General features: G+C 41.6%; 1 protein-coding gene and 1 long non-coding RNA gene across 5 annotated transcripts; both read left to right on the forward strand.

Moving 5' to 3' along the window:
* The first annotated feature begins 1,297 nt into the window (after positions 1 to 1,297).
* On the forward strand, positions 1,298 to 7,318 carry LOC147916364 (uncharacterized). The gene is made up of 3 exons (XR_015553126.1): positions 1,298 to 1,396; positions 2,738 to 2,827; positions 7,057 to 7,318. It is a non-coding gene; the product is annotated as an uncharacterized LOC147916364 (long non-coding RNA).
* Positions 7,319 to 10,729: 3,411 nt separating this feature from the next.
* On the forward strand, positions 10,730 to 38,618 carry ZDBF2 (zinc finger DBF-type containing 2). 4 transcript variants are annotated; one of them, XM_087435694.1, is made up of 6 exons: positions 10,730 to 10,921; positions 15,711 to 15,763; positions 16,386 to 16,433; positions 17,414 to 17,518; positions 23,636 to 23,763; positions 26,898 to 38,618. In XM_087435694.1, the coding sequence occupies exons 4-6, from the start codon at positions 17,459 to 17,461 to the stop codon at positions 33,865 to 33,867; spliced, it is 7,158 nt and encodes a 2,385-aa protein (XP_087291820.1). In that variant the 5' UTR covers positions 10,730 to 10,921; positions 15,711 to 15,763; positions 16,386 to 16,433; positions 17,414 to 17,458; the 3' UTR covers positions 33,868 to 38,618. The 4 variants fall into 4 exon arrangements, with proteins under 4 accessions (XP_087291820.1, XP_087291819.1, XP_087291822.1 ...); XM_087435693.1 differs by lacking the exon at positions 10,730 to 10,921 and adding an exon at positions 11,477 to 12,234; XM_087435696.1 differs by lacking the exon at positions 10,730 to 10,921 and adding an exon at positions 11,477 to 12,234 and having other exon boundaries at positions 16,386 to 16,429.
* The last annotated feature ends 12,834 nt before the right edge of the window (positions 38,619 to 51,452 follow it).

Below are 51,452 nucleotides of genomic sequence, written 5' to 3' on the forward strand. Positions count from 1 at the left end.
TAGCTTAATTTTAAAATACTTCATGGCTCAAAAATGCTAATCGTCATCTGAGTCTTCAGCAAGTCATAATCTTTTGCTGGTGGAAAGTCTTGTAGAAAATGCGACGCCCGCGAAGTGCAATAACGAGAAGCACAATCAGACGAGGTCCGCCTGTGCTCTTTTCCAGCACAGCGCGCGGAGTAGGAACACCGCGCGGCCGCGCGTCTGCGGCGCCGACCTGCGCGCGGGAGCGGCTGGTGCGCGGCTCCCCGGGCCCCGCGCGCTCCGCGGGGTCGGCGCTCCTCACCGCGCTGTTCCACGCCGCTCCAGGACAGCTCAGCTTTTGCAGCTCCCCAGTTTTGGGCTGGAAATCAAGGCCACGCCCGACAAAACACAGCACAGTGAAGCAGCCATCAGCGGCAAGTGTACGGCAGCCAGCGGCGCCCTTCGGGAAGTGGCCTGCTGTTGGGTCCAGTCGGGGAGCCAAGCCGTCCAGGGGTATCCTCTCGTCCGGCGGGATCCGCCGTGCTCGCAGCGCCTATTGTTGTAAAAACGTGCCCTGGCCTTGCTCTGAGCAGAACCAGCAAGACGCACAGACACGAAAATGAGGAGGTCCGGCAGGCCTGGCAGGGCCACCGGGAAGGCCTGCAGAATAACAGGCGGAGAGGGAGAGGGAGAGGGAGGGAGGGGGCTGGGCTGCAGCCTTTGGGGAGGTTTTGTCGGGAAATAACGAGCAAAGCAAGGTAAGCACGGTGTGCAAACGTTAACTATTTATCCATTTCTTCCAGGTTTCCAATTTGTTGGCATATAATTGTTAGTAGTCTCTAATGAGCTCTTGTATTTCTCTCATATTAGTTGTACTATTTCCTCTTTCATTTCTGATTTTATTGGAGTCCTTCCTCTTTTTTTTCTTGGTTAGTTAGGCTAAAAGTTTGTCAATTTTATCTATCTTTTCAAAATCCCACCTCTTATTTTGTTAATTTTTTTCTCTTGTCTTTCTATCTCACTGATTTCTGCTTGACTCATTATTTCCTTCCTTCTGCTAACTTGAGGCTCAGTGTGGTCTTGTCTCTGCAGTCCCTGTGAGTAGAGTTGGGTTGCTCATGTGAGATCTTTCTTGTTCCCGGCATAGGCATGTATCGTGGTGCAAGTCCCTCGTAGCACTGCTGCATCTCACAGGCTTTGGTGGTTGTGTTTTCATTTTCATTTGTCTCAAGATTCTGCTTTCCCTTCTGATTTCTTCTTTGACCCACTGCTTGTTCTGGAGTTGTGGTTTAATTTCCATGTGTGTGAATTTTCCAATTTTTCTCCCGCTAGTGATTCCTACCTTTGTACCACTGTGGTCGGAACAGAACTTGATGCAGACGCTTGGCACTGTAGCCTCCCGGGCACTCCTGCGGGCGCTCTGCGAGACGCGGTAAGGCTTCTACTGCGGCGGGGTGGTGCCAGCACTGCAGGCCGCTCTCTGCAGGGCAGCTCCATGAGGACTCAACTTGCGGAGCTCCCCAATTTTAGTCTGGGAAATCACGGCAGTACCCGACAAAAAACAGCACAGGGAGCAGCCATCAAGCAGCAAGCATGCCAACAACCGGCGGTGCCCCTCGGGCAGTGGCCGCCTCTGTTGGGTCCACGCAGTCGGAGGATATCATCTCCTTCTGCTGGAAACCACCCTGCTGGCTGTGCCCATTGTTCCGATAATGACACTGGACTTGTTTTGAGCAGAAGTAGTAAGACACACAGACACAAAAATGATTGTCATGAAGGAAAATATTTTCATTGTACTCACGGTCCCCTAGAAACAGATGGCGGGGCAGGCCAGGAAGGGGCACTGGGGAAGCGGGCGTCAAGGTCAGTAGGCAGAGGGAGTGGGGAACTGTGGGCGGGAGCCTTTTTGGAGGTGTTCTTGGGAGAATGGGCTGAGCAAGGTGAGCAAGGGTACAATTACAGTTGGAGAGTTTGAATAGAGGAACTATAGGGTTGGTAGGTCTGTAGGCTAACTGTAGGCCACAGGGTAGGTCTCCAGTTGTCTGGTACCTGGCCCTGTAGTGATTAGGGCAGGGGATAGAGTCCTCGACTGTAGAGGTCTGATAAAAGGAGCCAGGTGGGGGGTATGGACTCAGGGATTGGTTCAGCTGCATGTCAAAGCTTTGCTGCAGGCAAGTTGTTTGTTATCGCTTGGAATTCGTTAATCCTGGGAGGGTGGGTTCCCTGGGTCCAAGGCTCCAAATACCAGAGCATCAGGAATACATAAAATAAGGAAATACAATTGATACAGTGGACCCTGTGGTGCTCAGGCATCTCACAGAGGCCTTGGTGGTGATCATAGCAGATACCTCAGCAGTAGTAGATGTGCAAGATGACTATGTTCTGGAGATCTGCTGTGCAATGTTGTGCCTAGAGATAACAATACTGTATTGTACACTAGCAATCTGCTAAGAGGGTAGATCTCATGTTACATGTTCTTATCACAATGAAATAAAATAAATCGTAGGGAATTACATTATTACAGTGTTGTAAGAGGCAAATAAGCAGAAAAGTGATCGCTAGCATACTTATTAGTAACACTGGCAAAAGTTGGAAGCCGGTTCTGAGCCAAGAAAGCCCATTTTGAGGTGCCAGGGATTTGTGGGATACAGGCCAAAGAGTCTTGACCCGAGTTTAGTGGGTATAATGCCTCACAGTCTTGGGGCAAAATCAGATAAAGTCTGAGACATTTGTTGATAGTTCTGTGTGATTTGATTTTGTCTGTTGATGACAGTGACCCTGGGTGCAAAACCTGCAGCTCCCCCGCTGTGAGCCATCCCACGAAGACGGGCAGGAGACCAGGGCACGTTTCCTTCATGCCAAGGTGAGGACAAGGGGTGGTGCCTGGGGGTGGTGTATGGCCACGGGACCACGGTGATATGTGCAGGACTGAATGAAAGTCCAGTTTTTCTAGGGCAACACCAGGTACACACGATGTTGATTTTTGTTGTTAGGTTCACAAGAAAAGCTCAATCCTGAAGTGTGTGGCCTCAGGTAAAATTGGGATCCCAAGCATCACGTGTTGTGGGCCACGTGAAGGTCACATAGCTTGTTAGTCAGGACAGAGCAAAAATGCCAGTAATGCTTAGCAGTGCGGGATGGTCCAGATCCTATCTGGAGGCTCCCCTAATCACAACAGTGTTGTGCAATCTTAGGAGCCTGGTGTCAAGGAGTGCTGGAGTGAGTGGACCATCTCTCAGAAGGGGAAGCCGGAGCTAAGTGGGTAGGATATGAATGTAGCAGAGGATTATGGTAGGTGCGTAGATGACAAGCCTGACAACTGTGGGTGTTTTAACTGTGCTATCATTTTCAAGAGTTGAATGCATATGTCGGTAGTATCAGAATGACATGGGGGAGAAGGGTTGTTTGGCTCTTGGCTTTAAATGTGTGGGTGGTAACATTAACAGGCAAAGGGTGAGTGGAGGGGGTTTGTGGGGGATCTAAAAAATCTTGTGGTGAAGTATGAAGTAGATTTAGAAAGTTGAGTTGGTGAGGTAAACAGGTATGATGGGGAAGAAATGGTGGTGATTAGAGGCCAACAGTAATCAGCAGAGATTTGCAGGACCGCACATAGAAAGGGTGAGTCTTCTAAATGGAAAATTAAATAGGGCAGTGTCATAAGATTAGAGGGTATATTTTGAGCCATAGCCTTGGAGATACATTGTTGATGATCTCATGGGCACCATTTTTGTGCTTCTCTTCCCTCCATGAATACCCTTTCTGTTCTTCTGTGTCTAAATAGATCCTACCCCCTTCTCCAGGCCAAGCTCAAGTTTGCGCTTAAACACCATATCGGAGGGTGTATTTTGAGAGATAGCTTTGAATATACATTGTTAAGATCCACTGCTTATGATCCCACTCTTAATGACACCATGTTTATCTAGCATAGCTTTGCAATCACTCGTCACTTACTGTTTGACAGGCAGGCTAGAACGTGGCAGGGTCCTGGGTGAAGCAAACCGCTGGCTCTGGGAAATGGATATCCAGTGGGTGATAGTGTTGTAAACAATCCCGAAGAAGTCTGGAGTAGGGGACGCTGGTATAGTGTGGAGCGATGCAACTGGGTTGAGTCTGTCAACAAAGATATCTGGAATACAAGAATTTAGTTAGGAAAGCTTTATTGCTCATACAGTTTGCAAACTGGGGAGCCTCTGAAACAAATCGAAAGTACGCTCTGGGGAGGGTGTAGGAGGGTAGAGCTTATAAAGGCGAACACCATAGACCACAGGGATTGTTTTGAAAGCCCTCTGATTTGTTGGTTCCCCTATAGATACCAGTGTTCTAAAATCAGCTATATCAGGCTTCTGGCCATCCGTCAGGAAGGAATGTTCAGTTTCAGGTACAAGTTGTGGTTTTTCTGAGAACAGAGTATGTGACTGCACCTTGGTCCTGGCGTGGCCACTTGACTCTGTTTTGTTCTGGGTCCTGGTAGCCACACAGAGTCCATTCTGTCTTTCTCTTTTAGACGTACTCTATCTTTTGTTTTAATTCCACATTTCCCCTTTTGATCAAGACCTGCCACAAGCAGTGTTGATGATCAATTTGGTGTTTGTCCCATTTTGGTGGGACAGTCCCACAGAAGGACTCGTGGGCTTAGTGGGACTCAGTTATCCAATCGAGTAACTTGAGCCCTGCAGGGCAGGGGTCCAGCCAGGTACCTGTTATAGGTCAAAAAAGGTCTCAGAGTGGAAGTTCGAGGAGGTTCCAGCAATGGTCGAGTAGAGGGTTTGAAGATGTTGAGTCATTGTGATTTGGGTAGGAGTTTCCCAAGGGCATTTGTGGAAGCAAGCCAGCATTATTTTAAAGAACAACCAGATGCTTAGTCCTAAAACCAACAATAATGTGAGGACCTGGAAGCCCAATCTTAAAAGTGAACCCAGACCTGAGAGTAACCAACTAAAAAGATCTGGAAAGCATGAAAGGGGGAATAGGAATGAGGTTATACAGGCAGTCTCTTATTTATCCTTAGGCAGGCCCATATTTGAGCCATTATAATAAATTTTTCCAAGCTTTCCAATCTATGCTTTGGAGGGGAGAAATCCACCAAGGTAACCCAGATGAACTAGAAAGGGGGAGTTGCCCGCATATCCAACAGTTAGACAGATTTTTATGTGTAACAAAGGAATGAGCCCATTGTAAAAAGACATTACTATTGGGGGCCCATTCAGATGTAGACTGGAAAAAACAAACAGTATCAGAAAAATCTTAAATGACATTTGAACAGTATAACAATGGTAATATTAAATAGTCATGAAAGTGGATATACAGGCCTTGTCTGGGGTCTTGGGACAGCTGTCTATAACAGATGTCAGCTACTTCTCTTCCTGGAAGTTGGTATTGTGATAAGGCTTTATTTTGATGTCTGAGAGGGGAGTGGATTTCCAGTCATCTGAAGGAGTTGGTAAGGCACTTTCCAATGGGGCTCAAGGGCTGTCCTCCTCTGATGATGTTTCCAGATATCCAGTCACCAGGTTCTAGACTGTGATCAATAGGATCCTTTAAATTGGAATCTGGGAAACCTCCTTTAACTTGTTGATGATAAGCTCGAGCATAAGACATTAGAGACTTACAGTAGCTGGTCATATTGGCATAAGACAACAGAGATTGGCAGAAGGTTGCGTATCAACAGACAGTGGTCTGCCGGTGATCATCCCATGTGGGGTCAGTTCGTGTTTTCCAAAGAGAGCATTGTGAACTGTTGGTGCAACCCAAGGCAATGCCTTAGGCCAGGGCAGTCAGTGTATAGGTATATAACAAAACCTCAAAGACAAGTAACAGGACTAAAATCCAATATCTACAAAGATGTAACATAATTTTTCTCTCCATAATTACCCTCATTTTTTTTCACCAAAGATAATTACAGTAAAACTAATTTGTTTATATTAAAAATTCAGCCTGATTATTTATATAAGTGAAAATAAGAATACTCACTGAGAGTTTCTAATTCTGCAGGGATCAGGTAGGGAGAAAAAGTAAATGTTTCATCCTTTTTCACAAAGGTATATCTTACCAGATTGTTGATAGATTAAGAGAAAAGATTTCTCTAAATCTGGAAAAACAAAACATTAGAGCATCCTCCTTGGTTCACATAGTCTTATGTAATTAATATTTGTTCTTGATCTTTTTTTTTTATAATTTTATTTATTTATTTTTCCCCCAAAGCCCTGGTAGATAGTTGTATGTCATAGTTGCACATCCTTCTAGTTGCTGTATGTTTGACGCGGCCTCAGCATGGCCGGAGAAGCGGTGCATCAGTGCGTGCCCGGGATCTGAACCCGGGCCGCCAGCAGCGGAGCGCGTGCGCTTAACCGCTAAGCCATAGGGCCGGCCCATGTCCTTGATCTTTTGTTAGCAGTTTTTTTTGAAGCCATCAGTTTCTGTTAGAATTCTGTAATTTCTTACCCAGTTTAGTTTTATGATCTGAAAGTTGCTCAGAAACCTGTATTCTAGAGTAAGTGTCAGAGTCCTCTCCGTGAGTCTCTCTGAAGATAAAACATATTTGTAAAAGCATCACAGTAAAACAATAACTATCTGTAAATGACAAAAGATTTAACATTATAATGTAATTGACAAGGAAATTTGGTTATTTCTGTGACATATAACATTTTAAGATAATAACTAGAATTACAAGTGATAACATTATACCAGGACATATTAGAAATTTAAAAAATTTTCAGGGCCGGCCCCGTGGCTTGGTGGTTAAGTGAGCGCGCTCCACTGCTGGCGACCCGGGTTCGGATCCCGGGCTCGCACCGACGCGCTGCTTCTCCGGCCATGCTGAGGCCGCGTCCCACGTGCAGCAACTAGAAGGATGTGCAGCTGTGACACACAACTATCTACTGGGGCTTTGGGGGGAAAAAATAAATAAATAAAATCTTTAAAAAAAAATAAAAAAAAATTTTCATATAATTTAAAAAACATTTATGTTAGTAACATATGCATGCAAGGATATCTATAAAGAAGGCTTAGCATCACCTGTTTGACAATGCTTCCCATGCAGTTTAACACATCAAATAAACCTAATTAGTGTAATATTTCCCTTTTTATGAGAAGAGAGAACAAATTCCTTGAGAAGTCACTTAACCGCTAAGCCACCGGGCCGGCCCCACGTGTTCCTCTACTTTATATGGGATGCTGCCACAGCATGGCTTGACAGGCGGTGCATCGGCTCATGCCAGGCGTCTGAACCTGCGAATGCTGCCGGCCATCCGAACCCATGAACCCCCGCGGGCACCCAGACCCATCCGAACCCTGCCGAACCCGCGAACCCCGCGGGCACCCAGACCCATCCGAACCCCACTGAACCCGCGAACCCCGCCGGGCACCCAGACCCATCCGAACCCCGCCGAACCCGCGAACCCAGCCGGGCACCCAGACCCATCAGAACCCCGCCGAACCCGCGAACCCCGCCGGGCACCCAGACCCATCCGAACCCCACCGAACCAGCGAACCCTGCTGGGCATCCGAACCCATCCGAACCCGCGAACCCAGCCGGGCATCCGAACCCATCTGAACCCCGCCGAACCCGTGAACCCCGCCGGGCACCCAGACCCATCTGAACCCCGCCAAACCCGCAAACCCAGCTGGGCACCCAGACCCATCCGAACCCCGCCGGGCAGCTAGACCCATCTGAAACCCGCCGAACCCGCGAACCCCGCCGGGCACCGGAACCCATCCGAACCCCACCAGGCATCGGAACCCATCCGAATGCCACCGAACCAGCGAACCCTGCCGGGCATCCGAACCCATCTGAACCCATCCGAACCCCACTGGGCATCCGAAGCCATCCGAACCCTGCCAAACCCGCGAACCCAGCTGGGCACCCAGACCCATCCGAAACCCGCCGAACCCGCGAACCCCGCAGGGCATCTGAACCCATCCGAACCCCACCGGGCATCAGAACCCATCCGAATGCCACCGAACCCGCGAACCCTGCCGGGCATCCGAACCCGCGAACCCGGCCGGGCATGCGAACCCATCCGAACTGCCAACCCCAGGCCGCCGCAGCTGCCTGCGCCCACTTAACCGCTACGCCACTGGGCCAGCCCGATGTTATTTCTTTAAAGAGGTGAAATACCAGGCTAATGGGTAAAAGCTTCATAATGATCTCACCTGACTGTGAATAGGTGGATGTGCACAGTAATAGAATTTTTGGAGAAAGTAATCCAAACTCTAAACTGATGGAATCAAAATTCTTTTATGACTCAGGAATGAGATTGAGGTTTTACCTCAAGCCTTTTTCCTTAAGACATTAGCCTAATGTTAGCTTCAACAGCTTACAAAATATAGGCATTATTGGAATGATTTCTGGACATAAAAGAGCAGTTTTTATTCTTCCTTTGAAGGAAGAAGTATGTGAAATAACACATGCGTGGGATCCTTTTTCTTCCTGGGCAGGGAATGGAGTGCATATAAACGGAATGGAGTGCATATAAACCTAACCTTGATTCCTAGGGTCCTTTAAGTAAATATTTGCTGAATGAATGGGTTTCGATTTATAATGGGTTAATAAAGAATTGGGGGAAATTACAACTTGCAGAGCTTCATCTTATAGATAATTAAGATCTGCCAAAAAAGTACCCATTGCCACTAAACATAAATCTGATCTGGAAGGACTGCTAATCCGATGCAGGCTGGCACTTCCTCTAATTTTTTTTTTTGTGAGGAAGATCAGCCCTGAGCTAACATCAATGCTAATCCTCCTCTTTTTGCTGAGGAAGACCGGCTCTGAGCTAACATCTATTGCCAATCCTCCTCCTTTTTTTCCCCAAAGCCCCAGTAGATAGTTGTACGTCATAGTTGCAGATCCTTTTAGTTGCTATTTGTGGGACGCGGCCTCAGCATGGCCGGAGAAGCGGTGCGTCGGTGTGCGCCCAGGATCCGAACCCGGGCCGCCAGTAGCGGAGTGCGGAGTGCGCGCACTTAACCGCTAAGCCACGGGCCGGCCCATACTTCCTCTAATTTTATATGATACTATCATGTTAGGAAGAAATGCTGCCAACTAAACTAAAACGTAGTGATTTCTTGTAATTCAGTAATTTTATTTCATACGTAGTGAAAGAACTCTTTCACACTTAGATTCAGATCATTTATTATGTATCAGTCTTGTGCATGCATAAAAAGGGAAGTATAAGTAAAATTGGTTAAGGTGTTCCAATAACTTCTTCACATTCAGAACTCAACTTTTGTAAATCACTTTTTGAATTAGTTGTCGATGGCTGTGGTTTTCCATACAGTATTGTCCTCTGTGCCACCAAAAGTGTTGGTGATGCATCAAGTCTTAGAAGAGGGCTCCCCTGGTGAACCCAGGACTCTTTTCCAAGCAGCTGATCCAATTCCACAAGTTTTGATGCCGGCACTTTCTTGATCTAACCAGAAGAGGCCAATGCATGGTTTTCAGGCAATGCCAGGACTCATTTTTCTTCAATGATTTTTGACTAAAACTTAGAGGGGTTGAAATTGACTAACCCATGTCTTGAGGAATAATAACTAAGTCATTTCACTTTTTTGGGGGGGGTGTTAGGCTTATTATTTAACTGTTCAGATATAGGGTTCCAAAATGAATTAAGAACTAATGTACTTGGTGAGTAACTCAGGGCTCCCATAAGTCTAATAGCTTTTAGTCCACTCCATGTCTCTCTTTTCTAAGTGCTGGTGGAATCTCTTATTGTTCATAGGAAAATCTTCCTTCTTTTCCTAGGAAGAACTTGGCTCAAGTTTGAGCGCCTCCCATGCCTGTCAATGGCCTCATCTTAGGGTTGTGGGTTTTACTCAACAATGCACTTCACTCAGGTGAAATAAGGACGATGTGAACAGCTACATCCAAGTTTCTGTAGGTGAGGCAAGGACAACTAGGTTAGTATGGCCGCCTGGCCAGTCATATTAAGAGACCAGTTTGTAAGGTGCATCCTGCTTTCAGAGATGTTCAAGTCTGAAAAGTGCACCTGTGAAATGCATTATGTCAAGGTGGCTGGGTTCACGTATGATGGGTTTTCTTTCACCAGTTCCAAGGTTGGAATGTGGAAAGAGCTTGCTTTAAAAGAAATCGGTACTTTTTGGTGTGTTAAAAAAAAATCTAGAGGGGATTATAAAGAGTTGCAATGCCCAGGTTTCAGCGGGAGAAAGAGGTAGTGGGGGAGGCAAGAGCTGAGAAATACATAAAGAATGGAAACTGTGGATGCAAAAGCAATGAAGAAGTTTAAAAAAAGGGGAGGGAAGAAGTCACAAGCTTATCAGAGAAGCGTAATGATAATTATAGCAACAGCCAAAGAGCAAAGGAGGGCATTCTCAGATTATTTTTACCCACGACATAAGCTCTGTGAGCCGAGGCCTCTCCATCCGAGGTATGAGTACCTCCCTTGTCACAGATTACAATGACACATGCAGCAGTGTGACTGATGTAGGATTGCATCTCCCGTCACACTACGCTGTTCTGCACACCACAGTACTCTCAGTGGGAAGTACAGAGTATCACCGAATGCCTGCGTGGATTTTGGTTAATATTCGTGACCTTTCATGTGCAGTGTGGGTCTCTGAACGCCCAACCTCCTTAAACCTCAGTTTTCTCGTTTGTCAAAAGGGGTAGTAATAGGATTCATCCTAAGATCCTACAAAGCGTGCCCTGAGGATGAAATGCAGGAGCACGTACACAAACCTGAAGACCGGGCCTAGCTTGACAAAGGAAGCGCTGGCGAAACAGCGCGCCAGGTGCGGCTCCTGCGGCGACACTCACCCGGCTCCTTCTCCGCAGTTCGTGCCTTGCCTTGAAGTGGCAAGCAGTTTCTCCGGGGCCCCCCTGCCAGCACCCCGGGGTCTATGCTGTCTGCGCCATGGGCCCAGTCGCTCGGCTGGAACAGGTTTGGTTCCCAAGCTCGGGAGCCGGGCCCTGACCCCGCGGAGGAAGTGCGCGCTGCAGAAGGTTCGGGAGGGGCCCGGCGGAGGAAGGGGTCTGGCCGGCGGGGTGGGCGGGGGCGGGCCCGGCTGCGGCGGCAGAGGGGGCCGTGTTCTCGCACCTTCCCTGACGGCAAGCCTCCATCGGGCGCTCGCGCCACGTTCCCGGGCCGGGTACGCGGGCCGGGTCCTGCGGGGGACGCTCGGCTCCCGGCGCTGCCGTGGCGGGCGCGCTGCGGACGGCGGGGCCCGGGCGGCCGGATCCGGAGTCGGAGGGAGCGCCGCCGGCCCGGCTGCACGGCCCGGAAGGCCCGGCTGCCCGCGGAGGTGAGGCCGGCGGGCGGGGCGGGGGGCTGCCGGCGCCCCGCGCCCTCCCCCCTCCTCTCCCCTCGTCCCCCCCTCCTCCCCCTCGTCCTCCCCTCTCCCTCCCTCCCCTCTCGTCCCCTCCCTCCTCCCCTCTGCCCCTCCCTCTCGTCCCCTCCCCCTCCCCCTCCCCCTCCCTCCCCCCTCGTCTTCTGGGCGCACGGCCCCCGCCCGGCTGCGCGCGGCGTCCGGCCGGGGTCGGGGTGGGCTCGCTGCCCGCGCTCGGGGGCCGGGCCGGGGGCTCTGCGGCGCTGGGACTTCGGAGCACCTGTGGGCCGGGGCGGGAGCCGCCCGTGCGCACGCCCCTTGCCCGTGCCCGCGCCCCGCCGGCTGCCCCCGGACCGGCCTTGACCGGCCCCTGGCGGTTAGGTTTATCTGGGGCACGGTGGATTCTCGCGGTAGCCGCCGTGTGAGCGCCGTCGTGCAGCAGTCGTGTAAGTCTGGTCACCTTCCGCCTTCGCTGTAATGCGCTGCGGAGGAGGCCCGTGCCCCTCCCGAGCATCGTCCGGCGCGAAGGTTCTGGCGCGCGTGGGAGAGATGGAGAACGAGGTCCTGCCTCTCAAGGAACTACGGCGGGTTTTTCCTGAAGAAGGGAATTATATTTAATTTCTTTTTACAGCAATTATTTGCTATCAGGAAAACAAGACAAAACACCGAAAAATTCCATAGCAATCCCATCCTCAAGAGAGAGTCTCTATTAACAATTTGGGGTACATAAACATGCGTTTGTGTGTTACATAAGTGGGATACTAATGTGATCTGCTTTTTTTACTTAATACATTGAGGACTTTTTCCATATCAATTCATAGACATCTTTCCACTGCCTTCTCGACTAGCACTGATTTGGACCCAAAGCCTGGAGGGCAAGAATTTTCTCCTCTCCCTGCAATGACCAACGTTAGTAAAGAGTCTCCTTGAAGATCTGATAAAGCAGCACTGTGATGGCCAAGATGTTGGATAGAAATAAGTGAATTCTGGGTAACAACCATCTTCTATAAAATATTATTTGCTCTGCTTAATAATTTGAGGCAGTTTTTTTCAAATTGCATTTTTCATCCCATTAGGGAATTGTGAAATGAACTTAGTGGGTCATATAGCATTTTAAAAAAACAAAATAAGATAGCATAGAAAAGACCAGAATGCGTTACATGTAATGAGGGTATTGTTTTGTGAAACTTGGTGTGTGTGTGGGGGGGGGGTGGGTTTCGTGCGTGTGTGCCAGGTCTGGTGGTGATATAAAATGTATTGCTTACTATGTGCCATGCTAATTAAGTTTGAAAACAACCAATCCAAGGTGCTGTCAGCCCTAATCTCAGAAGGGGAGCAGTGATGCAGTTAACCTAAACATTAGTTTTAGTCTTTTCTTTGAAATATGTGACAGTGTTTATTGCAGCAAATTAGATTCCTAATTATTTGTTTTCACCTAATATCAACACAATCAGTAGCATCCTGAAAATACGGGGAGGAAATGTTTTATAAAAGTTAAGAGATTCAGAGCATCAACTGCTCAGATTGACCTAGGGTCAGATCCCAGCTGTACTGGTTATTGGTGTGTGACCTGGAACAAGATACTGCTTCTTTCTAAACCTCAGTGTCCTGATTTGTAAAGCGGGAGTTACCGTAACACCAGCCCCATAAGGCTGGTTGATGTTCAGACAAGCTAGCACAAGTGGAAGTGTTGACATAGTGCCTGGCCCAGATTGAGTACTCACTGAAAGTTAGCTATTATTAAGACCTAATGGAGGTCTCCAGGATAATGCTTGTCACCAGAGGTAAACCCGCATAAGATGGATAATCCAAAAAGGTGGGAAGTTGAAAATTAGTTAATAAAGTTGTAAAGAAATGGACACTGGATTCAGATGGACTTTTTATATCATTTGGCCATTGTTTTGTGATTGCTCCCCAATCGTTCTCCGATTGCTAGACAGGTAATTTAGATGATCTTGTTCAATGAACCAAATGCCCTTCTGTTGTCTTGTCTTATTTAATATTAAGCTGGTATCTCTCTTATCAGGCAACTGAAAGATATTTCCCACAGTGATTTTGGGTTTTGTTAGCTCTTATTCAACACCGCAGTCAGCCTGAGAGACTGACTGACTACAGCTCTGAACTCATTTTGACAGTGTGTTTATCTCTGCAGCTGGTCCAGATCTCAGGTGTGCAAGAAATAGTCCTAATAAAAAAGCACAACTTTACTTCTGTTTTGAGACGGTTGTGCTGAACTCATCTCAGGCAGTTCAGAGAGCTCTGTTCACTGCCTGGGATCGGCTTATGCAGTTTTGGTTATATGTTATGTAAACTAAGGAAATAAGAGTGTAAGCATTGCCTTTTTCTAAATAGCAATGTTATTTTTATGAAAAGTAAATGGAATGCTTTAGATTCAAAAAAGGCTGTTGCAGAAGTACTGAATTGGGTGTGACACCTGTAAAAGGCTGGGGAAATCTTACACATTTGTCTTAATACTGCTCCCAGTTTTGAAAATGTCTTTAGGTTCTTATTCTGTTTTAGAGGAACCACAATGGAAACTTGTTGAGGGTAAATTATGATGTGGTTTATGAAAATATGAAAAAAATACGACTTGGAACTCTAGCTGTCATATCCACAAAAAACCCTCAATGAAAGAAATAAGCCTAACTTGACCTCGAATCAAACATATATACATTTAGATGTTATAAGTTAGATAAAATGTTAAGGTTTTGCGTGTATGTATTTTTAAAATCATTGACTAATTTTTAAAAAGTTAACTCACCAACTACTGGGTCTTATCTTGTCAAATAGGGCTTTTATCTTACACTGACAAAATGAAATACTGTGCAATCATTAAACATTCTGTTTTGGAATTATATATACTGTCATATAGAGGTGCTCGTCATTTATGGCTAAGTGAGAGAGGAGGCTATAGAATAGAATGTATAGAATCATTCTGTTTTTGTAAAAACATGTTTAGAACAAGGAAGAATATATGAGAAATGTTAATGATGGGTAATGGGATTATGGCTGATTTTTATGCTGTTTATTTCTCTGTTTTTATAATTCTACTATAATAAGTATATTTTACTTTCATGACAAAAATTAATAAAAGTCATTTTTTAAAGAAAAGATTAGTGCGTGTTTTCCTGATTTATAAGCATAAATGAGACTAAGTCTTTGCTCTGAGGGGTGCTGACTCTTTGAACTTGGATATTTGGGGTATTAACTAATTCTTCAGTATTCTAGGAGATGGTGCTGAATTAACAGTTATATTCCTTGCCCTGTGAAAAGCATCTTTGAGTGGGAAAGAGCCATTGTTCCAGAATTTTCTCAAAGCACTCTGAGTATACTTTCCAAAAAATTTCCACACTGCCTAAAGACATGGTCTAAATTCTTTAGTCTGCTTTTAAATCCTATAGTGTTGAAACTCAGACTGCTTTTCCTGCTTTCTTGCCGCTTCAGTTCTTAGACGACACCTTGGCTCTAGCTGGACTTGTCATCTTCCTGTCTCCACATGTACCATGTGCTTTCCTGCTTTTGTACTTTCGCGTCTTTGTTACTTGGAATATCTTTTCCTGACCTCTGTGTAAGCCAGTCCTACCCATTTTCCAATGTCCAGTTAAAAAACCGTATCAACTGTGACGGCCTTGGCCTCTCCAGCTAAAACCGAATTTTGTGACTGAACCCATTAGCCCTTATTATTTGTGCTTAGGCATTTCTTGGATACCGCCTGGTATTTTTGCATTAATTTCCCAGTTCCATTTTAAACTTCTTGAGAGCAAGAAAGCTTGCCTTATATTTCTGTCTATCCCTTAAAGCTTCCAGCATGGAACTCTATACAGGGTAGTTGCTAAATATTTGTTCCTTGATTATGCAGTGGTTTCACCAGCTCTTTTGAATTCAAGTGTTGGAGTTTTTTGTTAACAAGTGATCCTGAATAAGGGTCACTGCCCACAACAATGTGGAAGAATAAAAAATTGATAATTTCACTTAATTGTCAATTGATATAGATAGGTGATAAAGAACTGATGGTATTTTTCATTAAAACTAATACGGGAGCTAAGAGTTGTGTGGTTAGTCCAGGACCGCAACTTAATTTCACATAAATATTCCTTTTAAAAGTTTCTCATGAAGCTCCTTTTGGGTTTGACAATGTTTGTTCTTAACCTTACCAGAGGCACAGTGGTGCCTTACATTCTTTTACAGCTGCTGTTTCGGAACCCAGCGATATGGAGTGTTTGACTGTGGGTTATATGGCCATCATAGTCACTCTGTTCCAGAACCTCTTAGGAGGTCATGTAGGGTTCAGTGAGTCATAGTATGTAACGTGCTTTGTGTTCAAAAGTTAATATTTTTCTTCTGTTATTGGAAACATAATTGTGTCGCTTTCCAAACTTAAATATGACTTAGAGGTACCTATTTGGCCAATGTTAGACACTTACGGGGCTTATCTTTAAAAAAAGATTTTTTTTTTAAATTTACAGGTATTTGCCAAGACTAATGTAGCTGATGAAATACCTGCCATTTTCTGCTCAAGGTAAATGATTTGTTACTTTATAAAAATACTGGGTACCAGTAGAATTCAGAGTTTGTATAAAAAGACCCATTTAGTCACGCAAAGTAACATAATCCCAGACTACAAAGAAATGATGGCTTTAATAAGTGAGGAGTTTATTAGGACATAAAAAATGATGACATATTGTTGGTTCAACCTGTATCAGAATCACCTTGGAGCATTTTAAATATGCACAATATGCATGTGCCTGGCTCCCCACCAGGGGATTTTGATTCCATAAGTTTTTCAGGTGGGGTCCTAGCATGTGAATTTTTAAAAATGTCAACAGGTGTCTACGAGTCATGGTAACTCAGTGTCATTGTGGCGTGTATGTGACACTAGAGACGATGGAAGTGGCAAGTAATAATGCCATGAGAGTTAAAGGCCATAAGGGTTAAAGATCAAAAAAAATTTGAAGTATTTAAATTTTGTGTGTGTTTGATGTTACACTCATACTTTTATTTTGCCTTTCATTCAATGAATGTTTTAGTTATTTTTAAATTTTCAGGGTTTAGGTTTAAATTCGAGGGTTCTCTTAGCCTGAAAATTGCCATACTTATAAATACAACTTAAAATAAAGCTTTGTTTCATTTTGTTGCTTCAGGTTAATAAATGAAGTAAGTTAATGGAAAAAAGACCAAATCGTAAGTAGGTAATTTCTTATATATTGTTTATTTCAGAGGCTGGTTTAATTGATTTATTTTCCCCTTTAAGTGTGAGAAGATAGGGAATCAAAGTTTCTCATAATCGAAAGTAATAGGAAAGTGAATGTTATGATAGCATTTTGATTAGATGAAGCTTTTCTATTCTCATCTTATTGGTTTTAAGGCTGTGAAATGATTTCATTTTTTAAACATTGATTTTAATAAGAAAACTTTTTCTGTTGCGGGATAATCTTCTTATCAGAAATACTCATAACATTATAGGATCATTCTGTTATATATTTTCAAACAGACAAGAATGTTTAAAATGATTAGAATTAAACACTTGATGAAATTATGTCTTAAATTCTATTTTCACTCTAGCAAAACACAGCAAAAAAACTGCATTGTATTTTAGAGGCTAAATTAGTTGTCATTTTGATTTGTAGCAACTTGGACAAATTATTTTAAAAGCTGCCTCTTTGTGGACTAAGCAGAAAATCCATGTGGTACGTTTACTCTCATGACAGGGGATTAGACATTATATATGACACTGGGAGTTCAAGTAACCTGGGATTTTGTATAGATACATGATGGGAAAATGAATGAGCCTCATCGGAGTATAGAAAATATGCTCTAGTAACAACTTAGAAGTAGTAATTTGTCTTTACAAATTGAGTACTGTATTTGTCAATAGCGAATCAATTCCTAATAACTCTAACAAGTTATCAGAAAATTGATAAAAACTTTAGTCATCTGGGCTTCAGTATTGGCAACAAGCTGCTCTTTTAGAAGATGCATAGCTCTCTTCTCTGCTTCAGGATCACTGGCTGATTCACCAGGTCATGGCAGCCTTATCGGTTTTCACAATTATTAGACATAAGATTGGGTAGGACTTGGGAATGAATTTCTGTTCTCTGATACTATCAAAGCTGTTTTCCTTATAGTAGTAAAGAATTGTTGTGATCGTGACATTTTTCTCTTTTTTCAGTTGGAGTGTTCAAGGACAACAGCCATCTGGCTTTAGTTATTCAGTATGCAGAACCGACCAGGGTATTGCAGCTATTGCTGTGTGCACTATGATAACCTGGAGCAGGTAAGAGGATCCTCTTAATAAGGTTATCTCGAAAGACTTAGTCGTAACTTTCTCTTCTTTTATGTTTTGTTAAATTCATGTATTCATTCATTGAACAGATGATAGTGAGAATCTACTAGTGTGCAGACACTCTTTAAGGTTCTAGGGATATGACCATGAACAAAATCGGGTAGCTTTATTCACAAAGCTTACATTATAGTGCAGTAAGACAGAAAATAAATAGTCACAGAAACTTTACATAAGATGTTAGATTGTAATAAATGTTATGAGGAAAATAAAATATGAAAGGGAGCGCAGTTTTAGGTAGAGTGGTCACGTAAGGTTAAGGAAGTGATGTTTGAGTTGAGATTTGAGTAAAGGGTGGGAGCCAGGCTTGCTTATCTCTGGGTGAAGAATTTCTAGGAGGAGGGAAGAGAGAGCAAGCACAGAGACCCTGAGGTGGAAGGTGGTAGGCACGCTACCCGAAAACCAGGAGGCCAATGCGGCTGTAGTGGAGGTAGGGTGGGGGGTGGGTGTTAAGTGATAGGTAAACAATTCAGAGAATTAGGTTGTGTAAGACGTTGTAGGATAAGGTAAGGACTTTGAATTTATGCCTTGATGCATAAAAGTTTTAAATTTTGCTAGAGTTGATAGCTTTTTTTTCATTTTGTTGCTTGTGATTTTGGTGCCATAAAGATTGCCTAATCCAAGGTCATGAAGATGTATCCCCATGTTTTTTCTCTAAGAGTTTTATAGTTTTAGCTCTTACATTTAGGTCTTTGATTCACTTTGAGTTATTTTTTGTATATAGTGTGTTTAATTGGCTCCTAAAGCCGTATTTCCGAATACAGTCACATTGGGGGTTAGAACTTCAGCCTAGGAATCTGAGGGGGACCTAGTGCAGTCTATAGCAATTACATTGATTGGGTTTTAGATGTTAAACCAGTTTGCATTCCTGGGATAAATTCCACTTGGTCGTGGTGTATAGTCTTTTTTGTGTGTTGCTGGATTTGGTTTGCTAGTATTTTCTTGAGGGTTTTTTCATCCATATTCATAAAGTGTATTGTCTGTAGCTTTCTTTTCTTGTGATGTCTTTGTCTGGTTTTGGTATCAGGGTAACATAACACTGGCTTCATAGAATGAATTGAATAATGTTCCTTTCTCTTCTTTTTGTTGGAAGAGTTTGTGAAGCATTGTGTATGGAGACTTTTAAATAACTGTTCATGGTAATAGTAGCTGCAGTTTTATGACCAGGATTGTTAACTTAGAAGAGTGTCTAGTTTGTCTTCAGGGTCTAAGCTGTGGAAATGAAGGAATGAAGAGCAGTGCAAGGTAAATAAGTGGGCATTCTAGATGAATGATATCTTGTGGGATTCACAGCAATGGCATGTAAGTTGGAAGGGGAGTAAATTGAATTCATTCCTAAGGACCTTGCACTGTTCAAGAAGAGAGTAAAAGTAACAGGTAATTTTAGACTTGGATAGGTCAGGGTTGCTTGTTATAATCTGTTACCACTAGGAAAAGAGTCTTTAACTAACTACCAAGTTAACAGAGAGAGGAAAATTGGAGTAATAAAAAATAGTCCACAAGAAGGCAAGAAAGAAGAGAAATAGGAACATTGTATAGGCAAGAGTAATAAAAACAGATTTAACAATAAAAGCAAAGATTAAATCCAAATTATCAGTAATATATTAAGTGAAAGTAGACTTGCTGCTTGAATTAAACTGTATTCAGTATTTTGTCAGTGGTCCTAGTCAAGGAAATAAGGAAAGAAAAAGAAATGAAAATGATAAAGATTAGATAAGAAGAATTAAAACTATTCTTGTTTGTAGACAATGTGATTGTGGACATAGAAAATCCTAAAGATATCTAGAGAAACTGTTAGAATTGATAAGTGAGATTAAAAAGCTTGTTGAGGGGCCGACCCCATGGCTTAGTGGTTAGGTTTGGCAGGCTCTGCTTCTCCTGCCTGGGTTCATGGGTGTGGATCCCGGGCAGGGACCTACATCCTTCATCGGCGGCCACACTTTGGTGGCAACCCACATACAAAATAGAGGAAGATTGGCATAGATGTTAGCTTGGCGAATCTTCCTCAAGCAAAAGAAAGAAATAAATAAAAGAATAAAAATAAAAAGATTGTTGGGCCAAAATAAAAAGAAATTGTGAGGCTGGCCTGGTGGTGTAGTGGTTAAGTTCACATGCTCTGCTTTGGTGGCCCAGGGTTCATGGTTTCAGATCCCAGGCACGGACCTGCACACTGCTCAGCAAGCCATGCTGTGGCGGCAACCCACATACAAAATAGAGGAAGATAGGCACAGGTGTTAGCTCAGGGCCAATCTTCCTCACCAAAAGAGAAAAAAAGAAATTGTATTTTTAGATACAAACACTACATAGAAAATGATATTTTAAAAAGAGATTTACGACAGCATCAACTCCTAAGGAATAAATATAACAAAATATGTATAAGATCTTTATACAGAAAACTATAAACATTGAGAGAAATTTTAAGAAAAATTAAATAATTGATGGAAATACCGTGTTTATGGATAGGAAAAAACCAATGTTGTAAACATGTCGATTCTGCCCAAACTGATATGTTCATTCAATGAAATTCCAATCAAAATTGTAGCAAAGTTTTTTTAAATGAAGATTAAGCCAATTCTAAAAATATATATGGACATGCAAAAGGCTGAGAAGAACCAGGATAATCTTAAAGAAGAACAAAGCCAGAGGACTTACTGTACCAGATGTCAAAACTTATTATTAAAGGGTGCAGAGTTAGAAAGATCATGGAGACAAACCAGAAACTCCAGAAACAGACACATATATGGATATTTGATTTGTGACAAAGGTGGCACTGAAGAGTGGTGAGGACAAGACTTTCTTCAGTAAATGATACTGGATCAATCGGATATCCACTCGTGGAAAAAAATGAACCTTTATTGCTAATCATCCTGGATATAAAAATCAGTTCCAAGTGGATTGTAGATGTAAATATTGTAGGTAAAACAATAAAGGTTCTAGAAACAAGTAGGAGACAATGTTCATGAGTTTGAGGTGGACAGAGATTTCTTAAACTGGTCACAAAAAACACTGACAGAGGAAAAAATTGGTAAACTGAACTGCAGTAAAATTAAGAAACAAAGGAAGTTGATTAAGAAAGTGAAAAAGTATGCTGTAACTATTCCTAGGCACCAATAAACTTTATTTATGAACACCAAAAAAAAAAAAAGTGAAAAGGCAAGCCACAGAGAGGAAGATGATACTTGAAACACATGTAATTGAACACAGAGCTTGTGTCCAGAATAAATAAAGGATTCCTACAATTAAAAAAAAGAGAACATCCATTTGAAAACGGGAAGATACTTGAACAGACACATCATGAAACAGGATATTCAGGTGGCCAGTGAATATGAAAAGCTATCACAATAATCGCAAATTAAATCCGCAGTGATGTGACATTAAACCCCCTTTACAGTAGCTAAAATTATGGAGACTGACAGTGGGAAGTGTTGATGAGGAAGCAGAGCAGTGGAAGCTAGGGTGTAAATTGGTGCAGCCACTTTGGAGGACTAGTCTGCTGTGCCTGCTAAAGCTGAACACGTGCAAACCTTTGACCCAGGAGTGCCACTCCTAGTAGTATACTCAACAAAAATGCATGCATGTGAGCACTAAGAGACACATGCAGGAAGGTTCTTTGCAGCATTAGTAGTCGTAGCCAAAAGCTGCAAGTGACACAAATGTCCATCAAGAGTAGAATGAATAAATAAAATATGGTATATTCATACAGTGGAATACTATACAGAAATGAAGATGAACAGACTATAGCTGATATGGATGAGTATCACAAATAAAATGTTGAGTGAAAGAAGCTGAAGGCAAAAGAAAACATAATGTCTGACTCTGTTGCCGAGCAAGAGCTCTCTCCCTGACGCACATAGAAGCCCAATACTATGACACCAGCTTTGAGAAAAGAAAAAGCTTTATTGCAAGGTTGACTGGCAAGGAGACAGGAGGCAAGGCTCAAATCTGTCTCCTCGCTCCAGGGTTTGGGTTGAAATTTAAGGAACTAGAGACAGAAGCTGATTGGCTAGTCTCGAATCAGTCCATATATGGTAGTCAAGCTGCTGGAAGCCAGATTTTCCTTATTGAAGGAACTTCTCGCTTCATAAAGGGCTCAGGTGGCAACATTTCAGAAGATTCGTGGTTCCCGGGTCATCCTAGGGCTATGGCTTCCCGCCTGGCACCTAACAGTGGTATCTGTGTTATTGAGCAAGATTTGATTAATCAACCACCTGTTTTAAGGAAGCAAAACTAGTTTAAGCTGGTCAATGTTTTATGTGATGTTTCAACTCCATTTATATAAATTCAAAAACTTTCAAAACTAATCTATAGTATTACAAAGTAGAGTGATGGTTACTTTGGGGGAAGAGGGAAGGAATACTAGTTGATAATGGGGCGTTAGAGGGCCTCTGGGTGCTTATTCATTTTTCCTGGAGAGGAGCTTCTGGGTATGTTCACTTGGTGATAATTTATTGAGCTGTATACATATGACTTGTGTACTTTTCTGTATGTTATATGTCAATTCAAAAAATTTAAAGAAACTGACTCCTTCTTCTGGGATATGTGGTGTGGTGTTGACTGTGATTTGTGTAAGCGCAGTTCTCCATTCGCATTGCTTTTTTTTATTTTTACCCAGGCAGAGAGGACAATGGATTTTAATTGAACCCTTAGTTGTTCCCTTGTGCATTTGTCCCCTTCATCACGGGCGGGCCGGCTCTGGTGATGGGTACTGGATGGTGGGCAGTTTTGTGGCCAGAGGATCCTGAGACTTTCGTAATTTAGGTTGTTCCTGGGGCTAAGGCGTCACCAGAGGGGACCCTGAAGTCACCATGGAAGGAAGTAATTCCAAGAGTTGGAAAAGTGCTCAGGAGCTAGCAGCCTGTTTTAAGTTCTTTTGACACCTTTACTATGGTGTTTAAAACATGGCTTTTCCCAAGTATTATTAAATTAAAACATGTCATTAAATTGTAAATAACTTGGTAGAAATCCGGCATTAGCACCACGTGATACAGCGAGAAGAGAATGAGCTTCAGTCAGACTCAGATGGAAATCGTGGCTCTGGTACTTGCTAGGTACACAGCTTTGGGCACTTCACTCACATCCTTTGTGTTTTAATCTCTTCATATCAAAATGGGGACAAGATTCATACTCAGTGAAAACTCGATGCACTTGCTGTGTACACGGAACAGCACTGGGTTTGATGTGGTGCTGGTGCTCAGCACACGTGAGACTTCTCTCCTGTCCCTCCTGGTCGTGCACCGAATAATACCAGTAAAGGCAGAGTCTTTCTCACTGTAGAGAGAATTACAAAAAGTTACAGATGGTGGAGAGAATTTCAGAAAATTTTAGTGTATTTATTCCAATATTCTGTTTAAGGCAGAATTTTAAATTTCTGAAGGAAGATGATGGCCTCTTTGTGAATTAATCTTTCGCTTTTTAAAATAAGTGATCCAACCCTCTTCTCTCTTTTAACATTATTATTATGAAAGACGTTTGCTCACTGAAAAATATAAGAATTTATAAGAAAAATTTAAAAATTACTCATAGTCATACCACGCAGATGTAAATGCTTTTAAGATTGTGGTGTATTCTCTTGCATCTGCTTGTCTCTGCGTTTTTAAGCTGTAGTTTGAGATGAAAGTGCATATGTGATTTTTGCATCCCCCTTTCTCTTAAAATGCAGCATTTCTCCATGTTATTAAAAATTGTTTGTATTATTTTAGGTGGCTGCATAGTATTACAGCTTAGGGCATGCTATAATTTAAGGATTTTCCTGTTAGACACTTAGGAGATTTCCAGGTTTTGTTATCATGCTGTGGTAAGCATCATTTTTTTTGCATAAATCACCCACATTTAAGATGATTTCCTCAGGAGAGATTTAGAGAAAGGTAATGATTATATCTAAGGGAAAGATACGTTCATAGTTTTTAGATGCGTATTTTAGAAATGTTTTATAGAGAGGGTATATCAATTTATACTTCCACTGGGAGCACATAAATAAATCCATTTTGTGAAACTCTCACTACTGATGAGTATTACCCATTTGAAAATGTTCCGTTTCTTTTTTCTTCATAGCACGTTTCCAGCGCTCAGCACAGATACTTGACTGCACAGAACAGACAGCGGAGGGGCACCATGAGTTTGATGGAGCGTTTCTTGCAGGATGTACTGTGGCATCACCCATATCATTATCAAGAAAGCAGGTAAAACACTGAACAGAAGAATGTTACGTAGTTATGTGTATGTAACCTGGTTGTACGTTACAGTAGATGTTTGTGTTAACATTCCATTACTTCTTAAAGTGTATCTTCGAATCAAGGAATACAAAGTGAAATTTTATCTAGTAACTTCCTTTTGCAATATTTTTTTAGTTTTTCTAGCTTAAGTAAGAAATTTCGCTGTAAATACATGACATACAATTTATATACATACACACCAGTAGCATATGAGAGTGCTCACTTCCTGTCACTCTCGCCAACACTCCTCTTTCCCCCCACCCTAATATAATAGGCCACAAAAGTGATCGCTTAACTGACTTTTCTTCATGAGTAAAACAGAACTTCTCTCTCTCTATATTTATGAGCCATATATTTATCCTATGAGTTGTTTGTTCCTATACTTTGCCTATTTTTCTATTGAATTGTTTGTATATTTTGGATTTGTATGCAATATTTGTGGATAATGTCCTTTGTACTTTAAATATGTTGTAAATATTTTCTCAGAATCTGTCATATGTCTTTCAACTGTGTAGGTATCTTTTACCATGTAGAAATGAAACATTGTGACATAATCAGATCTAAGGGGGATTATCCTTTATGGCTTCTTTCATGTCTTTTTCTTCATGCCCTTGTTTCTTCTTTTAAATATTTTTAATCTTCCTGGAATTTGTTTTTATATGTGGTGTGAGGCAGGACTTCTACTTATTTTTTTATAAATGTATATTAATTATCTCCATTGGTATAAAATGTCACCTATAACATAAACTGAATTCCTATATTTGTATATGTGTATCTGTATCTCTATTTATATCTATATTTCTGATTTGGAATCTGTGTTCTTTCCTTGAATTTTTTTAATCCCATACCAGCACCACGTTATTTATGTTTATAAGCTTTCTAACGTATAGAGTTTATTTTTTTATTTCTTCTCTCTTCCCCCGTTATCTAAACATTGTAGGTTTTTCTGTTATTTTAGCCTTCTTGAAAATCAACTCTTGCTTTATTTTTGTTTCCCATTTATTGGTTTTTCTTTTTTTTAATTTTTTTCTTCAACTTTCTTGTGGGGGGGGCATTAGGTTATTTTTCTGTCTTCTTGAATTAGATGCTCATTTGGTTAATTTATGTTTACTAATTCTTTTTTTAATGGAAGATTTAAAAATGTGAATTTTCCATTTTGATCACATCTCATAGATTTTTGATATATAGTTGTTTTCTTTTATTTCTAGATAGTTTAAAAATTTTTCCTTTTTAGCACAAGAGTTATATAAAAGAATGGTTTTTAACCTTTAGTGGTTAGATTTTTGGAGAGCTTTTTTTTTTGTTGTAAAATTAGTTTAAAATGAGTAGAAATATAGATTGTGATTTGGTTGTTAATTTTAAACACACACAAATACCAGTGCAAATCAAAGCATCTAGATAGTGATTCCTAGCCTTTTTGGAATTGCCAACTTGTTTGATTTAATGATTCTACCTTGCTTTTTCTTTTCTTTTCTTCCTTTCTTTTCTTTGCCAAATATTCCAAAATTAGTTTTATTTTGAGAATGTTGTAATAGTCTTTAAGACAAATGGAGATAGGCTTCTAAGGTTCTGAAAGACTAGGGTAAAGTGATTATTGTACTGCAGTTTTATTGATTAGAGTTCAGAAGTATGAAAAATTATGGAATTTTTTTGCACTATCACAGTGTTATCTTGATACCCCATCATGATATTAACTTTTTTATTTTACAAATACCAAAAAATACTATCTTAATATTATATACGATAATAAATTTTTATGGGAAAGGAAGTAATATTTATGACATATTAAAAAAAGTTGCATGTGCCCGACACATGTATGCATGTCCTCTTAGACAAGTATGGCATCTCTCAAAGTGAAAAATTTTTAACAAAGGTATTGTTTAGGTGTTAATGTATTTAAACATTTTTTATTTATTATTTTTAAATAGACTGTTTTTTAGGGCAGTTTTAAATTTACTGAACAGTTGATAAGATAGTACAGAGAGTTCCCATATACCTGCTCATCCCTGTTCGTAACACCCCACATTCGTGTGGTACATTTGTTACAATGAATGGACCAATGTTAATACATTAACTAAATTCTGTGGTTTATTCAGAATGTCTTAGTTTTTACCTAACATCTTTTTAGCGTCAGGATCCCATCCGGGATAACCATGTTACATTAACTTGTCATGTCTCTTTAGACTCTTCTTGGCATTTTTAATTTTAATAGACATTGCCAAATTGTCTTCATAGAGATTAAACTAATCTACACTCCTACCAACAATGTATTAAAGTGCCTGTGACATTACACCCTTGCCAAAACAATGAGTTAAAATAATAATAGCTAACAGTTGTGAATGATTACTATTTTCCAAGCTTTTTTTTTTTAATGCTCTTTACATATAACAACTAATTTACTCCTGAAAACAATCTCATGAGGGAAAATAGTATTATTTCCTTTTTTGGAGGAGGAAACTGAAGCCTGGAAGGCTAAGTAACTTGTGTTAAACTTTTTTTTTTTAAATTTTTTTGTGAGGAAGATCAGCCCTGAGCTAACATCCCTGCCAATCCTCCTCTTTTTGCTGAGGAAGACTGGCCCTGAGCTAACATTTATTGCCAATCCTCCTCCCTTTTTTCCTCCAAATCCCCAGTAGATAGTTGTATGTCATAGTTGCACATCCTTCTAGTTGCTGTATGTGGGACGCCGCCTCAGCACGGCTGGACAAGTGGTGCGTTGGTGCGCGCCCGGGATCCGAAACCGGGCCACCAGTAGTGGAGTGTGCGCACTTAACCGCTAAGCCATGGGCCGGCCCCTTGTGTTACACTTTTTGCTATTTCCCACTCCAATACCTGAAAAAGGATACCTTTTTTATTCACATTTTTCTCGTGTTTAGGAGCCCTTGTGTTTACAAGTAGCGATTGGTGGAGCTACCTCTGTCCTCTGCACTGGTGACCTCCCTGAAAGACGCACAATGTACAGCCTGCTGTGATGGCCTTGCTCCTTTGTCCTCTAAGGATCTGGCCCAGGATAGAAAGAAAATAACATTTATTATGCCTTTATTTTAACATTTTAAACAGATATTAGAATATTTTTATGGATTTTTCCCCTTGCTTTTTAGATCAATGCAAAGTGAGAGACTTGTTATGACTACTGCATCACCTCTTGAAGTGGTTCCTGTTGATGATTTTATTCCTGAAGAAATGACTGAGGATGCTACTGGAGTCAGAGGAGAGATATCCACCAAGAGTTTTGGACCTACTGAAAAGTTGTATTCTAGACCTAGTAAATCTCAGGAATATATACAGGGTGTTTCAATTCGACCATCCGTTATTCAAAAACTGGAGAAGGGACAGCAGCAGCCCTTGGAGTTTGTTCATAAAATCGGGCACAGTAGGAAAGAATTGAATCCAGTAGGCATTGGTCAAGCTACAAACGATGGGCGAAACTTAGTCTCAGTGATTTCTAATGCTTCTACTAGTCGTTTACTTGGGAGTTCTCATGATAGACCAGTTACTATGACTAAGTTACCACCAGCAGCCCTTTTGGATTCAGTTAGCAAACATGATCCAAACAACTTTGCCAGATATCTTGAACCACTGGACAGGGGCTCTAGAAATCCTTTGCTGTCATCCCATCTAGAAACTTCTGCAGTTTCATATCAGAAAACTAAAGAATCAAACAAGAAATCTTTATATATAAATTCAGATAAATTGGTCATAAAGGAAGATGTAAAATCTCAGCGTGAAACTTTGTCAACTGGCTTTAAATTCCATGAGTTGATGGGTACTGAAGGCTCCTTAAAATTTGAATCTCTTTCCAAATTAGCAGTAAACCCAGCAATCAGCCTGAATAAAATTGATATGCCTTCTAATAAAGGAATCTTTGAAGATGCCATTCCAAAGTGCTGTGAGAGATTCTTTTCTAATATGGATTGTACCCAAGAAGAAAAGCATTTGGTTTTTAACAAGTCAGCCTTTTTGGAGCAGAGGAGCTCAGTGAGATCTGAAATGCAGTTTGACTGTGGCTCTGTTCAGTCAGTGTCTAGTCAACCCCAAGACGCTGTACGAGACCTTTGGAATGAGGAGCAGATTGAGCAAGAAGATCAGAACTGTGAATCGAGGGGTTCTGAAACAAGTGTTGATTGCAGTTCCTCTTTCCATTCACTGACTGACCAGTCGAAAGGGACTGCCAAAGAAACAAACCTTTCGAAGGAAGAGCATGCTGATTTGCAGTATAAGAATAATGAATCTTGTGTTTCTGAAATAAGTTCTGACTCTAGTGGCTCTCTTCACTTGACTACCAAGAGAACTCAAGTAATTGTTGAAGATACGTGTCTTCAGAAGGCAATGCATATTAGCTTGGTTGATGAAAGCTATGAATCTAGTGATTCTGAGATTAATTTTGATTGCAGTGCCTCACTTCAGTCAACTGATGACTGCCCGCAACAGCCTGCAAAGGAAATAAACCTTCTTAAGGAGGTACACGTGGGCTTGGTTGATAAGAACTATGGATCTAGTAGCTCTGAAATAAGTGCTGATTCTGTTTTCCCACTTCAATCAGTGGTTGACCAACTCCCCGCAGCTGTCAGAGAAACAAAACTTCGGAAGAAGGTTCACGTTGGCTTGGTGGATAAGAACTACGGATCGAGTTGTTCTGAAACAAGTTTTGATTGTGATATTTCTCTTCAGTCAGTAGTGGACCATCCCCAGCTGGCTGTCAAGGAAAGAAACCTAAAGGATAGGCGTGTTTGCCTGGGAGATAAGAACCATAAACCCAGTGGTGTCTCTCTAGAGACAGTGACTGATGAACCTCAGAGGGCTGTGGAAGAAATAAATCTTCTGAAAGAGAAAAATGACCTTGTGGATATGAACTGTGAATCTCATGGTCCTGAAATGGGTTTTCACACTGATGCTCAATTAGTGGCTGACCAATTGCAAGCAGCAATTAAAGAAGTGCACTCTCGAGAAGCAGCTGTTGACCAGGAGAATAAGAGTGTTAAATCCAGTGTTTCTGATCTAAGTTTTGATTCTCATGCTTCTCTTGATCAGTTAGCTAATGATCTATCTCAAGGGGCTCTGGGTGAAATAAATCTGAAAGAGTTAAATGTTGACATGGATGTTAAGAGCAATGGGTGCTCTAGTTCTGAGCTGACTTTTGATTCGGATCCCCCTCTGCTGTCAGTTACTGAGCATTCCGAGCTTGATGTTGAGGAAATAAGAAAAAAGCACATTCACCTGGGAGATGAGAGTTATGAGTCGAACAGTTCTGAAATAACTTTTGATTCTGATATTCCGTTTTGCTTAGTAGTTGACCAATCTCAAGTAGATGTTTATGAGGAGGAACCTATTCATCTGGAAAATAAGAGTAATGGCTCTTGTGTTTCTGAAATAACTTTTGATTCTGACATGCCTCTTCATTCAGGGACTGATCAACCTGAAGTAGCTGTTAAAGAAATAATCACTCAGAAAGAAGAGTATGTACAGTTAGAGAGGAAGAATGATGAACCCAGTAGTTATGAAATAAGTTTGGGTTCTTATGAGGCTCATTCAATGATTAGCCCTCGTCCAATGACTAGCCCTCCTGAAGTTGCTGTTAAAAAGCTAAATCTCCCTAAGGAAGAGCACGTACACTTAGAAAACAAGGGTGGTGGACCTAGTGTTGCTGAAATCAGTTTGAAATCTGATCTTTCCCGTCATTTAGTGATTGATCATCCTGACATAGCTCTTAAAGAAATAAACCAACAGAAAGAAGAACATGCAAACTTAGAAGATAAGGGTAATGAATTAAGTGTTTCTGAAACAATTTTGGATTCCAGTATCCCTCTTCAGTCAGTGACTCACAAACCTGAAGTAGTTGTTAAAGAAATGTGGCTTCAAAAAGAAAAGCATGCTAAATTCAAAGGTAAAAGTGCTGAATTTAGTGGTTCTGAAATAAATTTAGATTCTAATGTCTCTCACTATTCAGTGACTGAACCTCAAATAGCTGTTAAAGAAATAAATGTTCAGAAAGAAGAACATGTTGTTCTAGAAAAGAAGAGTGATAAATGTAGTGTTTCTGAAATAATTTTGGATTCTAATGTCCCTCCTCAGTCCATGACTGAAAAACCTCAAATAGCTGCTTTGAGGGAGGACCATGTTGACCCAGAAGGTGAAACTACTGAATCTAGAGGTTTTGAAATAAATTTGGGTATTGATGCCCCTCTTCATTCAGTCATTGACCGGCCTCAGCTCGCCCATTTGAAGGAAAAACATGTTGATGTGGAAGATACAAACAGTGAATCGAGTGACTATAAAATAAGTTTTGATTCTAATAACCCTGCTCTTCAGCCATTGACTGAACAATTTCAGGAAGCAGTTAAAAAAAAAAACCTGTGCAAGGAAGAGGATATTGGCCTGGAGAATAAGGTTGATGAACTTAATGGTTCTAAATTAGTACTCGATTCTGATGTTTCTTTTCAGCCTGTGGCTGCCCAACCTGAGGTAGCTATTAAAGGAATAAACCTTGAGGGTGAAGGTCATGCGTACTTAGAAGATAAGAATAGCCAATATAGTGGTTCTGAAATGAGTTTGGATTCTGATTTCTTGGTTCAGTCAATAATTGATCAATCTCAGATCACTATTTTGGAGCAGGAGCATATTGAATTAGAAGATAAGCACAGTGAATCTTGTGGTTCTGAAATAAGTTTTGACTCTGATGACCCTCTTCAGTCAGTGGCTGATCAGCTTAGAGATACTGTTCAAGAAATAAGCCTTTGTAAGGTTGAAGTTGATGTGAAAGGTAAGAGGGATGAATCTAAGGGTTTTGAAGTTATGTATGATTCTGGTGTCCCTTTTCAGTCAGTGGCTGGTGAAACTGAAGAGGTTGTTAAAGAGAGAGACCTTTGGAAGGAACATGTTGACTTGGAAGATAAGATTGTTCGACCTAGTGATTCTAAAATAAATTTTGATTCTGATGAACCTCTTCAGTCTGTGGCTAATGAAATTCAAGAGGTTATTACAGAAACAAATCCTCTGAGGGAGGAACATGTTTGTCTGGATGATAAGGGCAATGAACCCAATGATTCTGAAATAGTTTTTGTTTCAGATGTCCCTCTTCAATCAGTGGTTGAGCAGCTACACATTTTGGAAAAGGAACATGCCAATTTGGAAGAAAAGAGCAGTGATCCTTGTGATCCTGAAATAAGTTTTGATTTTGATGATCCTCTTCAGTCAGTGGCTGACCAGATTCAAAACGATGTTAAAGAAGTAAGTCTTTGGAAGGAAGACTGTATTTATCTGGAAGATAAGAGCTATAAACTAGGTGATTTTGAAGTAAATTATGGTTCTGATGTTCTTGTTCACTTCGTGGCTGATCAATCTCCTTTGGCTGTCAAAGAAATAAACTTGCAAAAGAGGGATCATAATGACTTAGAAAATAAGAACTGTGAACCTAGTGTTTCTGAAGTAAAATGTGATTCTGGTGTTCATCTTCGGTTAGAACTAGACCACCCACAAGTGGTTTGCAAAGAAAGAAACCTTCAGAAGGAAGAGTATCTTGGCCTAGAAGAAAAGATCAGTGAACCTAGTGATTCTGAGATAATGTGTGATTCTGATGTCCCTCTTCAGATAGTAGTTAACGACTTTCAAGTGTCAGTCAAAGAAACAAATCTCAAAAAGATGCTGTTGGTGGAGGTGGTGACCAGCGATAGTGATTGTGAAATGATTTCTGACTCTGACATCACTTTTCAGCCAGTGATCGACTCACCTCAAATGACTGTCAAAGAAATCAACTGTATCAATAGAGAGAGTTTTGATCCAGAAGGTGAGAGCTGTGATTCTTGTGATTGTGAGCTTGGATACGTTTGTGAAGCTTCTCCACGACTGGTGGCAAACCAACCCAAAGAGACTTTCAAAGTAGTAAACCAGAAGAAAGACTATATTATTCTGGAAGAGTCAAGCTGTGAGTGTTATGGTTCTGAAATAAATTTTCAAATTGATGCCTCTCATCAATCCATGACTTATCAATCACAAGAGCCTGATAAAAAAATGGCAAAATATATTGACCCAGAAGATAAGAGCTGTGGATCTAATAGTTCTAAAAGAAATTTTAAATGGGAAGACACTTCTCAATCAGTGACTCACCAACTGCAGAAAGCTGACAAAGAAGCCAGCCTTTGGAAAGATCTAGAAAATATTGGCCTAAAAAACAGGAACTGTGAATCGAGTGTTTCTGTGATGGATTGTAATGCCTCCCCTGAGTCAGTGATCCATCAAATGACTGATAAAGAAAACCTTTTGAAGTTGAGACATACAGATCTAGAAAGTGTAAGCTATGAGCCTTCTGGTTCTGGGATGCGTTTTCAGTGCGATCCTTCTCTTCAGTCTGACACTGAGCAGCCTCGAGAGGCTGTTAATAAGAGGCTGTCTTTTAACCTGAAGGAAGCGAGTCATGATTCCCATTCAGACTTTGTTCCCGTGGTTGATTCTGTAAGGAACTTGGAAGTGGCAAAAGGGGTTGTGGAAGATAATCCTGATGAACCAGTTCTTGAAGCCTTGCCTCATGTCCCTCCTTCATTTGTGGGGAAAACGTGGTCTCAGATAATGAGAGAAGATGACGTGAAAATTAACGCGCTCGTGAAGGAATTTAAGGAAGGCCGTTTCCACTGTTACTTCGATGATGACTGTGACACCAGGAAAATTAAAAAAAAAAATTTGAATGAAGGAAAAAAGATTGCCTGGGATGACCTCAGCGAGGACCCTGCATCAATTCAAGTTTTCTCAGATTGTGATGATAATGCAGGTGGTATTTTGGATATTGATAACTCTTCAGTAGCCTTAGATAAACCTGGTGTTCATTCTACAGCGAAGTTGCCTTATGAGCAAACCTGGCAAGTGGCTTCTCGATGCCAGGCTGTAAAACTCAGCCATGGAATGCAAACCAATCTTACGAGTCACCTAGGGGTAAAAAGAAAACTCATGAGACAGGATGCAGACTCGCCAGCAAAGAAGGACAGAAAGACAAAAAGGAAAGTAAAAATTGGAACAGTTGAATTTCCTGAATCATGTATTCAAGTTTTGAAGCCTTTGCAGCCCAGTGCCTTCGTCTGTGTTCTTTCTTCAAATATTAAGCGGAAGGAAGATGAATCCTTCAACTTATCTACAATGAGGCACCAAAGGGACGTAAATAATAAGAATATTAGCATACAGTACAAATATAAATGGAGTTCCTTTAGTTGTTATGACCCATTGAATAAGCAAATTGTAATTGATCCTGCTCTGAACATAGAAGTACCAGAGTCTGACAGGACTAACTGTGTTCAAATCCATTTGAGTGACCTACAGTCCAGTGTGGAAGATGGGGATGCTCCTGGACAAAGCTCTGCCTCAGCATCTTTTGTGTCAGGAAGACACGAATTAATGTCACATCAGGGGACCAGTGGATCTTCTGTGTTTCTGGAAAAACCAGAGATTTTGAATTCTAGTGAAGTTCCAGAGGAAAGTAATTTCCAATTAACTCTTTTAAATTGTGATGCTGCCAAAAGTGCTCCAAAATCAGTTAGAACTAAGTTTTTAGAAAGTAAAAAGAAAATTCAGAGAAGAAAAGTGACAACTAATAATAAGCCAGGTTTTCCCCAAAAGGCTTGTGAACCAATTATTCTCCAGCAAAGAAACAGAATCATTTCAGAACAACATTCAGTTTGGATTCGAACCAAACTAAATGATATAATTAGAAAGTATATTTTAAAATACTCTGTGTTTTTGCGTCACAAATATCAGTCCAGGAGCACTTTTATTAGAATGCATCTTAAGAAGAAAAAGTCTGATGTCAGTAGGTTAACGAAGGTGAAGAGACCAGCCCAGATGCTTTTGAACTCCTTGGTTCTGTCCACTGTTGCTGAGGAGCAGGTGAGAGCTATGGCGAGCTCTCCTCCCAAGCAACCTGTGCAGGATTCTTCCAGTGCTGTGGGAAGTAAGAGGAACGGTAATGAAAAACACACTGGAAGAAAAGGAAGAAAGCCTTCTAGACCGGTTAGAATATATGCTTTGAGGAGTTTATGTTCTCAGGTACCGTGTTATGAAAGAAGGAGGTGTTGGGTGTCAAACCAATAGTGAGGTAGTGAGGCCGACTGGAAGTGTTCGTGTTGAGGTGGTGGAGGACTCAGTACTTCAGGTGAAATGTGTTTGGTACTTAGTGCACATAGCTCTCCCAACTTTGGTGAAAAAATCAGCCTTCAACTATTTTGCTATAGACATTATTTTTCATAACTTTTATATTCATTTAAAATTAGTGTTTAAGATCTTTTTGTTAAAGATTCAAAAGCACCCTGTGTCCATTTGCTGTAGAAGAGCTTCATCTTAACTTATATCACATAATTTAGCACAGTATATATGATTTTCTCCCTCAAATCGTGTCCCTCTATTTAATTTTTATGATTGTATCTCTCATGTCAGCAGGTTATTATATTGCAAGAATGAAGATGACAAACACTAAATATTATCTTATTTTTACTTTTTAAAAATTGGAACAAATGAATATGTACTTCTATATTGTGTGTTTCAGAGTGGTATTGTCAATATCGTATTCTAACTGGATAATTAAAAAGAAGAAACTGTAATAAATTATCTCAACTTTTGAGTACGGTTAACTTAAATAATCACAAACAAAATATAATTTATCTTTCTTTTAAAAGCATTCCAGAGAATGAGATTCCATAACCTTTAATCCAGTTTTAGAAGCCGCCTGGTGATTTTATATACAGAACACAAACCCCTCCTGCTTTGTTTCGGTTAGATTTGCAGGTTTCTGACTTTGCTCCTGTGGACACGTACACCCGTACAATCTCCAAGGGGTTTTCTTGAGCCGACTTGACTAGATCACAGGGGGAACATGATCGTGCTGGTGCAGTGAGGCTCTTCCCCAGGCTCTGTGCCCCACTCTGGGAGGGTTGGTGGCTTACTATGAAAGTCTCAAGTTGTCTTATGGCCGTATCTCTTAAAAGTATTTTAGACATTACCATATCACTTTTTGATAGTTTGAACTGAAATTATTGGTTTGGTAATTTGGGTAGACTGTTAATTGTTATCAACAAATTATTTATAATCTTAATATTTCAAAAGATCTAATAAAATTAACAACCTAAGTGAAAGCCCATTTTGCAAGTGAAAACCTATGTATTTGCACATGAGTTTGGCTTTTCTTAAACTTGCTAATTAGTTCAAATACAAGATGTTAAGATGTGCAGTTTAGGTCTGAGGTCCTCAGAATCTGTTTGGATCTTTTATTCAGGGACACCAGTTGAGCTGGTACGGATGCATCCTATTATCCTGTTAAGCTAAGGATCCAGGATCCTTTTCTATCATTAATGTTAAAGGGAAACATGAATTTCAGCTACATTGTATAAACCATATTTTATTGAAACTGGATCAGTGTACCATAAATTCAGAGATAAAAATATGTTTCCATAGAATTAATGAAAAAATAGTGTAACAATTGGTTTCTAAATGTAGTTTTATTTCAGGGGCCATTATTTGACCTGTGGGTAAATGATGGTGTTATGTTGTAATTTCTTTACTTCCAAATTTAAAACAGTAATTATGTTGAAAAAAATGGGCAGATGTTTATATTTTTTAGTTGCAAAGCAACTTCAGCCTTGCCTCATATACAAACATATTTTAATTTCCTTTCTTAAAATATTGCTGTTTGCCACCAGTTTAAAATAATCCTCCACTTTTAACTAGGAAGAAGCCTGTCCTGCTGATTAGGGGGTAAATAAGCAGCTGATATATAAAGTATTTTATCTGTGGATAGTGGGGTCTTTTTTTCCTACGGAGTAGACACGTCATTCCCTTAAGTACTATTAGTAGGCATTCTTCACGCTTTTAGTGTAAGTTCAAAAGCAAGGATCATAAGGAAATAATGTCCTATGTAATTTTGATGTGTGCTGTCCATTGTGATTACATCATGCAGAGGACAGTTCTAATAAGTGATCAAAAACTTAAAGTTCAAAAAGTTGTACTACCTTTTTCACGTTGGAGACTCTTCTAAGTACCATTTTTTTTGAGAGGAAGAAGGTTTATATTTAAAACTTACATTACTAAAAATAATAAAAGTATAATACAGGGCTGATGAATTTTTTTTTAACATTCTGGAAATATTTGCTAAGTTTCTGTAGTCATTATTATTTTAGACAAGCTTGAAAACTTGAAATTGTAAAAATTATAATTTAAATTAAATTAGAAATGAATTACTTTCAGAATTTGGTAAGATACAAGATGTGCCACTTTGTCAAAATACATTTTGGCTTAATTTGCAGATTAAATAAAACAATTGGATGTTTTTTATGTGTTCAAGAATGCATTAAATTCTTTTAATAGTAAAAAATCAAATTACAATGACAATATTTTATTAATCTTGTTCTTGTTCAGTATCTTGCATAGATTTTTATTATAATTGTGCCAGGTTGTACAGTATGTGGACAGTATTGTGTAAAGTGTGTGTTGCATTTGTGCATTGAAATTATTTGTGTAGCAAGGGCTCTGAGTGACACTTTTTTTGGTAAAGAGAAACTATATTTAAATATTCAAACAATTATATGTTTCCATGTAAAATGAATGTGAAGACTAATGTATTTTTTATAATGCAATTTAAAGAGTAAATTTGTTTTCAAAGTTATCAAGATAAAATTTATCAAATATTGAAATTTGTCTACTTTCTCCTCATGTTAGGAACTTTTTCTGGGAATACCTAAGGAATCAGAGAATAATGAAAACAGAAGTTCATTTTATAGATGGCCTTAGAGATAATAAGTAAGAGAATATAAACGTTGCTGCTGTAATAAGAGAGTTTAACTGAACATACACAGGTTATGGTAGTAGAGTTGTCATCTCAAAGGATTACAGTTGGACAGCTCTTTGTCTGGTGGAGCGGTGGGTTAGCAGCTTTTCACTTTGTATTCCTCTACTGGAAGAGTCAGTGAACAGGATTGAGTTCAGGAGGCAGTATCTGTACGGTTATTTGACACCTGCTGGGAAGAGAGGACTTCAGTGCCTCCAGGCCCACAGTGTGTATCGTGAAGGAGAAGAAAACATGCAAGTGTACGTCAGTGGGATAGGTGCCTTGGGCCTCAGTACTGTTGACTTCTGGGGTTTTTTGGTCCAGGATTATATTGTTAAGATGAACAACAGTCTACTCTTCATAATAAAAAATTACTAGAGTAAAAATAAAAGATGAAAATCCATTTTAAATAAAAGACTTTATATATATAGAAAGAAAATGTGGAAAATATTGAAAAATCATGTAATAAGGGAATTACACATCAAAATGTCAATTTAAGAAGATGAGATGCTGAGAGTCTCAACATTTTCTTGTACTTTAGACCCTACATATTAGGGAAATAACTATATTTAGTAAGTTTCCTTTGTCCTTCTTACACTTCATATGTGTATTTTAAAAGTTCTCCCACAGTATTTTAAACTATTTACCTTGATTAAGGAATAGGTGTAGGATGAATTGCAGTTTGTTGCTGAATCTTTAAAGAAGTATGAACTTAAACTTTTTTCTGTGTTTATAATTGACTACATGCATGCTTTTTTTTTTACGTGCTTTTCTGAGTTTTTAAGCTGGACGTGTGTGTGTGTGTGTGTGTGTGTGTGTACGTCTTGAGCCATTACCAAGTGCTGGGTATTTTTCTAAGCTTTTAACCTGTATACCTCATTTGATCTTCAAAGAGCCCTTATGAACTAGGTACTGTAATTGTCGCTGAATAGCAGATGAGAAAATTGATCATAGAGCCTCAATTTTGGGGTTACAAATGAGTTGTTATTTACTGTGATCAAATGGGGATTACAGTTAACCCCCATTCCCATCCCCAGTCCCAGGTCACTGCTGATCTACTTTCTGTCTTTATTCTTTCACCTATTTATGGACATTTCATATAGATGGCGTCGTGCAATATGTGGTCTTTTGTGTCTGGCTTCTTTAAGTACTGTTATGTTTTTGAGGGTCATGTCACATGTATCAGTAGTTTGTTCTTTTATTTTGCTGAATAGTAGTTATAACTAGTTTTAAATGAAGCTGGTGACAGAACGCTGGTCTCCTAATAACTAATATGATAAAAGCCGTCAGGCTTGAGGCTGGCTGTTCCTTTATGTCTCTCATACCTGTTTTCCTTGATTTCTACCCCAATTCCAAGACCGACCGGCTGTCTGCCTTTTCAAGTGTTCTTATCCCATACTTGAATGCTTTATGCTGCCTCTGTCTCTGACTCTTATTCCCTTTGCTGCCCATCCTGGCATTTTTATCACCGTGCTTTGTGAATTCTCATTTTCAGTGTCAGCACACTACCCTGCATTCTCAGTCCTTTCACGATGGCTTCTTGCAGGTAACTGAATCGTATCCGGGTTGTCCATTATCCTAGTCTACCTGTGCTGTACAGCCACAAAGTGTTGATGGTGGTGCTGGTCATGGTGAACATTCTTTTTAGAGATGACTCTCCTACATGACCACAGGACACACCATCAAAACCAGGAAGTCAGCATTGATAGGCTGTAACCCTCCACTCCACAGACCTCGTTCAGATTGTGCAGCTTGTCCCAGCATCTTCTACAGGCCCAGCGTCACCCTCTCCTGACTCTTGAGTGTCTGTAGGTAGAGAAGCTCCTCAGCCTTTCTTTGTATTTAGTAACCTGACATTTTGAAGTGTACAAACCAGTTTCTTTGTGGAACGTCCCTCACTTTGAGTTTGTCTGATGTTTCTTTATAATTAATGCTTTTTTGTTGGGGGGAGGGGACAGAAATTCTGTGGACTTCCCAGTGTATCCTAACAGAAGCCATGTGACATCAGTTTGAATAAAAGTGGTGTTTGAAGTATCCAGTCTTCGTCCTTGTCTTAGAGGGAAAGCTTTTAATAATCTGAAGTGGGGGCTCTCAGAGAGGGTAATACTAAAATTTAGTTTTGTTTTTATTCTGGCACTTATCCTCATGTTTCACCATCTCACATGACCATCCAGTAGAAGTGAAGAAATGTTTCGGCTCCAAATGCTGCCTGGGGCTGCTACTGATTGCGCTGGGTAATTTGGGGTTACTATGACTTGTTTCTCAAAAGACCATCACACTTGTCATGCAACATTTTAGAACCTTATGTTACCCAGATGTCAGTTTGAATCATCCTTCCTCCCAATATTTTGAATAAATCCCAATTCCAAATCTGAGTATCCTCAATATTTTCACAGATCCCTGAGGAGGGGGAGTGAGGAAGACTTAAGTTTTTGCAGTCACCTCTGGCTCCTGTATCCTGCATTGGCTGAATTCTTGTTCCTTGTTCCAAACACTGAGGCTGATTCTTTATCTCTGTATTATGGGGTGCCAGACTTGGAACTCGACTCCTTCCCCTTTCCTCTGCATCAGTTCTGACTTTAGAGTCAAGTGATGAAAATCGAACCAGACGGGCTTTAGCAAAATAAGGACTATAGCTTCTGGAGCAGAGGTTCTCAAGCGTTTTGGACTCAGGACCTCTTTATGCTCTTAAAAACTATGACAGATGAGGATCCCCAAGAGCTTTTGTTTATGTGGGTTGTATCTATTGAGATTTATTGTGTTAGAAATTAAAGCTGAGAAGAGTTTAAAATATTTACTTATTAATTCAATTAAAAATAGCAATAATAATCCCACTACATGCTAACATAAGTAATACATTTTTAATGAAATATAACTATATTTTCAAAAACAAAGAAAATTAGAAGGGTGGCATTGTTTTACAATTTTTCAAATCTTTTTAGTGTTTGATTTAATGGAAGACAGATTCTCATATCTCCTTCTGCATTCAATCTGTGGCTTTGGTTGAATTATGAAGACAATTTGGCCTCACAGAGATGTAAATTGGAACAAAAAAAGAGTATTTTAATAGACTTGTCAGGTAATTGTGGGTGTTTGTCTTTGAAATTACACCAAAACTTGACAAATGGTAGTTTCTTAAAGGACCACACCAACGATCTTTCTATACGTTGTTACGTTAAAATCCACTGGCCTATCTTGCACTTTGAAGGGATCTCTCACCCATGCGTGGTTTTGTAACGTCAGCATTGGTCTTTTGGAAAATACTATTTCACTGAGTTATGAAGATCTTCCAAACGTTGACACATTTCATTATTAAATTCAATAATGAAATATTAAAATCAATATTAAAAAATCACGTTTGTTTATATTGCTACCATCCTCATCAGAAAAGTCTTTAAGTATTGGTAAACTGTTAAGCTCACAGTGTTGGAGATAGTTTTCTAAAATCCTAATTTTCACTTGAAAGCTTGCATTTTATCATTGGCAACAATATTGTCAGTTGTTTTCCTTGGAGTTAAAGGCTCACTTTATTTTCAATAAAATGGCTGCCAAATATCCAAATCTGAATGAGCATACTTTGCCTGTTGGTTGTTCTTTCCAATAAAATGGTATCACAGGAGAAAGCAGCTGGTCCAGTCCTGGAGACGACTACTCTACCTTGTGGACAGAAGTTCTTTTTGGATGCTTCCCATTTCATCTCACAGAATGCTTCAAAGGCATGGACTCAGAGTCCAGATTCAATAAAATTAATAACTTTTACTGATTCATCAAGGGCATTCTCAAGTGAAACTGTTTTTTTTTTTTTGAGTAAGTGCATCATGGTGAAGAATATAATGGCCACTTGCACAGTTTGGTGCCACTATCGTGACAGGTACTTGGGTGCCAGCAGTTTCATTCACTGTTGTTTTGTGCTACCAAGAGAAACGTTAACATGGTGGGCAAAACCCTCAAATAATGTCTTAGTGACATTCGATATTGATTTTTTATCTCGTAACCCCCTAAGAGTCTCCCAGATCCCCCGTGGCCCATGGTCATGGTTTGAGAACTGCTGCCTTAGAGCATCTTTTTTTCCAAATGCAATGCTCCTAGGAGCTTTAAGCCTCGTCATCTCAGCCAAGGAGCCTGATAGTGGAGGTAGGAGGCTGCAAACTGCACAATTTTGCATTGAGGTTAGGCATGAGACAAGCTTCGATGTTTAATCTCCTGACTATTTATCATCTGGCTTGTTTGCTTATTTATTTATATCACTTGGTTCATCTGGTTTATATTATAAGCTATAGCACTGAACTTATCAATGAAAATTTTTTAATATTTTATAGTTAGTATGAAACAAATTTATGAGATAAAGATAATTTTTCAGCTTGACAAATGAAGCTGTTTGGCTTCTACATGGTACAAGGATAAAAGGCACTTGGAAGAGCAAAGGGCAGAATTCAACTCTGGCGTCTCATATTGGCAATGCCTATTTTCATGTTCCAGAATTAATTATCATTACATCAGAATTTAAAAGGATGGCATTTTCAATATGAATTCTGTTTTTATGAATTGCTGTTCAAAATGAATAACATTTATTGATAAGTAACTTGACAGAACACAGAAGTTCCTGTATTTTTTAAGCCTATATTTTAATTTAGGCCAGTTTCAGTTTAAGCATCAGCAAGATCAAAAAGTTGTTATGTGGGTGGGAAGTTATACTATAAATATTTTTAATATGGTCACGAGGGTATACAAAAGGAGAATTTCAGTGTGTCTTCAAGTGATATGGAAGAACTTGCTTTATCCTAGTAGTAGCCAGTGAGAAAAAAATAGGAATCCACAGATAATACTACTTTAAGGGAACCAAGATGTGAGATGCAGTTGCTTTGAAAGAGAAATTGGAAGGTTTGACCAAATATCTGCCAGTTATTTCTTCTAAATAAAGTGCTCTGAGCTTAAGGACTTAAAGTCTCCTTGTCAGGGAACGTGTCTGAATCAGTGATCCTCAAGGCGGTGATGGAGCGCATTCATGCAAACAACACTTTTTTCCTTTTGAGGGCCCACTACATTCCAGGCACAGTACTTCATCTGACGGAAAATTATGGATATGTGTCAAATCTGAGTGTTGGAATTAACCAAATGCTTAACAGAAGCTCAGCAATATCGTGACATGATAAAGGAAAACAGAAACGGTGTGAGGTTGGACGCACGTACACAATCTCCACTGCTTGTTTCCTTACGTTCACTCTGGACAACCTGCACTTTACCCTCTTCTCAGTCTTTCACCCTCTAAGGGAAAGGTATTACATATCTCCTTCCTTCCCACCACGTTCACTTATTCAACAAATATTTATCGGTCATTGCTTGTGTGCTGGGCTCTCCGCTAAGCACCCAGGATATAACCGTGAACAAGGCAGATTGGTCCATTTGGTGCTTGCAATCTAGTTGAGGGGACAAGGCTTAGACAAATAATTGCATAACTAATTACAGTTGTGCTAAGTCTTACAAAGGAAAATAAAGGGGCCGTGGCAGTAGAGGAGATCAGCAGCAGGAGATCTGACCTCGTCTTGTTGTGGGTTGGGACTTATAGTCTGCCCCATGTGCAGGTCAGGCAGCCAGAGCCACCAGGGTGATGATTGACTGTGCGAGCCCAAGGACCAGGGGACATATGAAGCCACATTAGGGTGACCACCTGTCCAGGTTTGCCTGGGGCTAAGGGGCTTCCTGGGACATGGGACTGTTTGTCCTACAACTGGGGAAGTCCTGGGTTAACCCAGATGAGTTGATCACCCTAAGCTACCCCATCCTGGGACATTTTCTATCCAGAGAAAGGCCATTGGCTCCTCTGGAATTGATGAACCTCAAAGAGGCACCTGGTAGTGATACAGAATTTCCCCTCCTTGCCATCTAAAGGGAGTGGAATGCAAAGGGATGGGTTGTAATAAACTTGGTCACAGCAGGTGAGTCCTGAGGGCAGATCTCCGCCACTGCAGAACACCGTGCGGTGTGGCACTGGGGATTTCCGGTGGCCCCAAGCCCAGTAAGAGTTCAATTACAGAGGGAGGTGTGATTAAGCGACTTTGCTATGGTTACAGAGCAAGCTGAAAGAATAGGTGCTGCAGGTCTGGTTTCCATGGAAACAGACTCTGAGATGAAGATCTTGTTGCTGATGATTTATTCGAGCTTGCTTTGGGGAGTGAGAGAGCAGGCAGAGAGAGGGTGAACTGCGAAGCAGCTGTATCACTGGCAAGCCTTAGCCAGGAACCTCTAAAGCCAGATGGACCTTCAGAAATGTGCGATTGAGACAAGAGGTCTGGGTCCACCAGCCATTGTACGCAGGCTGATGCTGGGAGGAGGCGTAATCTTTTGGCTAAGGGTGCTTTCTCTCCCTCAGCTGAGGCTACGAGTACTCAGTCCTGAAGAGAGGACCTGGGTGGCGCATGGTCTGCACACCAGGTATCTGAGTTTCAGTCCAATGTTCCCATGATACCACGTGCCATCACTTATGAGGAACTGCCTGAAGACATCTCCAGGCTCTTGATGTAGCATGTAATTAAATAAATTTCCTGACTCCAGAAAGATGCTGCCAGATAATGTAAAATCACAAAGTCGTTAATCATGAATGGGATATAATTACTGTGTACTGCTTTCACAGAAAAGACACCGACCGTTTCAGGTGGAAGCTGACTTTTAAACTATAAACAGTGATGTGCCCCTGAGCAAAGAATCAGACATTTTTATAATGCCAGCATTTGCCAAGACAAAAATTTCATTAGTTTTCTATCTGTTCCGGTGATTCACTAAACTTCTTGGAGAGGGTTTTTCTGAATTCTTTGTCAGACACTTCCTAGATTCCATTTCTTTAGGGTCAGTCATTGGAGCTCTATTAATTCCCTTTGGTGGTGTCACATTTACCTGACTTTTCCGGATCCTTGATTCCTTATGTTGGTATCTGTGCATGTGAGTGAGCGGTCCCCTCTTCCAGACGTTACAGGTTTGCGTTGAGGGAGACAGTCCTTCAGCAGTCAGCCCAGCCTGAGGTTTTGGACAGGTCAGCTGGCAGAGTCCTTGGGCAGGTGGGGCTTGCTATGGGGTCCAGTCTTGGGTGAGGCCACTGCCAGAGTCTGAGGTATGGGGCAGCAGCACTGGTGGGCACAGCTGGATGGGACTGCTGGCTTGGCTCCCTGCCCAAGAGCAGCTGTAGGATGGGCCCTCAGTTGCCTGGATTCCCTGCTCAGCCTTCCTTGCTGGTGGGACTGGGTACCACACTCAGTAGTGGCAGGGCTATGAATTAGCATCATTGCTTGAGTGGGGCAGCAGAATGGGCCCCAAGCTCTGGCACAACTTGCTGTTTTGAGATCTGAATCTGGCAGAACTGTGAACTGAGTTTTCTGGGCAGTCGAGGCCCCTGGCTTTGCTCTGCAGACAGGCAGAGCTATGGGGTGGGCTTTCTGTTCCCAAGCCACTGAAAGCAGGGCTGCAGGATGGGCCGGGCAGCTTCCTGGGTGCTCTGGTTAGTGTCCTGGTCAAGCAGGGCTGAAGGTTGTATTAGCAGTGGGCAGAGCTAGGAATTAGCTTCCTTGCCCGGTAGGCTGCAGAACAGGCTGGCAAGGCTCATCGTTTGGGGGCCAAACCAGGCAGAAATGTCTGCTAAGCTCCCTGGCTGGATGGGGCTGCGCAGGAGGGCAGAGCCGCTGGCTGGGCTGTCTGCTGGAGTGCTGCTGGGCAACGCAGCTGTCCAAGCGCTCCAGCCAGGCTTCCTGATTGGAGGGTAATGGGGGGTACCCTCAGCCGTAGGCAGGGCTATGAATTAGCTTCCCCTCCCCAGGCAGGGCAGCAGAACAGGCTCTGAGGACAGCTGTTGGGGGTTGCGGGGGGTCTTGAATCAGGCAGGACCGCCCACGGAGTTCCCCAGTCAGACGGGGCCACTGTCTTGCCCCGTAGATGGGCAAAGCCGCAGGTCGGGATTTCTACTTGGGCACACCACTGTGCACAGGGGATCCATCTGCCAAGATCCAGCGCTGGTGCTGTAAGCCCTGCCCCCTTCTGATCTCCTGGAGTCAGAATCTGATCTCCAGGAGTCAAGCCCCCAGATTCCCACCACATCCGTGTGAGGTGAGACCTGAGTGGGCCTCCGGGAAGTGACCTACAATGCTGGGGGAGCCGGATGCCCAGCTTGGGCTCTCTTTTGCCCATTGGGGAAACCATAGGCCAGGGAGGCGTGGGGGGGGGGGGGCGGGGCACTGAGTTGGCACTAGGCCAGCTTGGGGGAGGGGCGATGTGGCTAGCGTGTGGCCCTTCCTCCTACCTCTCTAACGTGGGTTTTCCCAGTCTATGGTCCTGGGGGACAGTTCAGCCTCACCCCTGCTCTCTGGGATTTTTGCAATGGTGTCTTGTTGCTTGTTGGTTTTCTTGTGAGGGGAACTGAAGTCAGGAATAACCTATGTTGCCGCCCTGATGACTGCACTTTTTGTTTAATTCCTCGTGTTCTTCAGCTCCAGGATTTCTTTTTTTTTTTATAATTTTTATTTTTATTTTTTTATTTATTTTTCCCCCAAAGCCCCAGTAGATAGTTGTATGTCATAGCTGCATTTCCTTCTAGTTGCTGTATGTGGGACACAGCCCCAGCATGGCCGGAGAAGCGGTGCGTCGGTGCGCACCCGGGATCCGAACCCCGGGCCGCCAGCATCGGAGCTCCAGGATTTCTATTTGGTACTTTTTTATGATTTCTGTCTCTGTTGAACTTCTCATTTTGTTCATGTACTGTTTTCCTGATTTCATTGAGTTGTTTGTCTGTGTTCTCTGGTAGCTTGCTGAGCTCCCTTAAAACAATTACTTTGAACTACTTGACAGGCAATTTGTGGATCTCCGTTTTTTTGGCGTTGGTTACTGGAAAATTATTGTACTCCTCTAGTGGTGTCACGTGTTGATATTTCATGTTCCTTGGAATCTTGCGTTGCTGTCTTTGTATTCAAAGAGGGGTCACCTCCTCCGGTGTGACTGCCTTGCTTCGGGAGAGCAGTACCTTCACTAGTCAGCCCAGCGAGGGATTCTGAGGCTGTCTCAGACCTTTTCTATGGACGTGCCCACTCCACACCTCTTGTTCTCTCATGGGGAGGGGGATTCCTAAGATTATATGCCTTCTCTCCATCCCACAAAACCAGGCTGGGTGCTGGGAGCCTCTCATTTGTTTTCCCTGGGGCAGTGCCCCAGATTGCTCAAGTTTGTGTGCCTTTTCCCAGTCCTGCAGGTTCAGGCTGGCTTTCTGCATGTGCTCCTGTGCCATCCGTAAAGGCTTGCTCTCGCCATCCCCAGGGGGCACATGGAGACCTGCCCATGGTGGGGTGTGTGTGAGTGAGGTACTTGGAGCGTGGGAGGTGCCCTGGGCCAGTTGAGGAGGTCTATAGGCAAAGCATCCCAAGCGACTCATGGGCAGGCATCTTGATGGAATCCATGAAGTGGTTAGTAGAATCCATGTCCCTCTGGTGAATTCTGAGTCCTGGTTGCTTTGTTCCCAGCTTCTCCTAACCTTTCAGTGGTGCCGATCACCTCAGTATTCTGGATGGAGCAAGAAAGAAGTGGGCACATTGAGCAGCCTCCTACATGGCTGGGGAAGCCAAGCGCTCACTTCCCTCCTTGGGATAAATCACAGGCTGAGGGAGTCTCTCTTGGCACTGAGCTGTGCTGCCTTGGGGGAGAGGTGACATGGGTAAAGTGAAACTATTCCTCTTACCCTCTTTAATGCATCTATTTTCAGACTTTCTGTTCCAGTGGCGTGCTGGAACTTCTCTACTGGGACTCACCAACTCCCACAAAGGGTGCTCTCGTTGGTGGGTGGTTGTTGAAATCAATGTTTTGTTGGGGGATGATGGTAGAAAACTCCTATTCCACCATCTTGCTGATGTCACTTGATGCTTTGCCCATTTTTAAAATCAGGTTGTTTGCTTTTTTGTTGTTGAGTTGTAGCTTTTTATACATTCTGGATATCAATCCCTTATCAGATATATGATTTTCAAATATTTTCTCTCATTCTGTGAGTTGTCTTTTCACTCTTTTAATAATGTCCTTTGACGTACAAGTTTTGAATTTTGATGAAGTCCAACTTATCTGTTTTTTCTTCTGTTACCTGTACTTTTGGTTTCATATCCAAGAAATCATTTCCAAGTCCAATGTCGTGGAGTTTTTCTTCTACGTTTCCTTCTCAGAGTTTTACAGCTTTAGCTCTTACATTTAGTTAGGTCTTTGGTCCATTTTCAGTTAATCTTTATATGTGGTCTAAGGTAAGAACCCAACTTCATATCTTCGCATGTGGATATCGAGTTTTCCCAACACTGTTTTGTTGAAAAGATTGTCCTTTCCCCATTGAGTGGCCTTGGCACCCTTGTTGAAGATACTTTGATCAGACATGAAGGTGTGTTTCTGGGATCTCGATTCTATTCCATTGGTCTAAATGTCTGCCTTTGTGCCAGAATGACACTGTTTTGATTACTGTGGCTTTGTAGTAACTTTTGAAATCAGGAGGTGTGGGACTTTCAACTTTGTTCTTTTCAAGATTGCTTTGACTATTCGGGGCTTTTTGAGATTCTGTATACGTAGTTGACTTTTAAACTTTTTATTTTAAAAATTATTTTTAATTGAAGTATATTACATATAAAAAAGTGCATGAAACACAAATGAATTATCAATAAATTATCACAAAGTAAACAGCCGGGTGCCGATCACCTGGCTCAAGAAAGAGAAGGTTTCCAGCACATAATGAGACCCCATTTGTCCTCTCCCAATTGCATTTCTTTACCCCCAAAGGTAATGACTGTCTTCTTGCCCTCTGATGCTGTAGTTCAGTTTTGCCTGTTTTTGAACTTTGTATTGATGGAATTGTACAGTATGTACCCTTTTTATGTCTGACTTCTGTTGCTCAGCATTTGTCTGTGGGGTCCTCCATGTTTTTATACATGGTCGTTGTTCCCTCGTTCTCATTGCTGAAACCTGATTCTTCAAAAGCAGCTTTAACTCTAATTTCAAAAAGGCTGGAACTTGTTTTACTTATATCACCTAAAGAGTCACATATTTAACAAGATGTGTACTCGCTGGGCTTAGCCCTTTGTCAATCAGCCAGAATACGCAGGCCTGACATATTCACAGAATTTTCTCAGGCACCTGGGAAAGGTCAGCCATGCTCAATAGTGCAATAATTAGGCAGGAAGGTCACAGGATGGTCTGGCAGTAGGTACTGGGGATAAGTACTAATATTTGCATTTTCCTAGAGACCTTCCAGAGAATGATGTAATTTAATGGAAGAGTTCTCATAGTGAGGATTTCAGGTCCTATGTTAAACTGGAAGCACAAACACTTGGAGGCAAATGGACCTTTCAGTATCTCTTAAATCACACCACATAGATAGGTGACTGCTGGTTTTGAATTTATGAACAGTTGGTTCCAAATGTGAACAAGCAATGTCATACTGGGAGTTAGACTGCTTCTCACATCATGAGGTACACTGAATTGAGCCTGTCTCGAAGAGTTCATTGTGCTGAAGTAAAGCCAGTGAACTGGCATGTGAACAGAATTCTGCTTCACGTTCAAGGCCCACCTTTCTCCCAACTCATCTCCCTCCCCTCCCCTTTCTCTCCACCCCCACCTCCCACTTGCTCTCACATCTGCTGGAACTATTTCCAGAATTCATTGTTCAGGCCAACTCCTTTTGACATAACTGGCAGTTGACTCCTGTGACTGTTTAAACTAATCATGGGTTAGAAGTCTGTCATTACGGTACCACATTAAAACTATTGTAACTCAAATGTTGTCTTTTGAACACATTTTCCTCCCTTGTCCTCAGCTTCATATCTCATTTCCATTTTAAGTGAGAGGTCCCTGAAACTGTCTTTTCTGTCTTGCTCACTATTCTGGCTTAATTCGGTATCTTCATCGCTGAGCTAATTGGAGTTGGAATGTTATTTTATCTATTTTGGAAGATATATAAGGTGATTGGAATATGACTCAGAAGTAAATAAGACAGTTTGTGCAGGATGTACCTATTTTACAGTAAACGTAATGATCATAATCATCTTTTGGGTGTATAAACTGTTCAGATCATGGTTGGGTCATGGGTCTTCGGAGCCCAAAGGAGCTCAGTCATAATTTAGTTGAGACCAGCCTGTTTTAGAGCATTGCAATTTGGTCACATTGAAGAGCTTTTTAGCAGCTGTTTAGCAGCTGTACTCTCCAATGGGAAGAAAACATGATGGATGTTAAGTATGAGATTCTTGAAACTGGGACCTATGTTTATTCATCTTTGAATGCCAAGTACTATATAAGTATTCACTAAGTATACAGCTGATCTAAAGGGATTTCCCTTATTTATCCCCCTTCATTTATCAGTCCCCTATGTATATGGTGTGATTTAAGAGATACTGAAAGGTCGATTTGCCCCCAATTTTTGCCATTCCAGTTTGACATGGTACCTGAAATCCTCACCATGATAGCCATTAATTAAAGTACGTCATTCTCTGGAAGGTCTCTGGGAAGACGCAAATATTAGTCCTGCTGCCTGGTACCTACTGCTTTGCTCTCCTTGTGACATTGCTCACCGTTCGTGGTGCAGCTCACACTTTGCCCATTCAAACCTTTTGTATCTTCTTCCTCAGAACTTCCGTAACATGTTGTGTATTTAACAGATGGTGGTTGTCTCTCCCCCTGGTGTGGCCCCATCAACCTTGAAGCTGGATTTAGCTATTCTTCACATTTCCCCAAGAATATCTACTCCATACAGATAAGGAGTTTCACTCAGGATTTCACAGGGCAGACTGAGGAACATAGTACATATTTTAATTGTCATTCACGTTTTAATTGTCCACTAGGCATCTCTTTACTTGGCTCCAGCTAATGTGTCTTTCTGTCTGTGTCTTGGTCCTTTCTTTTCTCTCCTATCCTCCCTGCCCTCCTCTCTTCCTGTTTCTTTTAACACTTCTCGCAGATTTAGTCCTCTTATGGCTCTCCTCTCTACACTCATAGTCTCATTCCTTCCTAGAATACACAGCAAATTAGTTTGTTCCAGCAGTTCTGAAACCTTCAGAACCGTTAGAACACTTATTGCCCCAATTAGCAAGCAACAGACCCTTTGTTCCCCAACTGCACCCTCCTTAGAAGTCAGGGCTTGATTATAATCGTTTTTCCCGGGTCTCATTTGTAGTATGTTAGAGCCTTCCTTATAACGTATTATTGCAGGTTGTGTGTGTTTCTTCCTCCCCACCCCCCAAGATGTGGGAAGAAAACATGTTTTGTTCACCGTCTTGGTCATCACAGGCTTATGTCTGGTCTTGTACATTGTGCAACTTCGTATCGACTGTGCTCAGCTACAGAGGCCCTGGATCAGTTAGTGTCCGATTCACTGCATATAACCAATAAGCTCCAAATATCAGTGGCTTAAATGATATAAAACTTTATTCTTCTCTCACGTAAAAGAAGTCTGGAGTAGGCATTCTAGGGCTAGTGTGGTGAATTCTCAGACTTCAGGGTCCTAGGCTGCGTCTACCTTTCTGTTCCATCATCCTGGTGCACGGCTTCCGTCTTTTAGGTCGCCTCATGGACAAGGCAGCTGCCAGAGCGCCGGTCATCCTGCTTTAGCTGCAAATCTAAGGGAGGAAAGGTGAAAAAGTAAATCAGGGGCTTATTTTAAGCAGTCTTCCAAGATTCAGCTCCTTTGAGGTGTTTTTCTAATAGACCCACCTGACACTTTTGCTTGTATCTCATTGGTTAGAATTTAGTTAAATGGCCATGCTTATCTGCAAGGAGGCCTGGGAAGTGTGGTCTTTATTTCAGGCAGCAATGTGCCCAGCTAAGGATTGGCGTCTCTGCCAAAGGGGAAAGTGGGAACAGCTAGTTAGAACCCGACGAGCTGTCCTGCTGCCCGCCTCAGGACCGTCTTGTGGGTATTCCCTCTTACACGCCTGTCGGGGAAACGTGCTGCTCAGGGTGCCTTGATGGGCAGAAAACCATATAACACGCATAAATCTCACTTGCCGTATGGAAACTGAGACCAGTTGCAGTCCCAGTCTTTTAAATATGCTCCCTCTCCTCTATGGGGAGTGTTTCTGTCCTGTTCCTGCCTGCCTGCCCTGCTGAGGCCCCTGCCATCACGCCGTACACTCCTAACACCGATTTCTCCTGTTTCTCAGCCTTACACTCTGATGCTTGCTCTTCAGAGACGTGCTTCCTTCTTCCACCGTTGACTTGTCCTCAGCTCTCGGTCTTATACGCCCCACGGTTACTTTGAAATCAGCGCCTCTCAATGATTTTAGTCCTGATGGTGGGGGTTGTGGATGGGAGACAGTGGGCAGGGGAGTAAATGGGGATATTTTAGCTCTTTTCTCCCCTACCATATCTGTCCTGTGGTTGTTTTTTTTTTTTTTTCTTAAGAGTTCCTCTTAGTCACCGAATTGGGCTTGAACTCTGCCTGACAGCAGACCCAAGCGTTCCCCTTAACTATCATTAGTTACACTTGAATGAATGAACGATCCCCTTTAACTTTCTAGCAGAAATTCTTTATTTCAAACTAGTTGGTGTTTTGACTTTTCCTTCCCATGCCCAATCCCACTAGCCTTGGAATCTTTCCTACTTTTCTCTTGCTGCTTCCCTCCCGTTTGTGTCCATTCTTTCCATCACGTTCTTACCCGAGTCATGAATTGTAGCTCAGTAATAACAGCGCTCTGCGCTGTCTTCCCTGACACGTCTGTCCACTTCGATCTCTTTCATATGTTAATACTTTTAACATTAGTAGTTTGTTTCACACAATCAAACACTTGACTGTGTACCATCTTGTATCATTCTTCTAGTTATTTTGTGAGCATAAGCCAGCTCCCCAACTACATTGTAAGATTTTAGAGAG

Source organism: Ceratotherium simum, chromosome 9 (assembly GCF_057802395.1).
Source record: "Ceratotherium simum simum isolate JZ-2026a chromosome 9, ASM5780239v1, whole genome shotgun sequence".
NCBI lineage: Eukaryota > Metazoa > Chordata > Mammalia > Perissodactyla > Rhinocerotidae > Ceratotherium > Ceratotherium simum.

Coding starts and splice junctions, on each gene's coding strand:
- ZDBF2 (XM_087435694.1), top strand. CDS start 17,459: ATGCAGAACCGACCAGGGTATTGCAGCTATTGCTGTGTGCACTATGAT. Junction 17,519..23,635: donor ACTATGATAACCTGGAGCAG/GTAAGAGGATCC, acceptor TTTTCTTCATAG/CACGTTTCCAGCGCTCAGCA. Junction 23,764..26,897: donor TATCATTATCAAGAAAGCAG/GTAAAACACTGA, acceptor CTTGCTTTTTAG/ATCAATGCAAAGTGAGAGAC.